This window comes from Indicator indicator, chromosome 15 (assembly GCF_027791375.1).
Source record: "Indicator indicator isolate 239-I01 chromosome 15, UM_Iind_1.1, whole genome shotgun sequence".
Classification (NCBI taxonomy): Eukaryota; Metazoa; Chordata; class Aves; order Piciformes; family Indicatoridae; genus Indicator; species Indicator indicator.
This window is the reverse complement of record NC_072024.1, coordinates 2,092,441-2,162,480: the sequence shown is the minus strand read 5'-3', so window position 1 is coordinate 2,162,480 and position 70,040 is coordinate 2,092,441. Positions and strand designations below refer to the sequence as shown.

The 70,040-nt window shown below is 48.7% G+C and overlaps 2 protein-coding genes across 3 annotated transcripts; one reads left to right on the top strand and one right to left on the bottom strand.

Annotated features, from left to right (window-relative positions):
* Window positions 1-3,957: 3,957 nt before the first annotated feature.
* Window positions 3,958-8,452, top strand: TRNT1 (tRNA nucleotidyl transferase 1). The gene is made up of 7 exons (XM_054387349.1): window positions 3,958-4,105; window positions 4,990-5,183; window positions 5,606-5,744; window positions 5,914-6,040; window positions 6,747-6,940; window positions 7,137-7,387; window positions 7,945-8,452. Exons 1-7 carry the CDS (start codon window positions 3,958-3,960, stop codon window positions 8,197-8,199), a joined length of 1,308 nt encoding a protein of 435 aa, XP_054243324.1. The 3' UTR covers window positions 8,200-8,452.
* A 4,350-nt stretch (window positions 8,453-12,802) lies between these two features.
* Window positions 12,803-35,647, bottom strand: CRBN (cereblon). Of its 2 annotated transcripts, none has more exons than XM_054387340.1 (11): window positions 35,581-35,647; window positions 32,368-32,480; window positions 31,315-31,517; window positions 30,177-30,326; window positions 27,653-27,815; window positions 24,547-24,609; window positions 23,482-23,566; window positions 22,144-22,259; window positions 18,463-18,527; window positions 15,617-15,748; window positions 12,803-13,992 (listed from the first exon to the last, which is right to left on the bottom strand). In XM_054387340.1, the coding sequence occupies exons 1-11, from the start codon at window positions 35,645-35,647 to the stop codon at window positions 13,809-13,811; spliced, it is 1,341 nt and encodes a 446-aa protein (XP_054243315.1). In that variant the 3' UTR covers window positions 12,803-13,808. The 2 variants fall into 2 exon arrangements, with proteins under 2 accessions (XP_054243315.1, XP_054243316.1); XM_054387341.1 differs by having other exon boundaries at window positions 32,368-32,477; window positions 35,581-35,608.
* Between the last annotated feature and the right edge of the window lie 34,393 nt (window positions 35,648-70,040).

The following is a 70,040-nucleotide window of genomic DNA, read 5'->3' as shown; positions in this document are numbered from 1 at the left end:
CATAATATTTTCAGATGGTAATGAGCAGAGAAAGCATCTTTAAGCCATCAGTTCTCCCTGAACCTCCAATAAATAACCCAGGGATGGGAAGCACTCCAACTGATCACAGTTGGACTACTTCTGCTGTACAGTAACTATGTTTTTGAAATGCTGGATGAGTGTTGAGTTCATTAAAATGACACCAAAATCTACAATGCAGTTGTGGTTCTGAGTGGCCAAGTCCACTCCTTTGCTGTATTCACAGTTTAGATGTACTTGTCATTCTGGTCCCCAAAATGAGTATGGGGCTAACTGAACCTCTGGAGTGTGCTCATGGATTATTCCTGGGCATGGCTGGACAGAAGGCCAGCAAGTTAAAGGACCTCTTGAGATCACCCAGTCCAACCCCACTCCTAAAGCAGGGCACCCACAGCAGCTTGCCCAGGGTCACAATGCACAGCTGGACTTGGAATCTCTCCAGACAAGGAGACTCCACAACCTCTCTGGGCAGCCTGCTCCAGGCCTCCAGCATCTTCAAAGCAAAGATGTTTTTCCTTAGATAAACCTCTTTGGGTTCCAGTTTGTGCCTGTTTCCCTTGTCCTATCCTTAGGCACCACTGACAAGAGTCTGTCCTCAGCCCTTTGCCCCCCACAGCTCCTTTAGCTCTTGCTGAGCATTGCTCAGATCCCCTCTGAGGCTGCCCTTCTCCAGGCTCAACATCCCCAAGGCTCTCAGCCTTTCCTCCTCACAGAGCTGCTCCCCAGTCCCCTCATCGTTTTTACAGCCTCTGCTGGACTCCCTCCAGTAGTTCCCTGTCTCTCACAAACTGGGGAGCCCAGAACTGGACCCAGGATTCCAGATGTGCTTTAATGTCAGTGTATCAGTTCCAATGCCTTTAGTTATTAGGTTGGACTTGATGGTCCTTGATGGACCTTTGGGGTCTTTTCCAACCTGGTTGATTCTGTGATTCTGTGACTGCTCTGACATGTAGCACAAGTAAAAAAGCTGCCTCTCTCTTGGGTTTACTTAAAGTAGATTTGGCTAGCTATAGATATTTTTTTTTAACTTTATCCTCACAAAGCAAGGTTTCTGATTCTTACTGGGCACATTCTTTCAAAAAGATCCTGAAGATCAGTGTTTCAAAAGCCCTTTTGCTGCCTAAAATCACACTGTATTAGTCACAGATCCAACATTTTCTGAGCAGCACCTTCCCGACCTGAAACTGGATAGAAAATGTTACTGTCATGCAGATTAATTTTCAACTCCCATCCTTCTTGTTCTTCTCAGTTTATCTCTTCCTGCCTTGTTTTCAAAAATGCTGCTTTTCCTTTTTCTTGCTATCAGACTAAGAACAAAAACACAGCTTTTGGAAGAGGTATTTCTCTAGCTGTGTAAGACCACAGCCTGTAAGAACACCTGGAGCTCTGTGACACCCTGCATGTTTCATGTGAGAAATCAGACAAAAGAGGCTCAAAATTAGTGTATTTAGGTAAAGATGTTAACTAGAAGTCTGCCAGATTATGCTCCTGACGAAAAAAAAAAAATGGATTTAGTAAGTTCTCAGGATGAACAAAAGCCTTGACTAGATTGTGTTTTGGTTACATATGGTAAAAATAAAATGCAAAATATATATTATAGATATGGATTACATAGATAGATATAGAGATCTATAGATAGATATAGAAAGATATAAATATAGATACATAGATACAGATATATAGCTATAGATACAGATACAGAGATACAGATATATAGATATATAGCTATAGATACAGATAGAAATAGCTACAGATACAGATATATAGATATAGATATATAGATATAGGTATATAGATATATAGCTATAGACACAGCTGGAATTGGGGAGATACAGGCTGGACGTTACAGGCTGGATGTGAGGAAGAAGTTCTTCCCCATGAGAGTGGTGAGAGCCTGGAATGGGTTGTCCAGGGAGGTGGTTGAGGTCCCATCCCTGGAGGTGTTTAAGGCCAGGCTGGATGAGGCTCTGGCCAGCCTGATCCAGTGTGAGGTGTCCCTGCTCTTGGCAGGGGGGTTGGAACTGGGTGATCCTTGTGGTCCCTTCCAACCCTGACTGATTCTATATAGAAATAGCTACAGATACAGATATAGATATATAGATATATAGCTATAGGTACAGATACAGATACATAGATACAGATATATAGACATATATATAGATACAGATATAGATATATAGCTACAGATATATAGCTATAGATATAGATGATAGAGATAGCGATACAGATATAGATATAGATTCCCTTTCTAAAGGGTATACTCCTCCTCAAAGGACAGCAGAAATCCAAACCATACCAAATAGCCTCCAAAAGGTAATGATTTTCTTACTTCTAGCCGACTTGACCCCACTACCTCACAAGGAACTGGACAGCAGCATATCCCAGATGCATTTCCTAGTGTAAGGAAAAGCAGGACCTCTTCCAAAGCAAGCAGAACAAGTCAAAACCAAACCATAACAGACATCCCAGGAGGTTACCTGCAGAGTCTCCAAAGTCGTGTGAAGAGTCTGCTGGGTTTGTCAAAGGTCCTCTGGGTCATCTCTCTGTGGGTTTCTTTTATAACTGCTGCCCTTCGAGTGCAAATGTGGTAGGTACTTCAGAAATGATGGCAGATGATAAGTTGCATAAGCATGCACTGAAAAGGGGAACTGCAGATTTAACCACAGGGTGGAAGGCTCCATACAAACATGCAGTTTAGGCCAGAAATGGTTTTATTGTACTTACTGAGGGCTAATTACATTGCATTGTCTCTTAAGAGCAACAAAGCTGGGGAAGGGTCTGGAGAACAGGGCTGGGGAGGAGCAGCTGAGGGAATTGGGGATATTCAGTCTGGAGAGAAGGAGGCTGAGAGGAGACCTCATTGCTCTCTACAGCTCCCTGAAAGGAGGTTGGAGCCAGGTGGGGGTTGGTCTCTCCTCCATCGTCTCAGTTGATAGGAGAGGAAATGGCCTGAAACTGTGCCAGGGGAGGGTTAGGTTGGAGATGAGGAAAAATGTCTTTGCTGCAAGACAGGGATTGGAAAAGGCTGTCCAGGGAGGTGGTGGAGTCACCATTCCTGGAGGTGTTCAAGAAACCTGTGGCCATGGCACTTGGGGCCATGGTTTGCTGGCCATGGTGGGGTTGGGTTGGTGGTTGGACTGGGTGACCGTAAGAGAGCTTTTCCAGCCAAAACAATTCTATGACTGAACAACACTGAGCCAGGTTTACCCAGGGAGGTCGGAGATGCCACACTGCAGGTCAGGTTGTTTGTGGCTCTGAGCAACCTGCTCTAGTTACAGATGTCCCTGCTGACTGCAGAGAGCTTGGACTGGATGACCTTCAGAGGACCCTTCCAACCCAAACCACCTTGTGAGTCCCTCTTAGACACTCCTGATGGATCGCCCAGCTCCCGCCCGGGCTCCGCGGAGACCTGAGCACGGAAGCCCGGGAGGAACCAGAGGGGCGGCCCCGGGAGGGAGGCACCAGAGTGGCAGAACAACAGAACGGAGGGGCCGGTGGGGAGGCAGTAGAGGAGCAGAGGGGAGAAGCAGAGGAACAGAGGAGCGGGCCCGGGAGGGGGCAGAGGGGAGCGACCGGGAGGGAAGGGGCAGAGGGGCGGACCCGGAGGAGGGGGCAGAGGGGAGGGCCCGGGAGGAGGGGGCAGAGGGGCGGACCGAGAGGGACGGGCAGAGGGGAGGGCCCGGGAGGGAGGTGGCAGAGGGGAGGGCCCGGGGCTAGGCCGTAGCTCCCCCGCAGGAAGGGGCGGTCCAGGCCGGGCCGCGTCGCGGTTTTGAGCTCATCGCGCTGCGCCGGGGAGAAGCCGCACGGCAGGAAGCAGCCTGTCAGGCCTGGCGCCGGCAGCCCCGCGGGTGGGTAAGTGGTGCCTGCGAGGCGCAGGGGAGTCTGTCCGTGCGGCGGGAGCCATGAGGGCTGACGCCCCGTGTCGCTGTCTCTCTTCAGATGTGGGCTGAGGTGTTGCTTCTGCACTGCAGGGCCGGGCTGCGGCCGTTCCTGCCGCTCCGCCTGCAGCACCGGGCGGCGGGCGCCATGAGGCTCCAGTCGCCCCAGTTCCAGGCGCTCTTCACGCCGGGGCTTCGCAGCGTGGCAGGTGAGTGCGGGGGGGATTTGGGCGTCCTCAGGGCCGAGCAGCGGATCCCGAAGTGTCCCAGCTTGGTGCCCCTGCCTGGAGAGGCAGCGTGGTGAATGCAGGCTCTGCATCTTGTGTGTTTGCCAGGGAAAGGGGCAGGGGCTTGTATGGGCAGGCCGTGGGTAGCTGTGGTGGTATGGGAGGTGTGTGCTGCTTTTCGGCTCTGGCTAGTGTAACTGTAGGAAGACCTTAAAAGCGATTTCCGCCCCCCCCCCCCCCCCCCCCAAATGACCAAGAATTATTCCAAAAAATGACCAGAAATGATCCGAAAAATTGATCAAAAATAACCTGACAGAGCTCAGTGTTCATCACTAGCCCTGGGATGGTGTTCCTGGTCTAATTTGGATGCCTGGTTCACTGTGTTCTGCCCTAATTAAACTAAACTGTATTGGCTACTAATTGCTGAAGGTATGACACAGCTCAGGGTCCCCCAGTGTTAATTAATCTAAATATTAACAGGTTGCTCTTGAAGAATACTTCAAAAGTGACTGGGAAAATGCGTGTGGGTGCTCAGATATTTTACCTAATACCTGTATTTTGCATGGAGCTGCATTATATATGTGCTGCTTACTGCACATTTGAGTAGTCTGTGATCTTAATTTGTACAAATATCATAGAGTGCTAGAATGGTTTTGGTTGGAAAGGGCCTTAAGGATCATCTAGTTGTAAACCTTCTGCTATGGCAGGGACACCTTCTGCTAGACCATATTGCTGAAGGCTCTATCCAACTTGGCTTTGAACATTTCCCAGCTTGGAGTGTGTGTGTCTCCCCTTCTATCTTCTCAGCTTATGTGCTGTGGTTTTTTGTTTGAGAAAGTGTTTTATGTTTTTCCTTTCCTTCCTAGAAATGTTTGAGAAGAAGAACTACGAGCTGAGAATAGCAGGAGGTGCTGTGAGGGATTTACTAAGCGGAATGACACCACAGGATATTGATTTTGCCACTACAGCTACACCAGCAGAGATGAAGGAAATGTTCACATCTGCTGGCGTTCGTCTGATCAACAACAAAGGAGAAAAACATGGAACCATAACTGCCAGGGTTGGTTTATGATTTTCCTTGGATCTTTTCTGTATCAGTAGCTGTGCAGCAGAAACAATAGAAACCTAGTAGCCTGCTCCTTCCCTGTTAAAATCTCACAGGAAGAGTTTAAATGAGATCTTTCTTTAAAGTATGAGATCACAGGATGGTAGGGGTTGGAAGGGACCTCTGAAGATCACTGAGTCCAACCCCCCTGCCAGAGCAGCATCACCTAGGGCAGATCACACAGGAACAGGTCCATGTGGGCCTTGAAAGTCTCCAGAGATGGGGACTCTACCACCTCTTTGGGCAGTCTGCTCCAGTGCTCTGCCACCCTCAAAGTTAGGAAGTTCCTTTTTGTGTTTAGATGGAACTATGTTCAAGTTTATGCTCATTTCCTCTTGCTGAGTGTGTTGGAGTAACACTGCCTGTGGGATTTTCAGCTCCACGAGCAGAACTTTGAAATCACCACCCTGAGAATCGACGTCGTCACTGACGGACGCCACGCCAAGGTGGAGTTCACCACTGACTGGCAAAAGGATGCTGAAAGGAGGGACCTGACTGTCAACTCCATGTTTTTAGGTAAACTTTTTCTGGATTTCACAGGAAGGCAGTAAATTCTCTCAGTCGGATTCTGGTTTTGTCCTGCTGTCGGCTGAAAGGTCTCTGCAGATCGGTGTGAATGTGTTTCATTGTGCCAACCACGTTTGTAAATTCCTACCCTTCTATTTTTTCTCTCCTTTTTTTCTAGGTTTGGATGGGATGCTGTATGATTTTTTTAATGGCTATGAGGACTTGAAAAACAAGAAAATCAGATTTGTGGGAAAGGCAAGTGAGAGAATACAAGAAGATTATTTACGAATCCTGAGATACTTCAGGTACTAAGTTTTGCCTTTCCTAGATCATGAAATCCTAGAATGATTCAGGTTGGAAGGGACCTTAGAGGTCATCTAGTCCAACCTCCCTGCCATGGGCAGGGATGCCTCTCAACTAGACTCAGCAGCTCAAGGCCTCATTCAACCTGGCCTTGAACATGCCCAGGGAGGAGACATCCACAGCCTCCCTGGGCAGCCTATTCCAGACGCTCAGCACCCTCATTCTCATAGAAGAGATGCTCCAACCCTTGGATCATCTTTGTGGCCTCCTCTAGACTTTCCCAAAAGCTCTGTGCACTTCTTGTGCTGGGGACACCAGAATTGGAGGCAGGAGTAGAGGTGAGGTCTCAGCAGAGCAGAGCCAAGGGGCAGAATCCCCTCTCTTGCCCTGCTGCCCACACTCCTCTGGCTGCAGCCCAGCACACAGCTGCCTGCTGGGCTGCATGAGGGCACTGCTGGCTCATGGGGAGCTGCTCAGCAATCAATGCACCCAAATCTCTTTCTTCAAAGCTACTCAACCTCCTCTCTAGATAATGGTGCAGAATAGATCAGTGATGTAAAAAAAGTTGTAATTATCACCTTGGTTTTTTCTCTAGTGTTTTCCATTCCAGTATTTAACAGCCATGACATTGACTCTCTAAACAAGTAGCTACTACCCAAGCAGCAGCAATAAATGGAATCATCTCACACAGATGTTTTGTTTGGGCAGATTTTATGGAAGAATTGCAGAAAATCCTGGTGATCATGAACCTAATACACTGCAGGCCATTAAAGAGAATGCCAAAGGTTTGGCTGGAATATCAGGAGAAAGGATTTGGGTGGAACTGAAAAAAATCCTGCTTGGAAACCATGTCAGTCATTTGGTTGGACTTATGTATGAGCTGGATATTGCCCAATACATAGGTAAGGGGAAATGAAAGCTGATTTCCTACTCCTGTTTCATGTGCAAACACAACTGCAGCATGGCAAAAAGTGAGCTAAAACTTCCTTTTATGTAGAAAGAATTTTATTTTTTCCTATTTTAGCATTCAGATTTCTTATTGATAGCCTTTTTTGCCCCCTTACTTTTTTGTGTGTGTGTGTGTGTGTGTCCCTTCAGGATTACCCCTCAATGGAAACTTAGAGGAATTTGACAGAGTCACTAAAAATACTCAAAAGCTGTCTCCTAAACCAATGACTGTTCTGACATCCCTCTTCAAGATGAAGGATGATGTCACCAACCTTGATCTGAGGCTCAAAATCTCCAAAGAAGAGAAGAACCTTGGCCTGTTCTTAGTGAAGCACCGACAAGAGTTAACCAAAGCATCTGGTCCAGAACCACTTAGACCATACCAGGACTTCATCATGGATGTGAGTAAATTTTAAATACAGCTTTACTTTGGTCTTCGTAGCAAATGTTGAGTATCCAGAGTGTCCCAACCAGGCTAGATGAGGCTTTGAGCAACCCAGTCTTGTGGGAGGTGAGGTTGGAACTGGATGATCTTTAAGGTTCCTTCTAAATCAAGTCCTTCCATGAATGGCTTAGATTGGAAAGGATCCTAGAGATCATCTACTCCAACCATCCAACCATGGACAGGGATACCTCTCAGCTAGATGTGGTTTCTTGAGACCTTATCCACCCTGGCCTTGAACACCTCCAAGGGGAGGGGGCAGTGATGTCCTGGGATGCAGTTGGACAAATGTGGCCAGCAGGTCGAGGTTCTGCTCTGCCTCGCATAGTTCCTCTGCAGTTGGAGGTTGAAGGGAATGGTTACAGCCATTACCTGGCATTCAGGATGCCTCCAAGGAGCTCCCAGGTCCTAGGTAGGACTTGAAGCAGGAAAGAGCTTCATTTCCATTAGCTTGTCTTAATGAGAATAGCACAACACGGTGGCCCATTCCATCTCTTCTGTGCTGTTTTCTTTTAGTCTAGAGAAGCCAACACAAACTCCAAGATTTATGAGCTTCTAAAATACCAAGGAGAAGAACATCTTCTGAAAGAAATGCAGCAATGGACTGTCCCTACTTTCCCTGTTAGTGGCCATGACCTCAGGAAGATGGGAGTGTCTTCTGGGAAAGACATTGGAGCTGCCTTACAGCAGTTGCGGGAGGAGTGGAAGAAGAGTGGCTACAACATGGATAAAGAGGAGCTACTGAGTTGCCTCCAGAAGTTGGAAAACTAATAATAGGGAAGGCCTTGTGTGCTACTGTATGTGTAACTGAGACTCTCAGCATTGGCAGGGGTAAGACAGCACCTGCAACATGGAACACCTTCAGAGAGCAGGGTTCTGCTGCTCTTAACTGAGCATTTCCACAAGGAGAGCTTAAATTCTCTACTACTGTAAAACTTATTCTGCCACATTTCATACCCTTTCCCTGTCTCTGCTGTATTTGGACGGAAAACGTCACTAACTTGGCTGAACTCGGGGGCAAGACTTTGTGCTATACCTATAAAAAAAAAAAAAAAAAAACAGTAAAATATTTTTATTGTTAGATTGATAAGTGTCTTGGACTGAAGAGTTTTGTCTGTTTCAGCAGTGAGAGCTCATCATGGCTTGCAATGTGACTGTGGCTGGAGCACAGGTGTGTATGAATCCCAGAAGCGTGACTGGGTGTAAGGAGGGAGGAAGGAAGGCAGGCAGGAAGGGAGGAAGGAAGGCAGGGAGGAAGGCAGGAAGGGAGGAAGGAAGGCAGGCAGGAAGGGAGGAAGGCAGGCAGGAAGGAAGGCAGGCAGGAAGGGAGGAAGGCAGGCAGGCAGGCAGGAAGGGAGGAAGGCAGGCAGGCAGGAAGGGAGGAAGGCAGGCAGGCAGGAAGGCAGGCAGGCAGGAAGGGAGGAAGGCAGGCAGGCAGGAAGGCAGGCAGGCAGGAAGGGAGGAAGGCAGGCAGGAAGGAAGGCAGGCAGGCAGGAAGGCAGGCAGGCGGAAGGAAGGCAGGCAGGCAGGAAGGCAGGCAGGCAGGAAGGAAGAAAGGAAGGCAGGCAGGAAGGAAGGAAGGTTTGTTCCAAGCATGTGGGTAATTGAGTGCAGAAGTGTGTTCCTATGTAAAAGAACAGAATCTTTTGGGTGATGAAAATATTGATGGTCAAGGAACTGCTGGAGAGTCTCCTGTGGAGGCTGGTTTGCTGCTGAAGGACTTGGATTAGCTCTGTGTGGAGGAAAAGCTGAGAGCCCTGGGGTTTATGCGCCTGGAGAAGAGCAGCCCCAGACAGGACCTGAGCAATGCTGGTCAATATGTGAAAGCTGGAGGTTAAGTGGATTGCATTGGGTTCTTTTCAGTGGTGCCCAGGAGGAGGACATGGTGCAAAAAGAACAAAATAGGAGTTTCCACGTAAACATGAAGGAAGCCTTTCCTGTGAGGATGACAGAGCACTGGACCAAGCTGCCTGTAGATCTTATGTAGTCTCCTTCACTTGGGTCTTCCAAAATCTGCCATCACTTGATCCTGTGCCACCTGATCTTGGAGAACTTGCTGTAGCAAAGGGGTTGGACTAGATGATCCTCAGAGGTCCATTCCAACCTTTATCATTCGGTGACTCTGTGAGTTCCATTGGGATGGGCAGGAGGACCCTGCTCTAGTTGAAGATGGCCTTGCTCACTGGATGACTGCTAAAGGTCCAAAGCAGTCTGGGATTATTAGAGAATGATTTTATTAGCTGTAGTTATAAGATGGACTTTTTTATTATATTATTTATTACAGAATCACAGCACCATTGTATAGTTCAGCTAGTGTTGAACTTCAGGGAATTACAGAATGGGCTGGGTTGGAATGACCTCCTAAGGTCATCCAGTCACCCCCCCCCACAGGCAGCAGGGACATCCTCCACCAGCTCACGTTGCTCTGAGCCTTGTTTTGCCTGACCTTGAATATCTCCATGGATGGAGCCTCAACTCCCTCCTTGGGGAAGGTGAAATTCTTTCAGCTCAGGCTTTAACTTCTCTCTTTCACAGACAATGTAAACCCCCAGCCTTTTCTTTCTTCCCCTCCCAACACTCAAGTTAAAAAAACACAAAAGGATCTTTGAAACCAGTAGAATTTTATTCTTTGCAATTATTTGCAAGCAAGAAGACTTCCTTCTGAAAAGTTGTCTCCAAAGGCAGAGAGAGGAAGAGCTGAAGCAGAGGACTTGTGACCTGTTCCACAGCTGGGACAGAGCCATTAAGCAAAGGTGGAAAACCCAGCAAGGGGAACCAACGCACCTGCAGCAGCTACAGAACCAGCAGTGCTAAAAAACCAAGGTTGGAGCATTTGAACAGGGCTCAGAGCTGGGGTGCAGGTGTGAGCAGCTGGTCAGCAAAACTCAGATAGGAAAACTGCAAAGTTAGAGGCTCCCATTGGGTAATGTCTTTATGCTACTGCAGCAACAGCTGAAATGGAGAAATTCTGTGTTCCCTGTGCTGCCAGCCAGCCAAGAGCTGCTGCTTAGCAGGGCAGTCCTGCTTCTGTCCCCACAAGGGGTCTGGTTTTGTCCCTCCTCCGTGAGAGCTGATATGGATGTGGCTGTGCAGCCAGCTGCACACCAACACCAACCCTCCTGGCAGAAGGATGTAGATAGTGAGGGGAGAATAGAGAGGGAAAAAGGAAAGGGAAAAAAAAAAAAAAAGAGGAAAAAAGAGGGAAAAAAAGGTAGGAAAAAAGAATGAAAGGGGAGAAAGAAAAAAGAAGAAAGCAAATTGAAAATGAGACAGAAGAGAGGGGGAGAAAAAAAAGATGGAAGGGGGGGAATGGGGAGGGAGAAGAGGGGGGAAAAGGGAAAGGGAGAAAGAAAAAGAAGGGAAAAAAAAGGAACACGGGGAGGAAAAAAAGGAGAGCAACAAGAGAGGGAAAAAAAGAAAGGTGAGGAAAGAAAAAGGAAAAGAGGAGCAATGACCTGTTGGCAGCAGGCAGTGAGTCAATCAGATTAATCAATGCATGAAACTACAGCACAACCAATGTAGCAAATACAGCTGAGTGCAAAATGGGATTCCCCTCATAGCCAGCTCTCCCAAGCACACTATGTAATCCCAATCCAGTAGTTTTCCCTCCACAAAGGAGAAAGGCGTAGAAAATATTAACTGAGGTATGGAACCATCCAGGACTGCCCCAGCTACCTACTAAGTCATGCTGGGGCCTCAACCACCTCCCTGGGCAACCTCATGGTGCAGAATTTGTTCCCAACATCCAAGCTGAATCTCATCTAATTTCAAACCATTGCTCCTCATCCTGTCACTGCAGACTTTTGCAAACAGGCCCTCTGCAGCCTTCTTGAAAGCTCCTTCCAGGTACTGGAAGGACACTATTAAGTGTACCCAGAGCCTTCTCTTCTCCAGACTATTTATTTTCAACCTGGAAAAGGGTTCCAAACACAGAAGATCAGGCAGGTGGAACAGCACCATCGCCAATCAAATCAAATCAGTACTCCGTTTACTCCTGCCTGCTCTTGATTACACGAGTTTACACAGGCCTCTATGCCTGCTTTGGATTTCAACACTGCCTCAATTTAAAGTGGCACAGTATTGGCAATCTAAAGACTTGACCAAAACCACAAAGACCTTAAGAAATTAGGAACAAGTTCTTTACCATGAGAGTTGTTGAACACTGGAAGAGGTTTCCCAGGGAGGTAGTTGAGGCCTCATCCCTGGAGATATACAAAGGTGAGGTTCAACAAGGCTCTGGGCAACCTGATCTAGTGGAAGATCTCTCTGCGGAGTGCAGAGGGCTTGGACTGGTGGGTGACTTTGAGAGGGTTCTTCCAACCCAGACCATTCTGTGATTCCCTGTGAAGTTCAGCAATAGCTGAGAAAAATGTCTTTTTGAAACCCTTCCTGTGGGACCTTCTTTTTGTGAACCTGCCTTGGCAGGGGGGTTGGACCTGATGAACTCCAAAAGTCCTTCCAACAACCACCATTCTGTGATTCTTGCCACCCACAAAGTCCTACTGAGGGTAATAGGAAAAAGAGACATGAAGGGGGAAGAAAATAAAGCAAGCCTGCAGCTGAGGGTGTTTGGGGGGGGGGGGGGGGGAGTGTGCAGGGCAGGAGAGGAACATCAGACAGGATTTCAATGGTTATCCAAGCAGAGAGGTTTCACAGTCTCACACTAGGTCCTTATCATTTCAGCCTTTTGAAAGCTCATCACAGCAACACAACCAAAATACAGGAGGTTTTTCTGAAGAAAATGAGTCTTTGTTCACCCTTGGCACAGCAGAGCACCGCACACAGATTCAAACACGGCACCGAAGGTGGCTCCGGAGCCAACAGAAGTTACCACAAGAAGCACAGAGGTAGAAGGCTTCAAAGAACTAAACCTGAGTTACACAATCATTGCTTCCTACATACCTAGCATGATGAACTGCCTGTTGGCATCCAGCATCTGTCCACATCTGGGTATTTTCTCAGCTGCACTGTGGCAGGGACCACACTGCCACTTCAATCAGCTCCTTGGGCCTTCCCCTGAAGTCATCTGTCCATGCTACATCTGCTTGGGGTAGGGACAGGATTCCACATCAGGAGTGGCTGATGTCTTAAAAATGAGAAGTAGTTTTGTGTCATGACATTTGAAACCACAAAGAAGATTTACTGTGAGGAGATAAAGAGTGCCTGACAAAGCTTGCAAAATAAAACAAGTCGTGTACAGAAACACACTGAGAAATCCTCCAGTTGCCATCACCAAAGTGCATCCTGGGGAGGGGGAGGAAACAAAAGAACCCCACAACAACTGGCTGAAGCTGCTCCATCCATTTTGGCACCTGGGTTCTGTAGCACAGACCCAAAATAAAACCCAACAACAACAACAACAAAAGCACTGCCTTTTACTTCTGCTTTATAGAGAAACTTTTGCTCTGGGGAATGGTGAGAATGGGAAATGTGACTTCATGGTATGGAAGTGCAAAAGAAAGTAACTGAAGAGATGTTATCCAAATAAATACTACTGAAAAAAAGAAAAATCACCATTTTAGGGAGTTCTTCACAGAACCCTGTTGGCAAAATGATCCTTCACAGGAGTTGTTTGGAGGAGTAAATAGAAGCACATTCAACAGGAAAGGACAGTGTAGAGTTTGTAAAGTATGGTTTGTAGAAACTATTTCAAATTTAAGACTTCTAAAGTCAGACTAAATAGAGCAGATGACTTGGAAAAACCAAATACTTCACATGGGCACCTCTCAAAGGGCATCCTGTGGGGCAAGGCTTGCAGGAGTTCCTCTTTCTATCAGTTGCAGCACTGCCACTACCAGCACAGTATCAGCCAGAAAAGACACTTCCAGCTTGGATTCTCTTCAGCCAAGCATCTGAGAAACAGGACGAGGATAAAATGTGAAGTACTCCACATATTAGAAACAGGGATTCTCAGCAAGACCACTTGGAAGTAGATTATGGAAAATAATCCCCAGCAAGGAGCTGGTGTCTACCACCCTACAGATATTGCATAAATTAGACTCTGCTTCTTGGTGATTTGAGTTTTTTCCCCCCACCTTCTTCCACTGGAAGCTGACAGCAGTCAACACTTTCTGAAAGTCACACAAGGAAGGAGAAAGTCCAGTCTGAAATCTGTCCAGATGGATCCTGGATTTCCTGGTGACTCCTGCCACCTCTGCTCCTCAGCTGGCATCCCAAAGTTCAAACCTCCAGCTCTCAGTGTCCCCAAAACAGCAGTGATGTGGATGCACACCAAATCCCAACAGTGAGCCTGCTTGCTTGCTGGGGTCTTGTGGAGGGGTTCTTGGGGTTTTCTTTTGAAGTTCAATTAAGCATCAGAAGCAGAACGGAGCAGATGCACTTCAGAGTGCTGCCTGTTCATCTGCAGAGCTGGTGCTGGCTCACAGGCAGAGCAAGGGGCTTCTGTCCTGGCCCGAGTCGTCCTCTGCTTCCGGAATGCGAGGCAGGAGAGCAGATCTTGTCAATCCCCAGAACTTCTGAGGGGACATATCCTTCTTGGTAGCTGTGAACTTCCAGCCCATGTGGTTCCCACAGATTCTGCACTGGGCTATAGTCCAGGCATACCTACCAAAAAACAGAGCAGAAGGTTGATGCTAAAGACATCTGAAAAGTGCTGGAGCACAGCTCACCCATCAGGCAATGCCAGTCTCAGAACAGCTTTTCAAAGCAGCTTTGGGAATTGGGAAGAAATTCTTGACAGTGAGGGTGGGGAGACTCTGAAACAGGTTGCCCAGGGAGGTTATGGCTGCTCCCTCCCTGAAAGGTGTTCTAGGCCAGGTTGGATCAGGTCTTGAGCAACCTGGGCTAGCAGGTGTCCCTGCCCATGGTGGGGAGGGTGGAGTAGATGATCTCTAAGGTCTCTTCCAACCTGAGCCATTCCATGATTACATGGTTTAAGGTTCCTTCCAAACCAACCCATTCTATGAGCCTATGAACCAAGGTGCCCAGCTCCCATCTGAAAAAAAAAAAAAAAAGGAACAAAACCTCTGCAGATCTTAAAAACCCAAACAAAACAAAACAAATCAACCTTCAAGCAGAGAACAGAATTAAAGCTTTTTATTAGTGCAGCATTTCAAAGGTACAGTGAAATGCTGTGTGCCTTAAAGAGAGTCAGAAAGTGGTCCTCAGAGTAAGTTACTTAGAAATAAAAGAAATAAAAGCTAAAGTGTGGAGAAACTGAAATAAAAGTGATTTTTGAACAGGGAACTGCACTTTTCAGAGCAAGAGAGCTTTCCTTTAACACTTTGAAAAGGCAGAGCATGAATATTTCAAAAGCCTCACAGAAGAAAAAAAACCTGAGAACACACAGAAGGATGAGAAAAATTAACTTCCAGGTATCATAAGCTACAAGGGTTTTTTTCTGGGAGACTTCAGGCATTCCTGTTTTGTGCCAGATATGGCACACACCCTCCCTGCAAGTCAGTACTCAGGTGGTAGGTGATAAGCCATGACCAGCCTGAGAAGGTGGAAATGTGGACATGCATCAGCCAAGAACCTTGGGCTGGCTACAGATATACCAACACAATATTTTAGACTGCTTCAGAAGAGGACATGGAAGCCAAGGGGACAGAAAAAATTATTTTTGATCTCTGGCACAGAATCACAGAATGATAGGGGTTGGAAGGGACCTCTGGAGGTCATCCAGTCCAACCCCCCACAGTTGAGGAGAAACTTCTTTACAGTGAGGGTGACAGAGCACTGGAACAGGCTCCCCAGGGAGACTTTCCAAAAATAGAGACTCCAAAACTTCTCTGGGCAGCCTGCCCCAGTGCTTAAATTAAAGAAGTTTCTCCTCACGCTTAGATGGAGCTTCTGGTGTTCCAGTTTGTGCCTGCTGCCCCTTGTCCTGTCACTAGGCACCACTGAACAAAGCCTGGTCCCATCCTGCTGACACCCACCCTTCAAGTACTGATCAGCATTGCTGAGACCCTGCTTCAGTCTGCTCTTCTCCAGACTAAAAAGCCTCAATCCTCTCAGCCTTTCCTCACAAGAGGGATGTTCCAGTCCCCTTAGCATCTTTGTAGCCCTTTTCTCTACCCTCCCTAGCAAGTCTCTGTCCCTCTTGAACTGGGGAGCCCAGTGTGCTCCCCACCCTCACTGTACAGAACCACAATCCAGCAGCACAGGGCTACATTTACAAACCAATTTCTGTCAGTTCCTAATAAAATGCCTTTGAGTTGTTACTTACCCAGGAAACCAGCTGTGCTCTGTTGATGGCCTTCCACTGAGGTTCAAGTTGCAGGCTTTGTAGACTGTAAGGGTTTCATGGATGTAGCCATGAGGATTCACATATGCTGCCATGGGGCCACACAGGGATAAACTGCAACAGGGAAGAATTTGGTCAGTGGTCAAGTAAGGAACAAAAAAACAAAAGATGTGAAATGAAAACAGAGGGGAAAAAATCCTTCCAGTAGCTGAAGGAAGCTACAAGAAAGCTGGAGAAAGACTCTTTACAAAGGCTTTCCAAAGATGAGCAAGGATTAAAATATTCCTGCATTCAGATGAACAGAAGAGTGAGGCCAGCAGGTGAAGGGAAGCTCTTCCCCTGCTCTGCTCTGACCTAGGGAGGACACATCTGGAGGACTGGGTCCAGTTCTGGGTCCCCAAGTCAAGAGAGACAGGGAACTGCTGGAGAGAGTCCAGCAGAAGCTACAAAGATGCTGAGGGCCTGGAGCAGCTCTGTGAGGAGCAAAGGCTGAGAGCCCTGGGGCTGAGAGCCTGCAGAAGAGCAGCCCCAGAGGGCAGCTGAGCAATGCTCAGCAAGAGCTAAAGGAGCTGTGGGGGGCAAGAGGCTGGGGACAGACTCTGCTCAGTGGTGCCCAGGGACAGGGCAAGGGGCACAAACTGGAAGCCAGGAGGTTGTATCTGAATAGGAGAAAGTTGTTTGTTGTGAGGGTGCTGGAGGCCTGGAGCACGCTGCCCAGAGAGGTTGTGGAGTCTCCTTGTGTGGAGAGCTTCCAACCCTCCCTGGCCACTGTGCTCCTGGGCAAGCTGCTGTGGGTGCCCTGCTGGAGCAGGGGGGTTGGAGTGGATGAGCTCCGGAGGTCCCTTCCAACCCTCACCATGCTGGGATGCTGTGCAGTTTTCCCAGCTCTTTGTTAAAGGGGACCAGTTACTTAGAGGGGAGCTGAGAGGATGCTATGGAAACCACCTCACTGAGGGCTGTTGCTAATCTTTGCCTCAAAAAAGCTACAACTCAGTCTTAAAAAGAAAATAAAAGAAGTCCCAGACAGACTCAGTTATTTCACTCACTGCTTTGGAACAGGAACTTCCAGCAAAGCCAAGTAACATTTATAGAGCTCCTTTTAAATCTAACTTTAAAATTAAGCAAAAAAAAAAAAAATCCTTCACTACATTAACTTTTCATCATTCTTCTCTTCGAATCCACACAGCAGGAATTGTGGTTTCTGAAATCCATTATTTGATGAGAAGATAAAAAATGGCTTTTAATTACACTGATAAATGAAAACTGTGGGGTGCCTTCCTTTCTTAAACCAAGACTTCTTTTAACCTTCACATTATCATAGGTGATAGACAGATATTAGCTATTCAGGATGAAAATAGGGAACAAAACTGCCAGAAGCAGCAATTATTTGGAGAATGTATGGTCTTATCATCATGAAACATGAGGGATCATAGAATCCATCTAATGGGTTGGGTTGGAAGGGACTTTTAAAGCTCATCCAGTCCAACCCCAGTGCAGTCAGCAGGGACATCTGCAGCCAGAGCAGGCTGCTCAGAGCCCTGAACAACCTGACCTGGAATGGTTCTAGGGATGAGGCATTTCCCACCTCTGGGACAGGGTTCACAACCAATATATTGAATAGGTCAAATATATAATGGGAACATACTGCCTGGTGCAGTTATTAGGATTAAATCCTGTATTTTTACAATAAAAAGGGTGTCCCAGTGCTTAATGACATAAATAAGTAACTTCCTCAAATGACAACAACCTGGGAGCCTGTTAATTGCCACCCAACTACTGCACCGGAACTTGCTGTTGAAGCTGCTTGACATACAGAAGCTGGGATGAAGTGCTGAGGAACAAAGTTTGGGATCTGTGTCCAGTTCTGGTCCTCTCAGCATAAGGACATGAAGCTACTGGAGCAGGTCCAGAAGGGGCCAGAAAGATGGAGAACCTCCCTCTGGGGACAGGCTGAGAGAGCTGGGGCTGTTTGGCCTGGAGAAGGGAAGGCTCCATGGAGACCTTAGAGCAGCCTTCCAGTACCTGAAGGAGGCTACAGGAGAGCTGGGGAGGGATTTCTTACAAGGGCTTACAGGATGAGGAGCAAAGGCTTTGAACTGGAAGAGGGGAGATTGAGACTGGAGATTAGAAAGAAATTCTTGAGAGTGAGGGTGGGGAGACACTGGAACAGGTTGCCCAGGGAGGCTGTGGATGCCTCCCCTCCTTGGAGGTGTTCAAGGTCAGGCTGGATGAGACCTGGGCTGGTGGGAGGTGTCCCTGCCCATGGCAAGGGGTTGGAACTGGATGTGAGCTTTAAGGTCCCTTCCAACCTAAACCATTCTGTGAATCTGTGAATCTCAAGAACTTTATTACGAAGTGATAGGATGTAAAATTCCATCTAACAAAATTATATTTCAGAACCAGAGCTAACTTCAGTGCACTTCAGACACTTTCAGTGGCATGGGGCTGGCCTAGGTGGCAGAAGATGACATTTCACATTCATTTCTGTTACAACAGCCATGGGGATATTCAGATTTGCTAACCTTTTATAGATTCACAGAATCACACAATGGTTTGGGTTATAGAAGGGACCTTCAAGATCATTCAGTTCCAACTCCCCCTGCCATGGGCAGGGACACCTCCCACTAAACCAGGCTGCTCATCCAACCTGGCCTTAGCTCAAGTAATCCATTTGGTTCCATAAAGGAAAGTCCTCTAAGTATTTACTCCCATTTGAATAGAGCTGTGGAAAACACAGTGGTAAGAAAACACAACCCAGCTTAACCTGCTTTGCTGGGCCAAATGTTTCTGATCAAGAGCCTCCCAAAGATAAAGAGCAATCAACTCACCTGAATATTTCATTCTTGGTTGTTATTTCTGTGTCTTGGCACTGCTTACAACAGAGGGATGTGCACTTGAAAAGAAAGAGAGAGCGGAATTTAATTCATTACCAGATGCTTGTGGCAAAGAAAAATGTCCCTCCTTTCCCCTCAGAACAGATTTTGACCCAATTCTTTTGTTTATATGAACAGCAGTCACCTTTATATTCTCTTTCTATCACAGGATAATATTTTTTCTATGTATTTTACTTAATTATCTAAAAGACCAAACAGTTTTTATAGACTTTTCCCCCATACCTCCAAGAAAAGAATTGATAAATCCACAGAGAGGAGGACCTGACCACACCAAGATAATAAATGAGCCAACCTTCTAAGGTCTCTAAAAGCTAATTTAGACCAAAAATAAAAAAAGCAAAGCCTTTGCTCTTCTAAAACCCACCCCAGGAATGGGAGCTGAGTCCAAATGCAATCATTAAGTCTCTCTAAACTTTTGAGAGTGCTGCAAATCAATAGGTTTAATTTCATCGCCCCCCTCCCCCCCAAAAAAAAAATCATATGTAAGACATATTGATCTTTCTCTTCAAGATCATAACAGAGTCATCCATCTTCTGTAACTTCTAGAAAGGAGAAAGGAACAATTCATCACCAACATCAATGCTTATTTTCTGAGCAATTATCAGCTTAGCAGAACACTCCCATTCATTTCCTACTTCTTTTTTTAAGGCTAATCACAAACTGATCTGGGTTGGAAGGGACCTCAAAGATCATCTAGCTCCCATGGGCACGGACACCTCCTACCAGACCAGGTTGCTCAAAGCCTCATCCAACCTGGCTTTGAACACTGCCAAGCTTGGAGCCTCCACAACTTCCTCTCCTGAGATACTCTGGGCTTGTTACTGCATTTCAACCTCCTCCAGCTCTTCTCTGGCAGCTGACACTGCTCCTGCCCCACACTTTCAATACAGACTACTGCTCTTGGAGACTCAGGGAGGAAAACTGCTCTGCTCTACAGATAGTAGTTATTATACACCACTTCTCTTCTTCACTTGCTCTTTTCTCTCCTACAAGGGACCTTTAGCACTGCTCACTCTTACATCACCTTTACTCACAGATGATTATCTAACACTCACACATCCTTCCTGGAATCCCGCCAGGTAAATCCATCCCTCCATTTCTAAACCTATCTCATTCCTACCATTAACACAATCAAGTGGAATTCACAGAAGTGTGAAGGATCCACACTCCTTTAAAACTAATTACAGGAAAAAAAATATCTTTAGGAACAGGAAAAGCTTTTAAAATATGGTAAAATTCACTGATATCAAAGAACCATAGAAAGGCAAAAGGGGGGAAAAAGAAAAAGGAAAAAAGAAGAAAGGGAAAGGGGAGGGGGAAAAACCAGAAGAAAGGGAAAGGGGAGGGGGAAAAACCAGAAGAAAGGGAAAGGGGAGGGGGAAAAACCAGAAGAAAGGGAAAGGGGAGGGGGAAAAACCAGAAGAAAGGGAAAGGGGAGGGGGAAAAACCAGAAGAAAGGGAAAGGGGAGGGGGAAAAACCAGAAGAAAGGGAAAGGGGAGGGGGAAAAACCAGATGAAAGGGAAAGGGGAGGGGGAAAAAACCAGAAGAAAGGGAAAGGGGAGGGGGAAAAAACCAGAAGAAAGGGAAAGGGGAGGGGGAAAAACCAGAAGAAAAGGAAAGGGGAGGGGGAAAAACCAGAAGAAAAGGAAAGGGAAAGGGGGAAAAAAAGAAGAAAGGGAAAGGGAAAAAAAAAAGAAGAAAGGGAAAGGGAAAGGGGGAAAAAAAGAAGAAAGGGAAAGGGGGAAAAAAAGAAGAAAGGGAAAGGGGGAAAAAAAGAAGAAAGGGAAAGGGGGAAAAAAAGAAGAAAGGGAAAGGGGGAAAAAAAGAAGAAAGGGAAAGGGGGAAAAAAAGAAGAAAGGGAAAGGGGGAAAAAAAAGAAGAAAGGGAAAGGGGAGGGGGAAAAAAGAAGAAAGGGAAAGGGGAGGGGGAAAAAAAGAAGAAAGGGAAAGGGGAGGGGGAAAAAAAGAAGAAAGGGAAAGGGGAGGGGGAAAAAAAAGAAGAAAGGGAAAGGGAGGGGGAAAAAAAGAAGAAAGGGAAAGGGGAGGGGGGAAAAAAGAAGAAAGGGAAAGGGGAGGAGAAAATAGAAGAAAGGGAAAGGGGAGGAGAAAAAAAGAAGAAAGGGAAAGGGGAGGAGAAAAAAAGAAGAAAGGGAAAGGGAGGAGAAAGAAAAGAAGAAAGGAAAGGGAGGAAAAAAAAGAAGAAAGGGAACGGGGAGGAGAAAATAGAAGAAAGGGAAAGGGGAGGAGAAAAAAAGAAGAAAAGGGAAGGGGAGGAGAAAAAAAGAAGAAAAGGGAAGGGGAATAAAAAAAGAAGAAAGGAAAGGGGAAATAAAAGAAAGGAAAGGGGGGGAAAGAAAAAGGGGGGGGGGAGAAAGGAAAAGGAAAAAAAGAGAGAGGAAAAGAAAAAAGGGAAAAATACAGGAAAGAGAAAAGCAAAGCAAAGGGAAGGGTCTGACCATGTGACAAAGGTACTGCCTGCTTAGCTTTACACTCCACAACTCAAGACTATAAATATTTTCCTTTAGTTACAACCCCCAGTAGTTTTGGTGTCTCACCACCACTTGAGTGCAGTGTCTGATACTGGCAGCATGGGGCTGGGATGCTCATGAGATGGTTAGGAGCAACACTGCACTTCTAGCACCATCTCTTGGCTAAAGAAGTTGCTGTGGGGTGTTGAAAGAGGATTTCTAGCAAAAGCAAATATTATTCTATTTCTTGTTTGCTACCACACACAGATCTAGTATGGAGAGAGAACAGAAATCCAGCCTGAGTGAGGAGGGGCCTGAAAGCAGTTTCAAGAAGGCCTTGGGGGTGTCAGCTGGTGACAAACTCCCCAGGAGCCAGCAATGGTCCCTGGCAGCCCAGCAGGCAGCTATGTGCTGAGCTGCATCCAGAGCAGGGAGAGCAGCAGCACAGGGAGGGGATTCTGCCCCTCTGCTCTGCTCAGACCTCACCTGAACAACTGCATCCAGTTCTGGCACCCCCAGCACAAGAAGGACATGGAGGTGTTGGAGAGGGTCCAGAGGAGGTCATGAAGATGATCAGAGGGCTGAAGAACCTCCCTATGGGGACAGGCTGAGGGAGTTGGGGCTGTTCAGTCTGGAGAAGAGAAGGTTCCACAGGGAGACCTTAGAGCAGCCTGCCAGTACCTGAAGGGGGCTCCAAGAAAGCTGGGCAGGAACTTTTGACAAGGGCTTGGAGTGCCAGGATGAGGGACAATAGACTTGAGCTGGGAGAGGGGAGGTTGAGACTGGAGATAAGGAAGAAATTGTTGAGAGTGAGGGTGGGGAGACACTGGCACAGGTTGCCCAGGGAGGCTGTGGATGCCCCCTCCCTGGAAGTGTTCAAGGTCAGGCTGGATAAGGCCTTGAGCAACCTGTGCTGGTGGGAGGTGTCCCTGCCCATGGCAGGGGGTTGGAACTGGATGAGCTTGAAGGTTCCTTCCAACCAGAACCATTCTATGAATCCATGATTCTCTTTGGAGTCATCTTTTAAAGAGGAATCAAAACACCCAAACTCACTCTCTAGAATGATTTGACAGTGTGACATATTTTGGTCTAGCCTGTGAGAGCCACTCCTGTTACCTCTGGTGCCAGGCAAAGCCAGGCCACTCACCTTGTTCATGATGTCCAGCTCGCAGCGCAGCCGCTGCACCGCGCTGCCGATCTTCAGCAGCTGGATGCGCAGGGCGTCATCGATGGGCAGGCAGGCAGCCACCCTGTAGGAGAAATCTGGAGAGAGAGAGAGAGAGGGAGAGAAAGGCCTGTTAGAAGTGCAGAGACAAATCAAACCTGCTCTTCCTACCCACTGACAGACCAACTCCTGGAACTTAGCTTTGCCATGCTTTGAGAGGTCACCTCAGGTACCTCCCGCCCTAAGGTTGTGCTGTGCACATCGAAAACCTCTTCTAAGAGATTTGTCTGATCCACACTTGGAGATCACCAGGGATGGAGCCTGAGAGCAGGGGTAAGGGTCTAAGCCTGAATCCTAAAAGCAGAGCGGCCCCCTGGAGAATGCTGGCTGATACAGGATTCCACTTCAGCAGGGAAGTCCTGAGTTTTCCAGCTCAGGAAGAAAGGAAAAGGGGAAAAGGAAAAAGGGAGCGGGGTGGGGGAGAAAGGAAAAGAAAAAAGGAAAAGGGAGGGAGGAAAAAAGGAAAAGGGGAAAAGGGAGGGGAGGAAAAAAGGAAAAGGGGAAAGAAGGGGGGGAGGAAAAAAGGAAAAGGGGAAAAGGGGGGGGGGGAACAAAAAGGAAAAGGCAATGGGAAGAAGGAGGGAGGGGAAAGGAAAGATATCAGATATTGAAAGGCACAAACAGAAGAGGCAGTGGATTTTACTATGGTCATCCTCTAATTTAGCTAACATTCCCCCTTGTCCTGTCTCCAGACACCCTCAGGAAAAGTCTCTCTGCAGCCTTCCTGCAGGATCCCTTCAGCTATTGGCAGGCAGCTCTAAGGTCCCCCTGGAGCCTTCTCCTCTCCAGGCTGAACACCCCCAGCTCCCTCAGCCTGTGCTCACAGCAGAGCTGCTCCAGCCCTTGGAGCATCTTTGCGGCCTCCTCTGGACTCTCTCCAGCAGCTCTGTGTCCTTCTGCTGGGGACACCACAACTGGAGGCAGGAGTAGAGGTGAGGTCTGAGCAGAGCAGAGCCAAGGGGCAGAATCCCCTCTCTTGCCCTGCTGCCCACACTCCTCTGGCTGCAGCCCAGCACACAGCTGCCTGCTGGGCTGCATGAAGGCACTGCTGGCTCATGGAGAGCTTCTCAGCAACCAATACCCCCAAGTCTCTTTCTTCAGAACTAGCCTCAACCCACTCTGCACCCAGCCTGGATTTGTGCCTGGGATTGGCCCAAATTGAGGAAACTGGAAGGGAGGGCTGGATTATCAGTAAAACATTTTGTTTTCTTAAGAACTTAAACACCCAACCTTGAGTTTCTAAGCTCAACACCACCATACCTATTGGGTTTGTTGGAAGAGATTCATCTTTAAGATTTTCATCCCATTCATGTAGCTGCCTCTTGACTCTTTCCATCAAGGTTTCCTTTTGTTAGAAGAAAAGCCTAGTTTAAATACACAGGTATTGCTGGGGGGGTTTAGGGGGAAAAAAAAAAAGAAACAAAAAGGAAGCAAAATGCAGAGTAAGCTCTTATCCCTAAGTGGACATTAGCTTTTTAAGACTTACAATTAATTACAGACTCATTTTGTGCTGACCTATTTGAAACTAAGAGAAAAACAGAATGGGAAAGGCACTAAAATGAACCAGTGGCCCATGGTGCTTGGAGCTATCACTTGAGGTGACAACTGGACAAATGAGATGAGGGCTGGCCTCCTCCCTACTTCTGCCTCTCCTACACCAAGTACTTACATACATAGCTACAGAAAGAAATAGGACTCTTTAGAGAGCTGGGGTTGGACCAGAGGACCTTTAAAGGTTCCTTCCATGATTCTATGATAAACCACCTCTAACAGGACAGACAGACCTAAGACTGTCCTAGACCATGGTGGTCAGGACACTCACTTGAAGCACGTGGGACAGAGGATAGAGTTTAGGCTCCAAGACAACACAGCAGGAACCCAAACCTCTGTCATCCACTCCACATTACAGAATCCATAGAATGCATCAGGTTGGAAGGGACCCTTGAAGGTCATCTTGTCCAAACTCCTAGCAGGGAGCAAAGGATATCTTCAACTAGATCTGGTTGTGCAGAGTCCCGTTAAGTTTGACCCTGAATGTCTCCAAGGGTGGGGCTTCTACCCCACCAGTGGGCAACCTGTTGCCAGTAGTGATTATACAGAGGGGGAAGTGATTATCACAGAATCAACCAGGTTGGAAAAGACCTCAGAGATGATCAAGTCCAACCTATATTACACAGAGGGGGAAGCCCCTCCCTGCTCTTCCCACACCTTTGAAATGTAACTTATGAGCCAACAAAATGAGAGCTTTTACATCATCAACTAGTTAGACATTAAAGCACACACAACTAATTGTAGATTATTTGGTAGCACACAGGGTGAACTTACAGCATCATATAAGGAGTAGAGCCAGGGAGGCCAAGAGGTCAAACTTGCACAGTGGAACTTCCTCTGAAACCAAAAGCACAAATATTTATTCTTGAACAGCAGCAGACTGCAGGGACAGCTCTTGTTCAGGCAAACAAGACACAGGAGAGACACCTGATTCTTGAAAGATACAACAAATTGTCACCAATTTGTTCAGTGGGAAGCTTGCAAAGCACTTCTCCAATGCACTGGGAGCTAAGACTTCTGTACCAGACATGGAGATCAACTCACACAACCTGGCTCAGCATTAGAACTATTTCTAATATTTAGTAATAAGAATCAAGCTTGGAAAGGGATTTCCAATCCGTTGCACTCCCCAAAGCATTGTCTCTGGGCTTGTTAACTCATCAATGAACATGTTCAAGGACTATGAGAATCAATAGCACTTTGTTATTAATGTCTGGGGCTTTGGGATGGTTGGTTGTTGGTTTTTTTTTGGTGCAGAGTTCAAAATCATTGAAGAAAGAAAGCCAAATCAAAACCTTGACTGCATCTGACAAGGAGGAGAGCTACCAGAACTCTGTATTCTTGAGGTACTTCCAGAGATCTGTGCTCAACTTAGAGCCCCTCACTGAAAGAATAATGTTGAGGTGTTAGAGTGGGTCCAGAGAAGGGCAACAAAGCCCTGGTGCAGCATCTGGAGAAGAGGTCTGGTGAGGAGCAGCTGAGGGAACTGGGGTTGTTTTGTCTGCAGAAGGGGAGGCTGAGGAAGACCTCCTGGCTCTCTACAGCCCCCTGAAAGGAGATTGAAGAGAGGTAGGGTTGGACTCTTCTCCCAGGTAACAACAGATAGGGCAAGAGGAAATGGCTTCAAGTTGCCCCAGGAGAGGCTTAGGTGGCCATTAGGGAAAATGTCTTCCCTGAAGGGTTGTCAAGCCCTGGAACAGCCTGCCCAGGGAAGCAGCTGATTCATCATTCCTGCAGGGCTTTCCAAGCCATGGGAATGTGGTGCTGAGGGACATGGTTTAGTGGTGGACTTGGCAGTGTTGGGTTAATGGCTGGGCCCAAGGATCTTTGAGGTCTTTTCCTCTGCTCCAGTTTCAAACCATTGCCCCTCATCCTACCACCACAGGCCCTTCTAAACAGCCCTTCCCCATCTCTCCTGTAGGTCCCCTTCAGATACTGAAACATAGCTCTAAGGTCTCCCCAGAGCCTTCTCTTCTCCAGGCTGAACAGTCCCAATTCCTTCAGCCTGTCTCCACAGGGGAGGTTCTGCAGCCCTCTGATCATTTTTGTGGCACTCCTCTGGACCCTCTCCAGCAGGTCCATGTCTCTCTTGTGTTGGGGGCCCCACAGCTGGACACAACCCTGCAGATGAGGTCTCCCCAGAGCAGAGGGGCAGAATCCCCTCTCTCCATCTGCTGGCCACACTTCTGCTGATGCAGCCCAAGCTGCCAATGGCTTTCTGGGCTGCAAGTGCACATTGTTCACTCATGTCCAGCTTCTCATCCACCAGAACCACCAAGTCCTTTTCTGCAGGGCTGCTCCCACTAGCCCAGCTTGCTCAAGGCCTCAACCAACCTGGCCATGAACACCTCCATGAAGGGGACATCCACAATCTCCCTGGGCAACCTCTTCCAGCATCTCACCACCCTAATGATGTGCTGCTCATTGAAAAGGCTGCCCTGCCCCTGGGAATGAGCTCAGTTCACACTTGAAAGGCTTTTGCTGGTGTAGCTATGCCAGTGTGACACACCAGCTTGGTGCTTATTATGGGACTCATAATTTATTCCAGCAAAATTATCCTTCTGACAGAACATTTTATTGCAGAGTCCTAAAGGAAAAGGCTGCACACTGCTCAAAGTGCACACTCCTTTGTACAAAGGCATCTTTTAGCACCTTTTAAACAGCACAGCTGTCTGCAGCACAAATCACACCTTATTATTCCCCTGAGCAAGGCACAAGTTTGTAGCTTAAACCTGGCATCAGCCACTGAGGAATCCTGAAAACTCTGCCAAACAATCTCCATGTGAATTCCCTCCTGATTCCAAGCACTGCCACAGCTGCAGGGATGCAAAAAGGATGCAAACAAGCAAAGAGAGGACTTGTGCAATGAAGTGAGGGCAAAATGAACCCTAGACTACATCAGGAGGAACGTGGCCAGCAGGGCAAGAGAGGGGATTCTGCTTCCTTGCTCTGCTGAGACCCCACCTCCAATCCTGCCTCCAGTTCTGGTGTCCCCAGCAGAAGGGCACACAGCTGCTGGAACGAATCCAGAGGAGGCCACAAAGATGATCCAAGGGCTGGAGCACCTCTGCCATGAGGATAGGCTGATGGAGCTGGGGGTGTTCAGCCTGGAGAAGAATAGGCTTCAGGGAAACCTTCTGGTGGCCTTTTAGTACCTCAAGGGTACAATCAGAAAGCTGGGGACAGACTTCTGAGCAGGGCCTCTTGTGACAGGACTAGGAGTGATGGATTTAAACTACAAGAGGGAGATTCTGACTAGACAGAAGGAAATTTCTTACACAAGGGGGTGGTGAGACCCTGGCTCAGGTTGCCCTGAGGGGTGGTAGATGTCCCATCCCTGGAACCATTCCAGAGCAGGATGTTTGGGGCTCTGAGCAACCTGCTCTGATTGCAAATGTTCCTGCTGACTGCAGGGGGGTTGGACTGGATGACCTTAAAAGATCCCTTCCAACCTGAAGCATTCTGTTATTCTACCATCCAATGCTTCTTTTATCTGCCTCCAAATGAAGCCCTAGAAACTTACTCTTTTTTCCACCAACACTTCATCACCTACCAGCTTTAGCAACCAGCATCTGAGTAGTTTCATCACGTAAAATAGTAATAATTGGAATATTATTTGAAATATTCTGTAATCAATACCTAATGCTACTGTAACTAAACCCAAAGGGAACTCATAACACAACACAAGTGTTTCCCCACTGCTGATGGATGATCAACAAGTCACACACACACAGGGTGACAAAAGCAAGAGGTTGGCATTTCACATCCCACAGCGCAGAAGGGGAGCGGCTGGAATGTTCTGCTGATTCTCAAAATATCATCAAAAATGAATAGAAAAGCCCCCAACAAACCACAAACCAGCACACAACTAACTCCTAACCTTTTGATATTTCTGCCACCACTGATGTATGGCTCGGTCCTGCCAGGATGTAGGTCTGGAGGAAGGGAAAAGGTGGCACCGGCTGAGGGACTGCAGCTGCACCGCTGACATGGTCGATGGCAGCACTCGCTCAGGAAGGATCTGGACTTTAGCCTGCTGGATCCTGAGGACAGGGAGAGAAGAGATGAGAGACACACAGCTACACAAAGCCTAAACAAATGGCTTTCTCTGCTTACAAAATGATAGGCTGCTGTGGGAGATGAATCACTGCACAGTAGTACAGAACTGAAGCAGCAATCCATTCCTTCAGCTCATTCAAGTTGTGCTCCTGTAACTCAAACCACCTGAGGGAACACAGCACATCTGCAGCAAAACAAAGATGTTCTGCAACAGATTTTCTCATGCCCTTGGCTACATTATTGAAGTCACTGTGCTGACTGGACTTCGGTCTGCCTGAAGTCAGAAGCAATCTCTGCTGTTCCAAAGAACCACAGAACTGCTGAGGTTGTAAGAGACCTCTCAGATGATCACCCAGAGCTTACAATTCCACCACTACTGCTAGGCTACTACTAGACCACATCCCTCAGCACTGCATCCATGCAGGTTTTAAACACCTCCAGGGATGGTGACTCCATCACCTCCCTGGGCATCCTGTTCCAGTGCCTGAGAACCCCTTCTGGGAAGAAATTTTTCCTAATATCCAACCTGAATCTCCCCTGGCCCAACTTGAGGCCATCTCCTCTTGTTCTGCATGTGAGAAGAGACCTTTTTCTTTAAAATCCATAAATAGCTTTTTTTCCAAATGTTTGTTTTTTGCACTGCCATACAGAACTCTAAAGGTCACTGCTTTAAGCTTTTCAGCAAAGTTCCCTTGCTGGATTCCCCCCACTCCCTCTTTTCCATGGGATACCACAGGCTGTATTTGTGTTTTAGAGCATGAGGTATCTGCTGGGATTGTGCTGGTCAGAATTAAAGACAGCTTGGCAGTGGCAACACAGCAGAATATTTTACCCTCTCAGCATTGTATTTTTAGCTTTTTCTCTCCTCAAATGACTTCTGGTATGAGCTAACAGCCAGCTACTACATATCAAGAAAGGCAGTGGTGCTGAAAGGCAGTTTGCTATCTTCAAACCACAAAAGCTGATGTGTTCAGAGTCCAAAATCAGCAGAAACAGGATACAGACTCTAATCAGCTTTGAATATCCTGGTGCCAACAAGGTTACCTATCCACACAGAGTTCAGCAAGGTGGCTGCTTGGGACAGCAATGTGCCCCTGTGGCCAAGAAGGCCAAGGGCATCCTGGGGTGCATCAAGAAAAGTGTCTCCAGCAGGTCTAGGGAGGTTCTCTTCCCCCTCTACTCCAAGGTCTCCCTGGGGTCTTCTCAACTCCAGAGCTAGCCATGTTGACAAAAAAAACCCACTGAGCCCATTTATTTCACAGATGTAAAAATTCACCCTCATGAATGAAGGCTGTGAACGGGCTGTGTAAAAATGATCTCTGCTAGTCAGAAGAGATAAAAATCATCTCAAAATGCTTTGACAGCACAACAAAATCACTGCACAATCTTAACTGCTTGTGGACACTGAATTCTCAGTGACAAGGCTGCTGCTATCAAGGAGTCCAGGTAGTGCCACCTTGTGTCCAAGCTGGTTTCTCTCAGTTAGAAGTCCTTAATAACCAGAGAAGCCACTGATTAAGCCAGAACAACCCTCACTACCAAGACAGACTAGGGGATGAGGTGACAGAAAGCAGCCCTGTGGAAAAGGACCTGGGGGTGCTGATGGATGAGAAGCTGGACGTGAGCAGGCAGTGTGAGCCTGCAGCACAGAAGGCCAATGACAGCCTGGGCTGCATCAAAAGCAGCATGGCCAGAGATGGAGAGAGGGAATCCTGCCCCTCTGGCTCTGCTGAGACCTCACCTGCAGGGCTGTGTCCAGCTCTGGGGCCTTCAATACAGGAAGGACATGGAATTGATGGAGCAGGTCCAGAGGAGGGCCATGAAAATGGTCAGGGGGTTGGAGCAGCTCTGCTGTGAGGACAGGCTGAGGGAGCTGGGGGTGTTCAGCATGGAGAAGAGAAGGCTCCAGGGAGGCCTAGAAGGCCCTGTACCTGAAAGGGACCTACAAGAACGCTGCAGAGGGACTGTTTGCAAAGGCCTGCAGTGACAGGACAAAGGGCAATGGCTTCAAACTAGAGCAGAGCAGATTTAGATTGGATGTTAGGAACATCCAATGTCCAGGTTAGTAGTTGAGACCTCATCCCTGGAGATGTTCAAGGTGAGGCTCAACAGGGCTCTGGGCAACCTGATTTAGTGGAGGATGTCCCTGCTGAGTGCAGAGGGGTTGGACTGGATGACCTTTGGAGGTTACTTCCAACCCAGCCCATTCTGTGAAGCATTCAATTACTACCCATAATAAACACTCAACTGTGTGGCTGAAGAGAGAGATGCACCTGCAGTAAAAGGTCCGTGTTTTGGTGAAACAAGATGTGCGGTATCTAGAATCAAACACATCATTTCCTTACCCATCTGACTGGGTTCTTATTTCCAGCACTTTGAACCTCTGTCTTCCTATTGCTTTCACTTTGACTGTTTCAATTCCATATTCCTGCTCTTCTCTGTAGGCATAGATCTCTGCTGTGGTTCCAAAATGTGCTTCCCTTTCACGTGCATTGCTAAAGGGAACAGAATTGACAAGGTTACCTCCCCTTCATCTGCTCATTCAGATCTCACCTGCTAGCCTACCCACACTGACTGGACTTGATTAGTCTGATCCAAAAATACATTTGGTAAAACACCTTCAACTAACCACAATCATTGATTTTCCATTTTAGAGGTAACTTCTAAAGCTTAAGTTTGGGTGGAAGGTTTTGCGAGTCGATTCGGTTTGATGTTAGGGTCCAGAAGTGGAATATTTGAAGGCAGGAATCACCAATTTATCTGAGTTTGAAATGGTTTAAAATAAAGAAGGTTTAGTGTTTGAGGACCTGAAAATGACGGGCTGCTTGTAGGTAGCAAAAAATCCAAGAATTTTGTGTCATATTCAAGCACTTCTCCCCAAATCTCAGTGTGCTTTTTCTGCATTTGAAAGGCAGACACTCAAAAGTACAAAAATTCTTTAGACTGACTTCATAAAAGTGACTCTTCCCACCTCCTACACGATTAAACCATAGTAAAACTGGGGGGAGGAGAGGGAGGAACACTCTCAGCTTCTTTTGGCACAAATCAGCTTTTACCTTTTCCACTTTTCTATCACCCCCTGTCTCTCAATTCTATTTGCCTGTGCTTAATTTACACACAAAACAAGCAACCACACCTTTACAACAAGACAGTTCTCAAACCCAGAATCTGCATTTTGACACTTCAGGCTTAATTCTTTCAGCAAGAAACTGAGTAGTGCATTCAAACATCTGAAACCAAGAGGTTGCTCAAAGAAAGAGAGAGCAGCTCTGACCCTCTGCATAAACACCTGATGCTATCCAAGCAGCTACCCTGCGAAACACGAAAACCTTGGCAAACATTTGTCAATTTCAAACCACAAAACTCCTCTTTTCCACCACAGAACTGATGCAACCAGCTGCTTTTGATTTAGCATCCCAAGAAACTGTGCTTAAAAAAAAGAACATGCTGCATACCACCAGCAAAGCCACTCGTGTAGTTTACCTGTATGCAAGAACAGCAAAGGTTCTGTCTTTCTGAATTAAATTCCGCACCATGCTAACCTCTTGAGGGCGAAAGAGCTGCAGAGGTAAGGTCTGGCCAGGAATCAGCATCACCATCACGTGGGGCAAGACTGGGATCACCTGGCAGCTGTCATCATCATGCACTGTTCTGCCATGAAACTCTTCCATATCAGAACCTAAATACTGAAAAGAAGGAGGACACGAAGAGGGTCTCGTGATTTCCAAGGCTAAAAGGAGAGGGCTTGGTGACTTACAAGGCCAAAACGAGGGTCTGGTGACTTACAAGGCTAAAAAAGGAGGGTCTGGTGACTTACACGGCTAAAAGAAGAGGGCTTGGTGACTTACAAGGCTAAAAGGAGAGGGCTTGGTGCTTTGTAAGGATAAAAAAGGAGGGTTAGGTGATTTACAAGGCTAAAAGGAGAGGGCTTGGTGAATTGCAAGGCTAAAAGGAGAGGGCTTGGTGAATTGCAAGGCTAAAAGGAGAGGGCTTGGTGAATTGCAAGGCTAAAAGGAGAGGGCTTGGTGAATTGCAAGGCTAAAAGGAGAGGGCTTGGTGAATTGCAAGGCTAAAAGGAGAGGGCTTGGTGAATTGCAAGGCTAAAAGGAGAGGGCTTGGTGAATTGCAAGGCTAAAAGGAGAGGGCTTGGTGAATTGCAAGGCTAAAAGGAGAGGGCTTTGTGAATTGCAAGGCTAAAAGGAGAGGGCTTTGTGAATTGCAAGGCTAAAAGGAGAGGGCTTTGTGAATTGCAAGGCTAAAAGGAGAGGGCTTTGTGAATTGCAAGGCTAAAAGGAGAGGGTTTGGTGATTTACAAGGATAAAACTTGCACTTAAGGATATTATAATAAAATTACACTAGAAGAATCAAAACCTCTTCAAGACCAAGTTGGATGGAGCCTTGAGCAACTCAGTCTAAGAGGAGCTGTCCCTGCAGGCAGGGAGGTTGGAATTAGTGGATCTTTGAGGTCCCTTGCAACCCAAACCATTCTGTGTTTCTTTGAAGATTCATTCAAAGGGGGATCTATAGGGAACATACCATATGTGATGTTGGCAAGCTGGTATCAAAGTTGATGATGTTTGGCTTTTCAACTTCTCTGCTGTCTTGATCTTCAACTTCCATTTCATTGTCATCCTCTTCCTCATTCTCTGCTACTAAGCACACACAAAACATCAATCAGCAAAGGCTGAGACAGTGAGAACAGTCAGAGAATCACAGGAGTTCACCCAGTCTTCCCAGGCTGCAGGCTTTTGGGTTGGAAACTTGAAACATAATTTTGTTGCTGATCTACCAAATCACCATTCTCTAGGAAGGGTCAAAAGCTGGCAACTTAATTTTGAAAGGCTAAAGAAATTTTTTTTTCCTCAGAAGAAAATAATAAACCAAGTCTGTCAGTTCAGATTTTCACTACAGAAGTATCTCCTTAACTCAGTTCTAAACAGCTTCTGTATGTACACCAGGGTGCCAGATAACTCAATTTCTTGTAGGCTGCTGAATCTTGGAGAAGCACAAACCTGAAGAATTTAACTGAAAACAGTTAAAAGCAATCTGAAGCTCTGCATTCATTGTTGCTAATTTAGACAATTCACTGCTGTCAGCCTCTCCTGTGTGTGTAGCAAACACACACACACAAAACCCAGCACATGCACAAATCCAGCAAAGGCAGATGCTAAGGAAGCAAATAATAACCCTCTGCAAAGGATTTCAGCTACCAAAACTAAAAGGGAATATTTATGATTGTTTTCTTCCTAATTCCCAGTACCAAGTGTTGATGCTAAAATTAATTTCAGGCAACTGGACAGTTAAATTATCTTATTTCAATTTGGAAACGTAAATGGTGAGGCCACATCTGGAGTGCTGGGTCCAGATCAGGCTACAAAGATGCTGAGGAGCCTGGAGCAGCTCTGTGAGGAACAAAGGCCAAGAGCCCTGGGGCTGAGAGCCTGCAGAAGAGCAGCCCCAGAGGGGAGCTGAGCAATGCTCAGCAAGAGCTGAAGGAGCTGTGGGGGACAAGAGGCTGGGGCCAGACTCTGCTCAGTGGTGCTCAGGGACAGGACAAAGGGCAATGGGCACAAACTGGAACACAGGAGGGTCCATCTGAACAGTAAGAGAAAGCTGTTTGTTGTGAGGGTGCTGGAGGCCTGGAGCAGGCTGCCCAGAGAGGTTGTGGAGTCTCTTTGTCTGGAAAGCTTTCAACCCCAGCTGGCCACTGTGATCCTGGACAAGCTGTGGGTGACAGAACTTAAAGCAGTGAGCCATCATCTTCTGAATTACTATCAAAGACATTCCATTCTCTTCTATTACAGTCAGTTAGGAACCCAAACCATAAATGACAGCAAAATGTTTAAGATAAAAAACTAAACTGCCAGCATTTTGCTTAACTTGATGGAGAGAAACAGAAGGAAGCTTCTACTTTTTTTCTGTGCAGGGTGTGGGAAGATGCCACCCCCAAAATTCACATTCTGCTTTGCACACCCCACTAGCAGTTCTCACAGCCTTTGAGAGAGGCTGTTCCACTGGGTTGGGGTTTTTGTTCCCCTCAGCACAAAAGTAATTACCAGCAGTTGGGTAGAAAAGAACTGTGCCCTGCAAACTTTTGCTGCTTCTTGCCAAAAATCGCACAGTAGCTGCTGTGTGGTGGCAGAGGGGAGCGATGACTCATTTCACTGCAGCAGCACCATGTGAACGGCACAGAAACAGCCTCCACCCTCCTCACTCTCCTCCTCAATCCCACCACAGCGGCAGCAGATGGAAGGCAAAAGAAAATGCACTGTCTGCACCCTTAACTATATCTATTTTCTCTTTTGTTTTTAATTTCAAGGTTAGTGAGAGCTGCAGCACGCAGAGAGAAGAGAAAGGCAAGTGCTGAAAGCACCTTGCATGACAGTGCTCTTATTTCCTTCACGGCAGGTTAGATGTTCCCAGATGTTCATGCTGGTTTACTGACACTACCAAACTTACACTCAATACCTTAGGGCAGAAAGAAGGAAATACTAAACTCATTAAACAGGAACACAGGGGGAAATATTAAGGCTACAGTTATAGGCTGAGAGGGAATGGATTTGAAGCTTGAGGAGATGAGATGTAGACTGAATATTAGGAAGAAATTCTTGACAGTGAGGGTGGAGAGACACTGGAACAGGTTGCCCAGAGAGACTGTGGATGTCCCCTCCCTGGAGGTGTTCAAGGCCAGGATGGGTGGGACCTTGAGCAGCCTGGGCTGGTGGGAGGTGTCCCTGCCCATGGCAGGGGGGTTGGAACTGGATGAGCTTTAAGGTCCCTTCCAACCCAAACCATTCTATGAATCTATGAAACTTCCTAAAACAGTCAGTGAATATTTTCATATTCTTTTAAATATACAGGCACAAAATGCTCACAGAAATTCCTGCTACAGGAAATTTAATTACTGGCAGGACTTACTGCTACGTTCCCCTCTGCGTGCTTATAGACTCATTAAGATTGGAAAAGACACAAGCAGGCTATTATGCAATAGGTATCCACACGAGGAATATCACTGGGGTTTGGGGGCAGACAAACCAGGCTGCTCCACAAGCTCCAGCAGGAATGCGGCAGGAGTCTGGGCAGCATGTGGAGACCAACACTGCCGTCAAGTCCTACGCACTGCACCTCTTGCTTCCCTGCTCCTTAGGGAGCACTGAAATGGGGACTTTTAAAACCAACAAATGCTTTCCTTAGACTATTTGCTTTTCCAGAGGCCCAGATTTACAGGGAGGAGCGTCTGGGTTTGTCCCCTCTTGGTGGAAGCTTCACAGCACGTTTCGGCCAGTGCCTGAACGCCCTCTGAGTATCTCTTCTTCCACCGCTAAATTACGGACTCGGTCAGTCAGGGCTGTAAGCAACCAACTTGCCAACATCGTGGGAAGGCTGCAGCTCAGGAGCCAGCGCTCGCTCCGCACCGCTTCCCACCCACCCACCGCCCGGGCTCCCCGCACCCTCCTCCTCGGCCCCACTCCGCCTTCCCTCACGCTGTCCCCAGCCCCGCGGCAGGGAGTCCCCGCTCCCCATACCGCCTCCTGCACCATACCCCGGCCCAAGCAACCCCCAGGCAGCCCCGCAACCCCCGCCACCCCTTGCCCCGATCCCGCCCACACACGCCGGGGTCCGGCCTCCTCCCCGCCCGCCGAGCCCCGGCCCGGTGTCTGACGCCCAGTGCGCTGCCTCCTGCCCGGTTCAGCTCGGCCCGGAGCCCCGCCGGCTCCCCCCGCGCCCTCAGCCGGCCGCGGCCATTACCGGGCACCAGCTGGAGGTGGTTCCCCATGTTGTTATGGGGCTCGCCGCCTCCTTCCTCGGCGGCCATCGCTGTTTACCCGGAGAGGAGCCTGGGAAGCCGCCGGGGCGGAGGGAGGAGGAGGAGCCGGAGCGAGGCCAGGAGCCGCGGCCCGGCGGCCTCTAGCGGCACCAGCCGGGCAGCCTGAAAGCTGCTGGCGGGTCAGGAGCCGTCCGCCGCCCCCAAGGACTCAGTGCCATGAGCCCCGGGTTCCTTTTATACCCAGGGTCATGGAAAAGGCTTCGCGGAGCGCCGGCAGGAGGGAGGGATGGGCCCTGCGGACGCCGGCAGCGTGGCCCCAGGGAGGGACGGAGAGGTCCCCGGGGTTGGTGGAGGAGGTAGCAGGGGACAGCAGTGACAAGGTCATGCGTGTCCCTCGCATCCTCGGACTGCCGTCTCTCCTGGGAGGACCAGGCCATGCCTGCGCTCGCCAGAGACCCCCAGAGTGGCTCTAAAGCCCGTGGTGCCTGAACCCTGTCTTTGAGTTCTGGGAGAGGAGCCGGATGTGAATAAAATCCATGGCGGATCACTGTGGCTAAAACAGCTTGAAGCAGCTAGTGTAAATACAACCTTTAAAGGTCTCTTCCAAGCCAGAACAGTCTCTGATCCTATGAATGACCTCTGTTAGTAGTGGAATAAACCTCAGGGAGGATGAAATGACCTTCATTATTGCTGGGACAGACCTTGGAACCTGTGCACAGTGACACTGCTGGACCTCCCTCATCAGCTTCCTGCATCTGAAAACCCAACCTATCCCACCCAGCTCCCTCACCAGAGCTCCACTCCTCTGGCATGACACGGTGTGAACATAGCACAAGCTTTAAACAAAACCTGCCCAAAAGCACAGAATCAGTAAGCTTGGAAAGACCTCAAGGATTATCAAAGTCCAACCTGTCACCCAAGACCTCTTCTGGGCCCCTCAGTTTAAGAAGGGCATTGAGATACTTGAATGTGTCCAGAGAAGGGCAACGAGGCTGGGGAGAGGCCTCGAACACAAACCCTGTGAGGAGAGGCTGAGGGAGCTGGGGGTATTCAGCCTGGAGAAGAGGAGGCTCAGGGCAGACCTCATTGCTGTCTACAACTACCTGAAGGGAGGTTGTAGCCAGGAGGGGGTTGGTCTCTTCTCCCAGGCAACCAGCAGCAGAACAAGAGGACACAGTCTCAAGCTGTGCCAGGGGAAGTTTAAGCTCAAGGTGAGGAGAAGGTTCTTCAGCACTACTGCCAGAGAAAATAACCACATCTGGGTGGCTGGCAGAGTACTTGAGAGGCCACCACGGCTCTATGTAGTGCCAAACCTCAGGTGTGCCATGCATGATACTTGCTGTGCCTTGCTGTTGCACAAATAATGGTTTCCTCTCTTTGAGGACTGAGGGTTTGGTAATTATTTTTTTTTTAACACTAAAATAATAAATTAAGACTGTGTTTTGTAGTGTTGCTAGGAAGAAAATGGTTGAGATTTGTCAGCTAAAATGGCGAAGTGTGGACCTGGACACTTCCAAAGTAAGGCTGGTGTGACAGCCAGAAAGGGTTCAGGGGATGTTCTGCTTTCTGGTGGGGTAGAAACCCAGCTAATACACCCCAAAAATGGTCAGTTTGGTGGGGTTGCCTCTGCCCTGCCCAACTCTTACACCAATGCTCTATCTCACCATTTATTATCATTACTTTCCCCTTTAAAAATAAAAACAACCAAATGAACAAAACTGCCAGATCATGGCTCTGGGATTTCACCCTTTCCAGCAAAATGCTTACTTTTTACTGCTGCTGGCATTCTTTGCAGACTGTTACAAATCACTAAATCCCATATGGTGCTCCAAGCATTTCATGGTTCATCAGTGTCTCAGCCCTGGTTTGTGTTCTCTCAAATAAGGCCTTTTAACCTCTCTGCTGGTCTTTTTTGTTATGTCCAATTTCACAGATTCACAGAGTGCCAGCATGGTGAGGGGTGGAAGGGACCTCTGCAGATCCTCCAGTCCAACCCCCCTGCTCCAGCAGGGCACCCACAGCAGCTTGCCCAGGATCACAATGCCCACCTGGGCTTGGAAGCTCTCCACACAAGGACACTCCACAACCTCTCTGGGCAGCCTGCTCCAGCCCTCCAGCACCCTCACAACAAACAACTTTCTCCTCCTCTCCAGCTGGACCCTCCTGGGTTCCAGTTTGTGCCCCTTGTCCCTTGTGCTGTCCCTGGGCACCACTGAGCAGAGTCTGGCCCCAGCCTCTTGCCCCCCACAGCTCCTTTAGCTCTTGCTGAGCATTGCTCAGATGCTCCCTGGGGCTGCTCTTCTGCAGGCTCTCAGCCCCAGGGCTCTAAGCCTTTGTTCCTCACAGAGCTGCTCAAGGCCCTCAGCATCTTTGTAGCTCCTGCTGGACTCTCTCCAGCAGTTCCCTGTTTATTCTGCATTTCTGTTCAGCAATAATATTCTCCCTGGACCAGTGACAGAGTAAACCAATGATTAGCCAGCAAGCAAAATACTAATTCTCTTCTGGTTTGTTTTGTTTTCAGAATTAAATGGTTTAGAGAAAGCCATTTCAAAGATAAATAGCAGTCTGATTTCCTTACCATCATAGGAGAGAAATTTCACAGCAGAATTGATATTGAACTGAATGTGTCACAGAATGATGGAATGGCTTAGGTTGGAAGGGACCTCGGAGGTCACCTACTCTAACCTCCCTGCCATGGGAAGGGACACCTCTCAACTGGACTCAGTTGCTCAAAGTCTGTATGAGCCACGTCTTCTCTCAACCCTGGGGTTCCATTGTGTCCAGTTTGGAGCCCCTCAGTTCAAGAAGGACCTCAGGGAACTGCTTGGAAGAGTCCAGCACAGAGCCACAGAGCTGCTGAAGGCAGTGGAACACCTTCCTGTGAGAACATGCTGAGGGAGCAGGGGCTTGGAGCAGAGGAGCCTGAGGGGTGACCTCATTCCTGTTGATAAAGATGTGCAGGGCAGTGTTGGGAGGACAGAGCCAGGCTCTGCTCAGGGATGTCCAAGGACAGGACAAGGGGCACTGGGGGCAAGCTGGAGCAGAGGAGGTGCCACAGGAACAGAAGGGAAAAATTTTTCACTGTGAGGGTGCCCACAGAGGTTGTGGAGCCTCCTTATCTGGAGAGATTCCAAACCCACCTGGATGCCCTGCTCTGGCAGGGGACTTGTACTGGATGATCTTTTTCAAGGTGCCTTCCAACCCCTGACATTCTATGATTCTGTGACATCTTCAACTAGATCAGGTTGCTCAGGGTCCCATGCCACCCTGCCTTTATAATTATCTCAGATATTTCTATTTATTATCACAGAAGGCAGCCTTTAGCTTGAAGAGTGTGAGAGCCATTAATCTCACACTGCAATCCATCCCTGCACGTGGCCTGTTCCCAAGCTCAGACTGGAATGGCTGGAAAAGCCTTTGCTATTTTTCCAGCAGCATTAACCCTGGGTCAGGTTAACAACAGAAAGCAGCAGATTGGAGACTGAAGAGCCACTGGGTGAGGGCAAGTGTATGTACCATCCCCTAGTACATCACTTAATCTGGTCAGGGCCGATTTGTCTGCGAGTGGCCCAAATTACTGTAATTTAGATGAAGTTGGAGCACTTCAGCAGCATGAAGGACTTCATTCTTTTCAACAGCTGTTTATCAGAGATCCCCACAGCCAGCTGTGATGCATTTCCATTTTATTTTAGAAAGAAATGTTTGTAAGAACGTTGGTTTAGAAACAAAATCTAAATACCAGGCCACCAGACCTTGGGGTGGTGGCGGGGGGGAGGTTTAATACCCAAATTCATATTGTCTCATTTGTCTTGCAATTGCTGCTGGGGAATAGTGGCTAATTGCAAAGGTGCTCTTAGTAGTTAGGAGTCAGAGGATGTTACCTTTCCAGAAGAAAGAAAAACCCAAAACACAGAAAAGAACAGCAATGGAAAGGATATGAAGGGTGGTGAAACACTAAAACAGGTTGCCCAGAGAGGTGGAAGATGCCCCATCCTTGGAGATATTTGAGGTAAAGTTGGACAGGACTCTGAGCAACCTGCCCTCTGTGGGGGGATTGGACTAGATGAGCTTTAAAAGTCCTTTCCAACCCAAACCTGTGATTAAAACACAGCAATAGTTAGAATGTCACTTAGTGCTGCTGAGGGTCAGCCTCAGAGGGCAGATTTAGGTTAGAGCAGGGTAGATTAAGGTTAGACATAAGGAGGAAGTTCTTCACAATGAGTGCTGAAAAACTGGAACAGGTTACCCAGGGATGTGGTTGAGGCCCCATCCCTGCAGATATTCAAGGTCAAACTCGATGTGGTCCTCAAATTTTTTACACTGATGGTGATGAGACCCTGGCCCAGGCTGCTCAGATAGATGTCCCATCCCTGGAACCATTGCAGCTCAGGTTGTTTGGGGCTCTGAGCAACCTGCTCTAGTTGCTGACTGCAGGGAGGTTGGACAAGATGACCTTCAAAGGTCCCTCCCAACCCAAACTAGTCTGTGATTCTCTGATTAAAACACAGCAATAGTTAGAATGCCATTTAGTGTCACTGAGGACTATGCTCAGGATGAAGAAAGCAAAGGCTTGGGTGCTGCTTACCTGAGACAAGTATAGAATCAAAGGGTTGGAAGAGACCTCCGGAGATCATCCAGTCCAACCTCCCTGCCAGAGCAGGATCACCTAGGGCAGGCCACACAGGAAACATTCAGGCAGGTTTTGAAAGTCTCTAGAGAGGGAGAACCTCTCTGGGCGGTCCCTTCATTGTGGGTGCAGTTCCCAGCAAAAGATGTTTGCAAACGAACACCAAACTCCCTGTTTACCAAAAACACCTCTGCCTCCCCAAAATACCCCACTGGGTCAGTTTGCTCTTTCATCACAGTACTTTTCCTCCCATTTTCCCTGCATCCCTACTATCCTCAGGAGGAAAAAAAAAAAAAAAAAGAGAAGTGACTGGTAAGAGGATAAAAGCAGAGGAATTACCAGCAGCTCTACTGACATCATCTTCACCGTGTAAAACGCCAAAGCTCATTTACATCCCTCAGCTCCCTTCTGTCCCAGGCACCAGCTGAGAGAAAAGAAGTTGTTAGAATGCATAAGCAGGCAGTGCACTCCCTCTTCTCCACCTACATCTCTGAATTGAGTGGAAGATGAAATGAATTTCCTGCATTTCTGGGACAGGAGGCACTAGATGGTGCTGCGAGCTGTGCTTGTGCAGGGTTGGGGCTCTCTGCCAGCCTGAACCCAGCAGCTGTGCTGCACTTCTGGCTTGGGGATTTCTATTTGTAGGGGATTCACAGCAAACAATGGCAAAGTTTGCTCTCTGACCTTAATCCCTTTAAATTAGGCTTTTGTGTGCTTCTGCAACATGCTGTTTTGACTACTTCTGTTTCTCAAGTGGTCTGTATAGTCTAATTAAACTAGGGGGGAAAAATTATCCTGTGTATGCCATTGATTTCTGCTCTGCCAATAAATTGCCTTGTTGTACACCCACAGCCACTAATTTGAGGCAGAGCAAAGCAATATGTCTAAGTATTTCCAAACAAACAGTGGCTCTCAACCTTTAGCCAGTTTATTAAATTCTGACAGGATGTAGGATTCACAACACTAAAAGAAAATCTATACTTCAGGAGATGAAAAAAAAAGAAAGAAAAAAGGCAAACAACCGGTTACAACACATAGATGAAGCTATTTTCATACCAGCAAGCAGGTAGTCCAACCACTGAGCACTCCATGTGCCCAAGGAAATGGGCATTTGAAGGTACCACTTGATCCTTCTACTCTCTTTGTCACAACTTCATTGCACAAAATAGGAAGGCATGCCAGGTCAGGCAGGTATGACCTACCTGCTGATGGCATGCAGGATTTCCAGTCCAAGGCCCTGGTACAAACACCCAGCAAATAAGGAAAAAAAAAATCCTTCTTTTAATTGTAAAAAAAAGAGCAGATCCTACACTGTCAGCTTTTTGTCTCCCAGGTTATCAAATTTGTCATTATTATAGAGAATCTTAGAATCACCATGGTTGGAAAATACCTCCTAAGATCATCCAGTCCAGCTGTCAACCCAGCACCATCATGCCCTAAAGTGAGAATCATCAGAGTTGTCCATTTCAGTACTAAATGCACTCTAAGAGAACACCAACAGAGCATAGGCTCACAGAACTGATTTGGCTGGAAAAGACCTCTAAGGTCATCCAGTCTAATGTTCAACCCAACCCCACCATGGCCCCAAGTGCCATGGCCACACATTGCTTGAACACCTCCAGGGATGGGGACTCCACCACCTCCCTGGGCAGCCTGTGCCAATCCCTGACCACTCAGGCAGCAAAGAAATTTTTCCTCGTCTCCAACCTAAATTTTCCACAATTTCAGGCCACCTGGTATTAGGGAGAAGGGCCCAACCCCCACCTCACTCCAACCTCCTCTCAGGGAGCTGTAGAGAGCAATGAGGTCTCCCCTCAGCCTCTTCTTCTCCACACCAAACACCTCCAGCTCCCTCAGCTGCTCCTCTCCAGCCCTGTTCTCCAGACCCTTCACCACCTTTTTTACCCTTCTCTGGACACACTCCTGGCACAGCAATCCCAAAAGCAAACAAAAAAAATCAGTGATGGGCAGAAGTGGTATTCCAGAAGGAAGTGTGGTGAGACAATGCTTGTGAATCAAAGAGCAGCAGAGATCTGGTTCATCACCAAAAGGCTAAGGCTGGCCTCAGGTGGCATTCTGGTAAGAACAGGGCATATTTACCACTTGTTTTGAATCTTTGCTGCCCAGCTCAGGCTGGCGTGACAAATGAGCAGCTCTGAACACAACAGAGGCTTTCAGACAAAGAGCCCAGCAGCCAAACATGCCTATTACTATGCTGGGAAGCAAATTCTCTTGCCAGTGAACTCTCAGCCAAGTGACAAACTGTTTGGCATGCCTGCAAAAGCCATATCCCACACGAGTGACAGGCAGCATGGGACAGGAAGCAAATGTGACTAGAAGCAGGAGTTTGGTTCAATAAGGAGAACAGAAAGTGAGGGGCAAAGGGGACACAAACCAAAGAGACCCCAGGCCCTTTAGGTAGCCTTTAGGAAGATCCCCTCTATGTAAATCCAGAGCTTCCAGAGAGCTTAGAGAGGACTACTTGTGAGGAAAGGGACCAAGATATGTCCCTCTATGACTGCTCCTCTTACACATGCAGCTGTCAGTCAGTGTGGTCAATGGACAGACTTTTGAGCAGGGCTTGCTGTGACAGGACAAAGGGTGAGGAAAGAGAGAGAAGGAAGAAATTTTTTATGCTGAAGGTGGTGAGACCCTGGCCCAGGTTGTCCAGAGAGGATGGGAGCTGCCCCATCCCTGGAATCATTGCAGGTCAGGTTGGTTGTGGCTCAGAGTAACCTGCTCTAGTTGCAGATGTCCCTGCTCAGTGTGTAGGGGTTAGAGTAGATGACCTTTCAAGGTCCTTTCCAACCCAAATGATTCCATATCCTATGATTCTATGAACCTGTGGCTATGTCCTCCTGGTACAACTGAGTCCCTTCAGGAGGGTAGTGCCAGCCTCAGAGAGATGTTTAGATTCCTCAGCTGCCTGTTTTGGCTCTGTTGGGAGAGAAAAAAGGATCCTGCTGCCAACTGTATTGATAAGGAAAGCTCTGCCAGATAACCTCTCTCCTGTCCAAAACTCCTTCCAAAGCAGCATTCTCTCTTTACCAGCGTAACTGTCACATTAAGAGGATTCCTCCACCTGAGAGCATCTCCTAGAGAAATCCTGAACTAGCAGCTTGAAAAGACTTCAGAGAACATGATGGTGAAAACCTCCCCTGGGACTGGGAGTGAAACAGATCTTGTGAACCAAGGAAATCCTCACCCTGCACAAGCTGTTCCAGCTACTTCATCACCAGAAAGCTTCAGAGTTAGGAGCTGAAGGTTCAGCTGGCATCACATTGGCTCCCAATGAGGAGCTTTAGCCTGTTGGTGCATTCACAGTGCAGGCTGGGGGAGTGTTAATGAACGTTCAAGAGGTCTGGATGAATGTGTGTGTGGAGTCATAGAACGGTTTGGCTTGGAAGGGACCTTGAAGATCATCCAGTGCCAACCCCCTGCCATGGGCAGGGACACTTCCCACCAGCCCAGGTTGCTCAAGGTCTCATCCAGCCTCCCTGGGCAACCTGTTCCAGTGTCTCCCCACCCTCACTGAATACAGAATTTCTTCTTCATCTCTAGTCTCAATCTCCCCTCCTCAAGCTTCAATCCATTCCCTCTTTGTCACTAAAAACTCTTCTAAAAAGTCCCTCCCCAGCTTTCTTGTAAGCCCATTTCAGGCATTGGAAGGCTGCTGTAAGGTCTCCCCAGAGCCTACAAACAAGAGGAGCTCTAAGAGGAGGAAGTAGTTATGGCAAAGCTCCTTAAAAGGATGTCTCCATCCAAGGACTTCATACACAAAAGAATAAAACAATTCTCTTAGAAAATCTTATACTTATCAACCCTTTGATTTCTTTAATGCTTAAAATATCAGCAAGAGAGGAGAGATTAAGGAAACACATTCTAATAATATACCCAGGGAGACATGAAAAATGCAGCAATCTTATTTTAAGGTGTTGTCTAATTGCAGAGAACAGAGCACTGCAGAAGAAAAGCCCCAGCAATTCAGTCCTCAGAGATACCACACCACATTTTCACCTTCAGGGCAGATGTAGGCTGACTCCAAAAGGAAACAGATTTTTACAAACCATCACAGCTCATTTCTAGGGATAATTCATAGATTTACAGAATGGTTTAGGTGGGAAGGGTCCTTAAAGCTCATCCAGTTCCAACCCCCTGCCATGGGCAGGGACACCTCCCACCAGCACAGGTTGCTCAAGGCCTTATCCAGCCTGACCTTGAACACTTCCAGGGAGGGGGCATCCACAGCCTCCCTGGGCAACCTGTGCCAGTGTCTCCCCACCCTCACTCTCAACAATTTCTTCCTTATCTCCAGTCTCAATCTCCCCTCTCCCAGCTCAAGTCTATTGTCCCTCATCCTGGCACTCCAAGCCCTTGTCAAAAGTTCCTGCCCAGCTCTCTTGGAGCCCCCTTCAGGTACTGGCAGGCTGCTCTAAGGTCTCCCTGTGGAACCTTCTCTTCTCCAGACTGAACAGCCCCAACTCCCTCAGCCTGTCCCCATAGGGAGGTTCTTCAGCCCTCTGATCACCTTCATGCCCTCCTCTGAACTTGCTCCAGCAGCTCCATGTCCCTCTTATTCTGGGGGCACCACAGCTGGATGCAGTGCTCCAGGTGGGGTCTCACCAGAGCAGAGTCGAGTCCTGCTGCAAACAGTTAAGATTATTTATATTATTAGTTGTCTATCACCAGCAGGCACGAAAAATCCACCAAAATACAGGTTCTACCCATGAGGTCCCACTTAGCATTAATTTCCTTCAATGCCTTGAGCATTTCAGGAGCTACTCAGCAATCTGTCACCTTTTGTTGGCCACTCACAACCCAGCTGATTTTTTACAATGCTCCCAATCACTGTGAGCTCTAAATCTTCAACATTTGTCATTGATTTCACACTTCACAAGTTTTAAGAGCCTGAAGAAGCCAACAAGCTCTTCCACATGGAACTAGCTTTCATTTTATGTCCTATTATTGCTAACAGCAAATAAGAATAGCAACAGTCAATACTGGGAATACAGATTAATGGACTCCAGTCCAAGTTTCCAGTTTAATGCTCATTATTTTCTTCTTTTTCCTTAATTCTGTTTCATCTAAATTAAATATAACAGGTTCTTAAAGGCTTTAGTAGATATTGTCTAAATAAGTATCAGACACCTAAGCATCTTTTCTTCAGAGTGTTTGTCCTGGTCTGAGCCAGAGCAGAGTTGGTTCTGCTCAGGGCTGGCACTGCCCAGCTCAGGCTCTGCTCAGGGAGGTCCTTGCTGAAGCTCAGGGCAGCTTGGCACAGCCAGAGGCTGCTCCTAGCAGGGAGAAGATGATGGCAGAGTTCCTGCCAAGGGCTGGGATGCACAAAGCCTCTGCCTGAAACTTGCTGCTGGCCACACCAAGGGCACTGCCACAGCTTGTGCCACACCTTGGGGGGCAGGAAGGCAGAGGTGGCAGCTGTGGGGAGGAACAGCCAGGGCAGGGGAGCCTCAACTGCCCCCCCAGGGACTGTAGCCTATGGAGGGCATCTTCAGGATCCAGATGAGGGATCCCCAGGGCCAAGCCTCCTCTTCCCTGCCTGCTGTCCCAGCAGGACTCTGTCCCTTCTGCCTTCCATCCCCATTCCTGTGCTACTCAATCCAGTTCCAGCTGCTGAGTCTGGTTCCCATCTGCTGCTGAGTCCAGACTGGGTCTTGCCCAGTGCCTGTCCCCAGCATCAGTGGTGCCAATGGTGCCCTCCTTGCCCTCAGGGCTTGGGTTGGCTCTTGGTTTGTGTCTCTGTGTCTCTATCCCATGGCATTGTTCTTCTTCCCATCCCAGCTGGTTGAGTTTCTTTCCCACCCTCTCAGTCTCTCTCCCTTATTCCCTTTCTCTTCCCTATGGGAAGGCAGAGGGGTTCACAGAGAGCCTCTGGCATTTTTGGCTGGTGGCCATCTCAGCTCTTATTTTTCTGACAGTGTTTTTTAAAGAAGGTATCCTGTACACTTTCTTCTCTCTTTTTTTGGCATTCAGTTAAACCAACTGGAATGGAAGCCAAATTAATTTTGTCTTTGCCTAAATTCCTGAGCATTCAATTAGTCAATTCATCTTTTATTAAAATATGGACAAATAAACAATTTACTAAAGGCTTTAGCAAAATCACAGACAGAAAATTGGATGTGTTCTCTCATTTAAAATGTTCTGTTGTTCTGGTTAAAATTTCTTACCACCCTTGCCCTGCTATGGAAGGCAAACTGAAGGAACACAAAGGCGTGAGGCTGCTGGGAATTCATTTCCAGAGTCAGATAAAAATGTCATTCCTTTATTCTTCTGAAAATCATCCCCCTCCAGCACCTGTAACATAAGGAAATGAAAAATGGGAGAGACTATTAAGCTAAATGGCTTTTTGGAGAGCTGGAGCAAAAGCTTTACAAATGATGTATTGTGGGAGGGCAGCTCGACGCTGTGTTTTCTGTGCCTGCTTTCTGTTTGGTCCTTCCCCCCAACCAGATTAGTTTGGATGGAAATAAAAAGAGGCCTGATTAGAAATGCTTTCGCTGATCAAGTGATCATTAGGGTCTGACACTCAAATGGAAGAAGACCAGCCCTTTTCTGAAATGCAAAAGGGACTAATTCCGCCTTAATGCCTGATTTATTAGGAGTTGAAGAAGGCTGAGCTAGAGAAAAGCAGCCCTGTTTCCCCTGAGCCCCCGGATCGCATCGAATTGTATTCAGCCCAGAGCAACCACGACAGCCAGAGGAGGGAGAATCAATACTGCAATGGAGACACCCTCCTCATTACACTGCAGAATGCTTTACTCTCCAGAACACCAAGATACTTCTACATAACAGGGCACAAAAGAATTGCAGCGCTGCAGGTTTAGAAAGCTGAGGGTAATTCGTAGGTTTCCGTGTCGGAAGCACTCCGACTGCCCTGCACTTGATTTATTTCAGAGAACCACACAACTCTTTGGGTTGGCAAAGACTTTTGAAGCTCATCAAGTCCAGCTGTGACCTGCTGGAATAACTGGTTTTAGTATCAATGCTTCACAGGTTTCATAGGGCAGCTGCTCTCTTGCTCCTTCCAACCATTTTATTTTAGTCATTTATGGAATCGTAAAATCATGGAATTGGATAGGCTGGAAATGGCCTTTATGACCATGGAGTCCAACCATTAACCCTGCACTGCCAAGTCCACCACTAAACCCTCAGCACCACATCTCTATGGCTTTGAAACCCCTCCAGGTTTGGGGCCTCCACCACTGCCCTGGGCAGCCTGTGCCAGGGCTTGACAACCTTTTTGGGGAAGGAATAAAAGGGATTACAGTCTCACAGTATATCAGAGGTTGGAAGGGACCTCAAGAGATCATCAAGTCCAACTCCCCTGCCAGAGCAGGATCACTTAGTGTAGTCTGCACAGGAATGCATCCAGGTGGGGTTGGAAAGTCTCCAGAGAAGGAGACTCCACAACCCCCCTGGGCAACCTGTTCAAGGGCTCTGTCAGCCTCACTGTAAAGAAGTTTCTCCTCATGTTGAGCTGAAATCTTCTATGTTCAAGTCTGAACCCATCGTTCCTTGGCTTATCATTGTGAACCACCAAAAAGAGCCTGGCCCCCTCCCCTTGACACCCACCCCTCAGCTATTGATAGACATTGATCAGATCCCCTCCCAGTCTTCTCTTCTCCAGACTAAACAGCCCCAGGGCTCTCAGTCTCTCTTCACAGGGGAGATGCTCAAGTCCCCTAAGCATCCCCCTGGCTCTCTGTTGGATTCTCTCCAGCAGGTCTCTCTCTCTCTTGATCTGGGGAGCCCAGAACTGGATTGAGCCTAGAGCCTGGACAGAGGATGACTGGTTCCAACACAATCAAAGGCAAAGAACAAATGGGGTTCAAAAAACATACAGACATGGCACTTGGCGACATGGTTTAATAGCCATAGTGGTCTTAGGTTGGGTTGGATGAGCTTAGAGGTCTTTTCCAGCCTAACTGACTTGATGATTCTATGGTTCCACCATTCTATTCCATTGACAAAAAGAATTAAATCATTACTAACTGCATGCATAGAGAGTCAGGACTGAATGAGATCAATTCAATTTAATTAACATCTGTGCAGTGCTGTGAGGGCACAAGACATTGTGTAACTCCAAAGGCTCCTCAGAATTAATCCTATTAATCCTATTTTTAGGATTTATTCCTTCTGAAGCAGGGGTTTGTTGTGGGTTGTGGGTTTGTTTTTTGTTTTTTTTTTTTTTTCCTGCATTAGCACTGCTAAATGTGAAAATCACTGTATGCATAGAATCAAAAATTGGTTTGGGTTGGAAGGGACCTCAGAGATCATCCCAGCCCTGGGCAGGGACACCTCCCACCAGCCCAGGTTGCTCAAGGCCTCTTCCAACCTGCCCTTGAGCACCTCCAGGGAGGAGGCATCTACAGCCTCCCTGGGCAACCTGTTGCAGAGTCTCACCACCCTAATATTGAAGAACTTCTTCCTCACCTCCACTCTAACCCTGCCCTGCCTCAGCTTCAAACCATTCCCCCTTGGCCTGTCTCTAGACATCCTCATGGAAAGTCCCTTCACAGCCTTCTCAGAGGATCCCTTCAGCTATTGGAAGGCAGCTCTAAGGTCCCCCTGGAGTCTTCTCTTCTCCAGGCTGCACAATCCCAGCTCCCTCAGCCTGTCCTCACAGCAGAGGTGCTCCAAAGTTTGAGGGCATGAAAAAATTCCTTTTTTTTTCCCCCCTGCAATCAAGTTCCACTTGAACCTGGCAGGAATAAGCAAATCAATATTGATGACATCTCCAAATTAACCATACTCTTTGCCTCCCTATTGATTCTGGCAGGACTGGTTAAAGAAAGGATATAGATACAGATAGAAGGATATAGATAAAAGATAGAATATACCAAGGGGAAAAAAAAGAAGCAGAAGAGTTGGATATTAATGCCATCCTCCATCATCACAGGCACTAATATGGCTGTAAAGTATTGATTGCCTTAAAAGCCCCTAATAACTAAAGAACTATTGACTTAATATTTTCTCTAATCTGCCATGAAATTTTACAGTAAGTCCTGATGTATTTTCTGTTAAGGGTTTGAGGGCTGAACTATATCAATGCTCTTATCTGAAGTGTCAGCTCCAAGGCTTCCTACAGCACTTGATGAGAACTATGGGAAAGGTGAGCAGTAACTCCAGAGACCTGAGGATGGTTTCAGGGACTCTGGAATCACAGACACCTTCCACTCCACATTACTCTACAGCTTTTTGCCTTCTCCATAATTTGATAATTAGGAAATAATTCAATACAAATTTATTCAGTGGAAACATTGCTCCTGCTCATAATCACTCAGCTGGAAATTCCCTTTTTTTTGTACCAGTATCTCAGAGGTCATTTTTTATGGCTTCTGGTTTTTCCTGTCACTAGCACACTCACAATCCAGTTTCTGAGCCCCAGTGACTGACACTGATCAAAGTTAGATAAGGGAATTTGTGAATGCCAAAGATCAGCCAAAGGAGTGCCAGACGCTTCCCACCGAGGAGTGCCAGACGCTTCCCACCGAGGAGTGCCAGACGCTTCCCACCAAAGGAGTGCCAGACGCTTCCCACCGAGGAGTGCCAGACGCTTCCCACCAAAGGAGTGCCAGACGCTTCCCACCAAAGAGTGCCAGACGCTTCCCACCAAAGGAGTGCCAGACGCTTCCCACCAAAGGAGTGCCAGACGCTTCCCACCGAGGAGTGCCAGACGCTTCCCACCAAAGGAGTGCCAGACGCTTCCCACCGAGCAGTGCCAGACGCTTCCCACCAAAGGAGTGCCAGACGCTTCCCACCAAAGGAGTGCCAGACGCTTCCCACCAAAGGAGTGCCAGACGCTTCCCACCGAGCAGTGCCAGACGCTTCCCACCGAGCAGTGCCAGACGCTTCCCACCAAAGGAGTGCCAGACGCTTCCCACCAAAGGAGTGCCAGACGCTTCCCACCAAAGGAGTGCCAGACGCTTCCCACCAAAGGAGTGCCAGACGCTTCCCACCAAAGGAGTGCCAGACGCTTCCCACCAAAGGAGTGCCAGACGCTTCCCACCGAGGAGTGCCAGACGCTTCCCACCAAAGGAGTGCCAGACGCTTCCCACCGAGGAGTGCCAGACGCTTCCCACCAAAGGAGTGCCAGACGCTTCCCACCAAAGGAGTGCCAGACGCTTCCCACCAAAGGAGTGCCAGACGCTTCCCACCAAAGGAGTGCCAGACGCTTCCCACCGAGGAGTGGCAGACGCTTCCCACCGAGGAGTGCCAGACGCTTCCCACCAAAGGAGTGCCAGATGCTTCCCACCGAGGAGTGCCAGACGCTTCCCACCAAAGGAGTGCCAGATGCTTCCCACCGAGGAGTGCCAGATGCTTCCCACCAAAGGAGTGCCAGACGCTTCCCACTGAGGAGTGCCAGACGCTTCCCACCAAAGGAGTGCCAGACGCTTCCCACCAAAGGAGTGCCAGACGCTTCCCACCAAAGGAGTGCCAGACGCTTCCCACCAAAGGAGTGCCAGACGCTTCCCACCAAGCTAAGGGAAGAAGGGAGTGAGACTGATGGGGTGGGAAAGAAACTCAACCATCTGGGATGGAAAGAAGAACAATGCCATGGAATAGAGAGACAGAGACACAAACCCAACTCCTGATGGCACCACTGGTGATGTGGGCAGGCACCGGCCAAGCCCCAGATGGAGAGCCTCAATTTTTGGTGGTCCTTCTAGCAGCAGATCCTGCTGCAAGCTGAGCTGCTGTGCCTGGTTCAGCAAAGCAGTGACTGCCTGAAGCACTGTGGGCTCCTCTCACAGCAGTGGGCTGCCAGTCCCCTCACGGCACTGCAGTAGGTGTGCCTGAGGGCCCCTCAGGCTGTGGCTGTGCTGACCTGACTCAGGCCTCACCTGGGTCCAAGCTGCTGATGCAGAGCATAGCTTTGCACACCTTCAGCAGCTCCTCTGAGCCAACTTCTAACCACTCCAAGGGAATTTACAGAAATACCTTCAAGCTATTGCTCCCTAACAACAGAACTGTGAGAACATCTCTGCCTTTTCAAGAGATAAAAGACATTCAGATTAAGCACTAGCTGCAAAAGCAGCACGGAGAGAGAAGTGCAGTGACAAAGCTCCTTCTGCCTCACATCCTTCCACCACTTGAACACCACCATGGGGCCTCCCTGGGTGAACTCACATTTCTCCAGACCTCTTTCTATATAGTGAAGGTGATGCATAATGGGAGCCAGCAAGGAAGAACAGACTTTTGTTTTTTTACTCTCTGTCCCTTGCCTCCAATAAAACTAAGAACTTTGATCCTATGTGTTCCATCTAATCCTTTGTGATTGGCTTTGGCTCAATCCTAGCATCACTTATTTATGGGACAATCTTTATTACAGGAGTCCTCTTGTTAAAACAAATGGACCAGCACGAGGGGGTTATGCAAACCAGGCAGGTCCCAGCTCTTCAAAGCCATTTTAGTGTGGCCAGCAAGAGTAGAGAAATGATTGTCCACCTGTCCTGGGCACTGGTGAGGCCTCAGGATGAGTGCTGGGTTCAGTTTGGGGCTCCTCACTCCAAGAAGGACATTGAGAGGCTGGAGCAAGTCCAGAGAAGGGCAACAAAGCTGGGGAAGGGTCTGGAGAACAGGGCTGGGGAGGAGCAGCTGAGGGAGCTGGGGGTGTTCAGCCTGGAGAAGAGGAGGCTGAGGGAGACCTCATTGCTCTCCACAGCTCCCTTGAAGGAGGTTGGAGTGAGGTGGGGGGTGGTCTCTTCTCCCTAGTATCAGGTGATAGAAGGAGAGGAAATGGCCTGGAATTGTGCCAGGGGATGGTGAGGTTGGAGATTAGGAAAAAATTCTTTGCTGAAAGGGTTGTCAAAGCCTGGCACAGGCTGCCCAGGGAGGTGGTGGAGTCCCCATCCCTGGAGGTGTTCAAGAAATGTGTGGCCATGGCACATAGGGCCATGGTTTGGTGGCCATGGTGGGGTTGGGTTGAAGGTTGGACTCAATGACTTCAGAGAGCTTTTGCAGCTGAAACAATTCTATGATTCTGAATACCTAAGCTTTGCTTCCTCTGGGTTTTATCGGCCCCTGAGTGGGGTTGGGCCTCAGTGGGGCATACCTGGGTCACAAGTGCAGTGGCATCCCCTCCATCACAGGGCAGGGGCACACACAGACACTGTTCAAGTGAGGAGGGACCACACTGAGGTCACCTGGCCCTAGAGCTGTGCCATTAGTGGAGTAATCAGAGCATGGCACCTAATTATTTTAATGACCCGAATTGAAGTCTGAAGTTCTTAAGAGCCCCTGAAGCAAACCCTTCTCAGTCAGTCTCCCCACATCAAGAACAGACCCTCAGAGGCTGCTTCTGTCTTGAATCAGATGCAGTGCAGCTGCTCCATTTCCCTAGTTGGTATTAGGCCAAGTGCTAAAATATCAAACCTTAGCTTACATCCTTCTGAGGACATAAATGAAAAGGACAAAAAAGCTCCCCCAAAGCACCTTGCACCTGAGCCATGCTGAGTTGGACTGCTTGCTCCCTGTCACTGCATCCTCAGGAGGGACCTGATGGGGACCAGCAGGAGCTCCTCTGCTCCTGCATCAGCTCCTGAGTGGCATCAGAATGCCCAGGAGCTCTGGGATGCTCTGCTGCAAAGGGTCTGGCCATGAGTCTCTGGTGCAGTGTGGGACCTCCAGACCCACACTTTTTTCATAGAATCACAGAACAGTTTGGATGGGGAGGGACACCTGAAGGTCATCTAGTCCCAACCTCCCTGCAGTCAGGAGGGACATCTGCAGCTGGAGCAGGTTGCTCAGACTACCTGAGCTGGAATGGTTCCAGGCATGGGGCATGTCCCACCAATCTGGGCAACCTGGGACAGGCTCTCACCACCCTCTCCAGTCTGAGTCTCCCTCTTTAAGCTCAAATCCTCAGCCCTTGTCCTATTACAACAGACCCTGCTCAAAAGTCTGTCCCCAGCTTTCTTTTTTGCCCCATTAAGTACTGAGAGGCCACCAGAAGACCTCCCTGGAGGCTCCTCTCTGTTTGGTTATTGCTGCTCTAACTGTGCTGTTCGTCACTGATTTGCTTTTCCCTTACATATTCCAACATGGAATATAGTCATAAGGATGAGCCACTACAGGCAGTGTTTGCCAAACAGGTTAGGAGTGTGAGCACCTGCATTAGAGCAGACTTGCAGCAGCTTTTGCAGACAATTTTAAGGCTGTTCTGAGCACCCAGGCAGAAAGAAATCACCAAAAAAAAAAAAAAAAAAGTCATGATTAATTTTGTTCCAAATGCTGCCTGAGCTCGAGTACCTCAAAAATAAAAATGTTGTTACTGACTGGAAAAGAGAACGCTCCAGAGAGACCTCAGAGCAGCCTTCCAGTACCTGAAGGGGGCTGCAAAAAAACTGGGGAGGGACTTTTGACAAGGGCTGGGAGTGACAGGACAAGAGGTGATGGCTTTGAGCTGGGAGAAGGGAAATTGAGACTGGAGATGAGGAAGAAATTCTTGAGAGTGAGGGTGGGGAGACACTGGAACAGGCTGCCCAGGGAGGCTGTGGATGTCTCCTCCCTGGTGGTGTCCAAGTCTCCCTGACCACAGCAGGGGGGTTGGAACTGGATGAGCTTTAAGATCCCTTCCAACCCAGCCCATTCTGTGTTTCAGGGCAGTGTTCATTCAGTCACAAATGCTGGCACCCAAGTTTGGCACGCACAGACATGTAACAGCTCTTAACCCTGTGCTGAGCTTCCAGAGGTGTGTCCAAGGAGACCCTGTGCAGCCTCCCTGAGGGCAGGGGCAGAGCCATCCTGTGGCATTCCCAGCACTTGCTCCATGCAGCAGCAGCACAATACACATCAGATTGCAGATGGAGCAGAGATCAAACACAGCTCTGACTGGCTGTGCACACGCTGACATCTCAGGACAGCATCAGCACATTTCCCACTGCACAAACTCCTTTCTTCCAGTGTGGCCTCTTGACTTTCTGCTACAGCAGATGGCCTCCTGCAGCTCAGGCACTGTTGCAGTGCTTGACTTCATGGGCCTGGTGCTTAAGAACGTGCTTTAGTGGTAACCTTGAAGTGCTGGCCAAAGGTTGGGCTACATGACCTTGAAGGTCTCTTCCAACCAGAGCTATTCTGTGATTCAGGACTGCACACACACAGTTTTGCTGCTAGGCATGACGTGGACCAGGAGGTCCATTTGTCACAGTGTGTCCAGACTGATGGTCCTGACCAGGGGTGATGCAAACCACAGAAACCATAGAATCACAGATTGGTTTGGGTTGGAAGGGACATTTCAAGGCTGTCTAGTCCAGCCCCACTGCAGTCAGCAGGGACACCCCCAGCTAGAGCAGGCTGCTCACAGCCCCAAACAACCTGACCTGGAGTGGTTCCAGGGATGGGGCATCTACCATCTCTCTGGGCAACCTGGGACAGGCTCTCCCCACCCTCACTATACAAAATTTGTTCCTTCTCTCCAGTCTGAATCTCCCTCTTTCAGTTCAAACCATCTCCCCCTGTCCTGTCACAACAGATCCAGCTCAAAAGTCTGTCTCCAGCTTTCTGATCATCCCCTTGAAGCACTGCAAGGCCACCAGAAGGTCTCCCTGCAGCCTTCTCTTCTCCAGGCTGAACAACCCCAACTCTCCCAGCCTGGCCTCACAGCAGAGGGCTTCCAGCCTGCCAGCATTGCTGTGGCCTCCTCTGGCTCTGCTCCATCAAGTCCCTGTCTGTGCTGAGGATTCCAGAGCTGGACTCTCCATCTCAAAGATCAAGGTCCATGGACCACTGCCTGGCTTTGGGTCAGTAATGAGCCAAATGTTGCAGGGATGAAGCCTTTTCTCCTCCCTGCTCCAGGAACCCTTTGAGGAGATCATGCTCCTCAAGGACACGTTACTGGAATGGATTTAACATTTCATCTCAGAGGCTCTGCTCGCTCTGAATGCCTCAGATGCTGAAGTTTCAGGCTGGAGTGTGATCAGTTGGTCATGGCCCACAGCAGCCTTGCTCCTCCCTCAGCAGATGTCTGCTCGAACTCTCCTGGAGAGAATATCCACAATGAAAAACGAGGTAGAATGACAGCCCTTCAACGCCAAGAATTATTTACAAGTCATCTCCCAGCTCTCAGCTCTGTCCCACAGAGGCCATGCAGGACCACATCCCCCCCCGAGCTCTCTGCAAGGGCACCGGCAGAAAAACTCACATGTTCTGAGCACCTTGTAAAAACTGCAAGCTTTAAAACCTGCCTTGTTTTTAACCTGAAAGCACCAGTGAGAAAAACCTCTGCTCTGACAACGCTGCCCTTCTGCTTGCCTGCCTAGGGCTGTGCTGCAGCAGCATCTGCCAGGACCCTGGGATCAGAACCATGCCCTCCAGCCATGTTCTCTCAATTTTCAAACATTGAATAATTTACCCTCACACTTCTGTCATTGCAACAGTATTGGTTAGCTCACATCACCTCAGCAGCTCTTGGTGCTTGCATTCAGCTTGCTGCACTCTGCCTGCACACAGCTGATCCCAGAAGAGTTGGAGCCCACCAGCCTGTCTCCAACCCTCCAATCCCAGCTCCTCCAACTCATCTTTTTGATGGAAATAATCACAGCTTATGGTCACTGCTACATCCACTGAACCTTCCAGGCTGCTGAGCATCCAACTGACCCCTGCAGTGCCTTTGCTAAGGCAGCCAAAAATCCCAGGGCTTGGTAGGAGAGCTCAAACCTTTCTCCTTGCCAAGAATTCCATGTGTGTGCTAGAGAGGAGCAGCTAATTCCCTGCCTGGGCTCATCACTCACCCAGCATCACTCCTCCAAAGCTGATAAAGCCAGAGAACCAAGATGAATTTCTCTTCAGTCATTTTCCCTTTGCCCATTACTGCCTGCACAATACAATAAAAACTGCAGAGCTCTTTGTCACTCAGGACCCAAGAACTGTTCAGCTGTTTATGAAACAAGGGCAGGGGGAAGGTGGGGTTGAATGAAATTAGTCACATTCTGTTGTCTGCAGCCTGAAAGTTAATTGGGAGCTACAAATGATTTACTAAAGTATGAAATACCAAATGGGGTTTTGACTAAGCTAATGGCAACGAGAATCAGAATGGGAGCATGGAAAATGGGGATTTTATTTTAATTCCTGCTGAAGTGCTTTTGTAAATGAGCCTGCTCTTGCTCTCAGCTCATTGTGAGAGGTTTATCACAGCTTGGCTTTGCTGCTCCAAACACAAATGTTATCTGAGGGGACGTTAAATCCACTGACCGGGTCGCATTCATCACAGCAGTCTGCCACTGCTACTCCATTCCTCCAAAGCAAAACACAAGAGGGGAGGGGAAGAGAAGCAGCTGGGAGGAATTTCCTAGAGAAAGAAGGTCAAGAGGTGGAGGTCAGTCTGATCTCCCAAGGAACAAGCAATGGGACAAGAGGAAATGGCCTTAAGTTGTGCCAGGGGAGGATTAGGTTGGACATAGAGAAAAATTTCTTCACAGATTCATGGAATGGTTTGGGTTGGAAGGGATCTTAAGCTCATCCAGTTCCAACCCCCTGCCATGGGCAGGGACACCTCCCACCAGCCCAGGTTGCTCAGGGCCTCATCCAACCTGGTCTTGAACATCTCCAGGGAGGGGGCAGCCACAATCTCCCTGGGCAGCCTGTTCCGGCATCTCCCTACCCTCACTGAAAAGAATTTCCTCCTCATTCAAAAGTCCCTCCTCAGCTTTCTTGTAGCCCCTTCAAGTACTGGAAGGCTGCTCTAAGGTCTCCCTGGAGCCTTCTCTTCTGGAGCTCTTCCAGCTCAAAGCCATTGTTCCTCATCCTGTCACTCCCAGCCCTTGTCAAAAGTCCCTCCCCAGCTTTCTTCTAGGTCCCCTGCAGGTTCTGGAAAAGGTTTCTTCTCCAAAAGGGTTGTCAAGCTCTGACCCAGCCTGCCCAGGGCAGTGGTAGAGTCCCCATCCCTGAAGGGATTTCAGAGCTGTGTAGATGTGGTGCTGAGGGCCATGGTTTGGTGGTGACCTGGCAGTGCTGGGCTGACAATTGGACTTAATGACCTTAAAGGCCTCCTCCAACCAAAATGATTCTGTGATTCTAAGAACAACAACTGCTGGGTAGCTGAGGAGCAGGGGCAACTGAAGTGTGCCCTGGCAAACTCCCTCTATCCCTCAGCTCTGCTCCTTGCAGCACACACACAGTGGTTTTGACAACCTAAATGCAAAATGTTCATCAGCCTCACCTCAGAGCAGCCAGCCTGGCATTTGCAGACCACGTTTCCACCTCCATCCTCTGTGCCAGCACCCATTTCTGGTGCTGGGGGCATGATTTTTCAGCAGAGGAGGCACATCTGCAGAAAACTGTCATGCTTATTCACCAAAATCAAGGCAAATCACAGGAAAGGACCCAAATTCTCTCAGCACCAGTGGAGTAACTCCACAAGAGCCCACAGAGCCCAGTGAGCATCAGGCAAAGCCGGAGCTGGATTTCTGTGGCATGCAGTGGGTAGGAAAAGCCAGGCCATCACCAGGGAAGCTTCACTCAGTGGTAAGAGGTGGAAATGTTGCTGAAATGCTTTTAAACCACCGATTGCAAAGAGCCCAAAGCACAACAGGCAGGCAGCCAGCAGATGGTGCAGGTGGCATCTCAGGGTCTCCTGGCTCCGGAGGTGGGCAGAGCCACCCCGAAAAGGAGTGAAGAGTAGAGGAAAGAGGAGATGTTTATTTTCAGGGTCCTAGGAGTATTGCCAGCAGTGGAGTGTAATGAAAGATTAAAAAAATAAATGAATAAAAGATAAAAAGAAGGAAAGAAAATAATGGAGCAGTGGCCCTGTACAATCAGTGCCTCATCACCACGTGTGCTGCATCCCAGCGTGCTGGGTGCCCAGAGGAGATGGTCCCCTGGAGCTGCTTTGCCTCCAAGCACCTTCAGAGCCCATGCTTGGTTTAGGAGGCCACAGAACTCAACTCTCCTGACTGTGTTTTGCTTTGTGTTTGGGCTCTGTTTTTTTTTTAAGCAGGATAGCTCAGAATGTTTGCAAAGGCATTTTTGTTGTTATCAAGAGATGATCAAATCCTCCCATCACATCATGCCAGGAAACAGAAGTTTCCTCAGCACCTCTCCAGCCTCCTTGCCTCACATGGTAAAGACAACCTCCTTCCTCTCTCCTACCTCCTCCTCATTTTCCACCTTTTTCCTTCCTCTTCTACCTCCTCCTCTTCCATTTCCTCTCTTCTTCCGCCTCCCCCTCCTCCTCTCCCGCCTCCCCCTCCTCCTCTTCCACTTCCACCCTCTCCTCTTCCACCTCCCCCTCCCCCTCTTCCACCTCCCCCTCCCCCTCTTCCACCTCCCCCTCCCCCTCTTCCACCTCCCCCTCCCCCTCTTCCACCTCCCCCTCCCCCTCTTCCACCTCCCCCTCCCCCTCTTCCACCTCCCCCTCCCCCTCTTCCACCTCCCCCTCCCCCTCTTCCACCTCCCCCTCCCCCTCTTCCACCTCCCCCTCCCCCTCTTCCACCTCCCCCTCCCCCTCTTCCACCTCCCCCTCCCCCTCTTCCACCTCCCCCTCCCCCTCTTCCACCTCCCCCTCCTCCTCTTCCACCTCCCCCTCCTCCTCTTCCACCTCCCCCTCCTCCTCTTCCACCTCCCCCTCCTCCTCTTCCACCTCCCCCTCCTCCCTCCTCCACCTCCCCCTCCTCCTCTTCCACCTCCCCCTCCTCCTCTTCCACCTCCCCCTCCTCCTCTTCCACCTCCCCCTCCTCTTCTTCCACCTCCCCTCCCTCCTCTTCCCCCTCCTGCTTGTACTCTTCCACCTCTTCCCCCTCCACATTTTTATTACCACCAGTTTGGGGAAGCTCCTTGCTGGGCCATGAGGACAGTCCCAGGAGCTGGTGATCCCTGACTGCAAGGAACTTAAATCCAGTTTGGCACCAGTTGAGGCCCACATCGTCTCAGCATTTTCCTCCAATTTTTCTTTTCCCCTTCATTTCTTTCTCCATCTCTCTCCCACTGATCTCTTAATCCTTACACTCAGCAGGTTGTTTATTGTTTATCTAAACATCTCCCACTGTTGTCTAATATCCCGTACCAGCCCTCCTCAACCATTTAGCTTCTCATACTCTTTTTTTGTTTTTTAGCATAAACCAGCCCAGGATTGAATTGCATCTCAGCCCTTGGAGTCCAAAACCTGCTTATTTTCCTCCAGTTGCTCTTCTGCAGAATCCTGGGTTTCAAACCAATCCTGCAGCTCCAATATTTTGCTCCTCTAACAAAGGTGCAGCTCCCACAGAGCTCTGCTGAGAGGCACTGGAGTTTACTCCAGGTATAAAGATCACACCTTTCCAGAGGCATCACCACTAACACAACTGGAAATTAAAACTATTACCGTATTTAGGATTATTTTGTCTTCAACCAGAACTAGGCTGCTGCTGCTGCAAAGGAATTATTCCTCAAACATTGATATCTGCTCATTCCTCTGTGAGGACAGAGGGGGAAAAAAAAAACACCATTATGCAATGCTGTAAGCTTAAAATGTGTGGAAAAGGGAAAAAACAGCAAATCTGAACCATTTGCAAGTAAAAATGTATCATGCAATTCAAATCCCTCTGGAATTTACAAACCAGCAGAGTTCTCAAGTGTCAGCCCAAAGTGCTCCTCACATTTGGTGGTTTTCACCCCCACCTCCAAACCTCACCCAAATTCTGGGGGAGGTTCTGGGCTCCCCAGTTCAATACAGACAAGGAACTACTGTAGAGAGTCCAGGGGAGGCTAAAAAGATGCTGAGGGGCCTGGAGCAGCTCTGTGAGAAGCAAAGGCTGAGAGCCCTGGGGCTGAGAGCCTGCAGAAGAGCAGCCCCAGAGGGCAGCTGAGCAATGCTCAGCAAGAGCTAAAGGAGCTGTGGGGAGCAAGAGGCTGGGGCCAGACTCTGCTCAGTGGTGCCCAGGGACAAGACAAGGGCCAATGGGCACAGACTGGAACCCAGGAGGTTCCATCTGAACAGGAGGAGGAGAAAGTTGTTTGTTGTGAGGGTGCTGGAGGTCTGGAGCAGGCTGCCCAGAGAGGTTGTGGAGTCTCCTTGTGTGGAGAGCTTCCAACCCCCCCTGGCCACTGTGCTCCTGGGGCAAGCTGCTGTGGGTGCCCTGCTTTAGGAGTGGGTTTGGATTGGATGATCTCCAGAGGTCCCTTCCAACCCTCACCATGCTGGGATCATATTTTGCTTAAGCACAAATGAGCAGGTCATGGTTGGAAGCTGAGTTGAGCAAGAACCGCAGAGACCTTTGCAGCGTTGGAAGGGACACTGATCCATCCTGAGACACCTGGAAGCTCTGTAAGGCTTTCAGGGAGAGTTTGGTGGTGGGCACTGAAGTGCAGGAAGACACATGGAGCTCCTGAAAAACCACATGAGCTTGTGGCAGGGTGGAGATGGTGCTCAGTGACTGACTGTGGCATGAGGTTTGTGCCCAGCACCATGAGGTGGACTCACTGGTGGCAGGTTTAATAGTTTCCTGCATGAACACATTGACCTAGCTTTTCTGGCCATTCCTGGATTTATACTCAGGGAAAAATATCCTACTGGCTTTTCAGATCACATCCTGGAGAAGGGAAGTGGTGTCATCCATACCAAGTAGGTCCTTTGCCAGTTGCAGCCACTTTCATGTGGTTTAGCAGTATCTGTATGAATTAAATTAATAAGCTCAACAAGGCTCTGAGCAACTTGATCTAGTGCAGGATGTCCTTGCTGACTGCAAAGGGGTTGGACTGGATGACCTTTGGAGGTCCCTTCCAACCCAAACCATTCCATGATTCTATAATAAAAGAGAATTGGGACTTTTTAGTCTGAAGAAGAACAGCCTGAGGGGGAAACTCATCAATGTGGATCAATACAGCAGGAGGCTGGGACCAGGCTTTGTTCAGTGGTGCCCAGGGACAGGACAAAGGGCAACAGGCACAAACTGGAACATCAGAAGTTCCATCTAAACATGAGGAGGAACTTCTTTAATTTAAGGGTGGTGGAGCCTTGCAGCAGCCTGCCCAGATTGGAGGTGGAATCTCCATCTCTGGACACATTCCAAACCCACCTGAAAGTTGTCCCTGTGTCACCTTCTCTTGGCGAGCCTGCCTTGGACTCCATCTCCAGAGCTCCCTTTTAAACCCTACCACTCTGTGATTCTGTGAGAGGCAGCCAGGCTGCTACAAAGCTCATCCCCAGACCCCTAACTAATTCCACAGTACCTGCCATCCCTGCCTCACCTTCCCAAGCCTCCCAGGCCTTGTGTACTTTCAGCAGCGCTGAGCGAGGCAGCAGCAGGGTGCAGCAGGCTGCTTTGTCAAGCATCGATTGGGATCTGCAGGGCAGGGCACTTGGTGCACAGTGCTGCTCCTCCCAGAGCTAACCACCAAGCCATTCCCTTGCAATTGAGAGCCTTCTTCTCCTCCCTTTGCTCCCCTGAGGCGTTTGGCTCCCGCAGGTCTCAGGTGCAGGCGTGGATCGTTCAAGCACAACGCAGAGGGACGTGGATGCCTCCATCGATACCTGCTGCTGCCCAGCTGCACGGGCAGGGCTGGCTCCTGGCACGCCTGCCACAGGGGGAGATTTCTCCTTGGGATTTCCTCTGCCATGGCAGCTGAGAATCACACAATTCCAGCAGGGTGGGGGTTGGAAGGGACCTCTGGAGATGGTGAAGCAGGGCACCCACAGCAGCTTGCTCAGCATCACAATGCTCAGCTGGGCTTGGAAGCTCTCCACACAAGGAGACTCCACAACCTCTCTGGGTAGCCTGCTCCAGGCCTCCAGCACCCTCACAACAAAGAAGCTTCTTTCTAAAGTTCAAGTGGAACTGAGGTGGTTCCAGGGTGCAGAAGGTGGGAGCAGAGTAGGGTTGAAACCAATCAGATTTCCACCAGAATTCAAATGTCAACATCTATTACATCAGCTGGAGATAAACCCATGACAAACCTCCACCAGAGCTACCCTAAAGAGCAATGAGCATGCAAATCCCTTTTCTCTTCTTCATGTGCTACATTTTACTTCTCCCCCCTAATTTTTTCCTTTGTATTTTCTGTTTGTCTTTTCCTTCCAGCTTTCCTGCTCTCCCTGTGCCTCCTCCCTCACCAGCCTATCATCCTCAGGCTCTCACTGCCTTCCCATGTCCCAACTCCCTCCTCTACCATCCCCCAAGCCTGAGGGTTGCAGAAGACAGCCAAGAAGGACCAAATCCAGCCCTTGTCACAAAGCCCATGTCCTTGCAGGCCTAAGCCAAGCCCAGGGTTTTGCTTTCCCAATCCTGAGTGAGACTGAGGCTCCCAAGAGCTGCTCCAAGCACAGTGACTGCCAAGAGCCCCATCACCAGCTCCCATGGTAGCTGCTCAACCATCTGCATACCCATGAAAGCAGAGCTTGTCTTTTCAGTGTGGGCAGCCTGGAGGCTATGACTGCTCCAAAAAGCTCCACTGGGACTGTTGCAAGCAGCACTTCCAGCCTCAGAACCATCCACCATGGTGCCCAGCCACCATGGGAGAAGGAGCAGAGGGCCACTGGAAGAAGCAGGTCTGAAAATCCAACCTGTAAATGCAACAGTGCAAGACATTGCAGCAGCATGTAATGAACAGCAGGCACCATTAGGAATCACAGTGGGAAAAGACCTTTGAGAGCATGGAGGCCAATCATTATCTGACTCTTCTGAACCACCACTAAGCCACCCTCAACACCACATCTCTGTGGCTTTTAAACACCTCCAGAGATGAGGATTCCACCACCTCCCTGGGCAGCCTGTTGCAGCCTTGGGAAGCTGTGGTGGGTTGAAAATTCCCCCCAAAATTAAATGGGATTGTTAAGAGCTATCATTATTTTCCTTTTTACACCCAATGGTGATTTATTTACATTCTACCACTTTCTGTTCAGGATCTGTGGAAAATTGTAAAGGCATAGCCTAAAACTACCGCAGAAGCCTTTCAATGCGACGGTTTCTTCTAGTGTCCAACTTACTTCCCCTGGTGCCATTTGCTCTTCTTCTCTCATTTCACAGAATCAATAAGGTTGGAAAAGACCTCAAGGATCACCAAAGTCCAACCTGTCACCCAAGACCTCATGACTGCTAAACTATGGCACCAAGTGCCACATCCAATCCCCTCTTGAACACCTCCAGGGATGGTGACTCCACCACCTCCTGGGCAGCACATTCCAGAGTCTAACAACTCTCTCTGTGAAGAACTTTCTCCTCACCTCCAGCCTAAACTTCCCCTGGCACAGCTTGAGACTGTGTCCTCTTGTTCTGGTGATGGTTGCCTGGGAGAAGAGACCAAACCCCTCCTGGCTACAGCCTCCCTTCAGGTAGTTGTAGACAGCAATGAGGTCACCCCTGAGCCTCCTCTTCTCCAGGCTGAACACCCCCAGCTTTGATAGAAGAGACCAGCCCCTACCTGGCTCCAACCTCCTCTCAGGTAGGGAGCCAAAGGTCTCCCCTCAGCCTCCTCTTCTCCTGACTAAAGACCCCCAGTTGCCTCAGCTGCTTCTCCCCAGCCCTCCAAACTCTTCCCCATCTTTGTTGCCCTTCTCTGGACCTGCTCCAGCCCCTCAATGTCCTTCTTGGACTGAGGAGCCCAAAACCGAACCCAGTACTCGAGATGCAGCCTCACCAGTGCTGAATACAGGAGGATGATCCTGCTGGCCACACCATTGCTGATCCAAACCAGGATGCTGTTGGCCTTCTTGGCCACCTGGGCACACTGCTGGCTCATGTTCAGCTGGCTGAAGATCAACAACTCAGCATTCAAAGGAGACCTGGAAGCACCCACTTGCCAATGGACCTCGGAGGCCATGTGTTTGCTGCTGGCTTTGTGTGAATCCTCATCTGTGGTGGCACCAAAAAGCAGAAGTGCTTTGTACAAACACAGCCAGTGGGTGATCTACTGAAGATTAACTAAAAACCATCTAAAAGAACAGATGGAGCAGGGCATCCAGGAGCCCAAAATAGACATTCCTTTAAAAATAGATGAAAGCAACATTTAATTTAGTCGAGGTAGAAATGAACCATTAACAAACCCAGGCTCATCTAAACACCTCCTTTTCATCTATATTTCATTGTTTCCATTGCCACTTCTCTTTGGATTCTGCTCTGCACTTTCACAATGACCACAGCTTGTCCTCAAGTGTCTGATCACAGAGAAGGAGTGGACGGAGTTCCCAAATGGAAAAGAGGATGAGATTGCTGGGCAGAAAGAGATGCCATACCTCCCTTCCCCCCCCCCCCCCCAAAAAAAAAGGCTGTGGTGAAGAATTATCAGGCAGTCCCTGAGTGGGAACCAGCATGGCACAAAGAGAATGTAAAAGCAGGGGTATGGAGCAGGGCAGCACACTACAAAAACAGGAGTCTTAAAAAAGCTCTGCTGCTCCAAGATAGTTTGGTAGAACTCATGAGAAATCATCAGCTTCCTTCTTCAAAGCAGGACAAAGCATCACTCATGGGAGAGCAGCATCCCTCCGGCTCTGTGCCATCAGGCTCACCCACAGCCATCATTGCTCCCCCCTGCATGGCCTAGCAGAATGTCCAGGGCTGGGAGACACAAACCACTTCAGAAAGCCAACTGTGCCCTGGGCTGCAGCAAAAGTGTGACCAGTAGGACAAGGGAGGTGATTCTGACCCTCTTCTCTGCCCTCATGAGGTCCCACATGGAGTATTGTGTCCAGTTCTGGTACCCCCAACACAAGAAGGACATGGAACTGTTGGAGAGGGTCCAGAGGAGACCATAAAGATGATCAGAGGGCTGGAGAACCTCCCGTGTGGGGACAGGCTGAGAGAGTTGGGGCTGTTCAGCCTGGAGAAGAGAAGGCTGTAGGGAGACCTCAGAGAAGTACCCGAAGGGGGCAACCCGCTGCAGTGTTCCAGCACCACCCTCATGGTGCAGAACTTGTTCTTAACATCCAATCTAAATCTCCTCTCCTCTCATTTCAAAGCACTGCCCCTCATCCTATCACTGCTGGCCTTTGGAAACACTTCCAGGCCTGGAGCTTCCACAGCTCCTCTGGGCAACCTCTTCCAGTGCCTCACCACCCTCACAGGGATGAATTCCTTCCTACTGCCTCATCTCAATCAAGCTTCTTCCAGTAGCTTCCCTACACAGAATTCAGACATAAAAATAAAGGAAGCATACATCTCTGTTTTAATTGGCATCAGGAAAATTGGTATTCCAGAAAATACCACAACTGGGGGCCTGATTCTCCCCCCATTTTACATCATCTCACAAGCAACCAAAACTGAATCAAAGCTGCTCAGGAATCTCTTTTCTTAGGAGATGAACCACAGCCATGCAAAGCATGAAGTGACAATTCCTGCATGCTTCTGAGTTACAGATTAGCCAAAAAAAATAGTCCTCAGTGAGGACTTCAAAGAGAAAATGTGGCCCATCTATTACATTTCCTCCCAATTACCAACCTTCTGCTCTGAATTGTATTTTATTTGCCTCCTAGGCTTCAAAAAGACAAAAAAAAAGGGGGAAAAAAAAGAGTAGGAATACAAAAAAAAACCACAAAAAAAACTCCTAAGAGAGTTTTACCTTCCAGCTACTTAAACTGGTAGTAAACTCTGAACTGCTGGCACAGGTGGGACCAGTTTGATTGCTTCTACAAAATGCTGAGAATGGATTTTTATTTATTATTTTTTCCCCACCACTTTGTAGCCAAAGCAAGTAAAGGAGAAAAAAAAAAAAAAGAAAAAAGCATTCAAATATATTTTGAGATTGATCCACCTCCTCACAAAAAAAAAAAAAAAAAGGTTTCATTGTTTCATTGACTAAACATTGGGAAAACTTACTTCAAGGTGACTTAGGAGGTTTTTGTTCAGCCCAGTCTGCTTTTATAGCTCTTTGAAGCCTCCAAGATAGCATTTTTCTTAGGTAATAACAAAATGAAAGCAGCATTTTGAAAGCAAAATTTAGAAACACCTCTAAGCTTTGGGGTTTTTGTTCTGACCGTTTCCTTTCTTCACAAAAACTCCACCTAAATCCATTAAGCATTCCCAGTAAGGTGAAAATAATTTACCTTATTTTCTGAAGGAAAGTTCAGCTCTCCAGCACATGAAGACCTGGTTTTGGAGAAAAGAGAAGAACTTATTTCTCCCTTCTTCCCTTCTACTAGAAACCAAAGATAAGTGAGATGTGGGAGTCTTGGTGCAGAACTCAACCATGAGTCAACAATGTGCTCTTCATTAACAAGAGTGAGACCAAGAGGTAGAGAGAGGTTCTCCTCCCCCTCTGCTCTCCCCTACTCACACCACAGCTGGAGGGCTGGGGCCAGTTCTGGGCTCCCCAGCTCAAGAGAGACAGGGAACTGATGGAGACAGTCCAGTGAAGGCTACAGAGATGCTGAGGGGCCTGGAGCAGCTCTGTGAGGAGCAAAGGCTGAGAGCCCTGGGGCTGAGAGCCTGCAGAAGAGCAGCCCCAGAGGGGAGCTGATCAGTGCTGAGCAGTATCTAAAAGGTGAAGGGCAAGAGGCTGGGGCCAAACTCTGCTCAGTGGTGCCCAGGGACACGACAAGGAGCAATGAGCACAAACTGGAACCTAGGAGGTTCCATCTGAGCAGGAGAAAGTTGTGTGCTGGAGCCTGGAGCAGGCTGCCCAGAGAGGTTGTGGAGTCTCCTTGTGTGGAGAGCTTCCAACCTCCCCTGGGCATTGTGCTCATGGGCAAGCTGCTGTGGGTGCCCTGCTTTAGGAGTGGGGTTGGACTGGATGGTGTCCAGAGGTGTTTTCTAACTCCCCCCATGCTGGGATGCTGTGAAAACACTGGAAAACTGCCAAGCCAGCAGCATCACCTCCCAAACTGTTGGTACTTTTCCATGGTGGTTTTTTCACCTCCAGCCCAGCAGCTCCCACTGGTCCTTAGTGCCCTGCTGGAGTGTGAGCATTTTCCAGTTGGCAATTCCTGTCTGCTTCAGAGCATGCAGACTTTGGCTGTCTGGGGAGACAGAGGCTCTTAGCACTTCAGAAACACTCTCAGCAGCAGCAGGACCTGCCCTTTGCTCCAGGTTGAGGAGTAGTTATGTAAGGGAAACAGCAAATTAGCTTTGTCTCCAAGGCTTGGCTGACACTGTCACACCAAGCTGAGAGGTGTGACCAGGAGCATCCTCCTTGCTCCTTGCCACCAGACTCACCAGGGGCTGCTTCCACTACCCCTCTGTGGCTAGCTTGGTTTAACTACACCAACAGGGTGGAATGAAATGATGTGATCTTCAAAAAGCATTAACCAGCTCTTATTTCATTCCAACCCTCAGCCTCACCCCCCTGCTTATCCAGAACTGGCCCCAGCTTCACTTTGCAGGGTACAGATAACAAGAGATTATATTCAGGAAATCATGTAACAATTATCTCTAAAATGAGTCTGCACACAGGGGATTGGGGAGTTGGAGGGAAGAAATGGAGGTTTTTTTCCCCCCTTCCTCCAAATCTTGCTTCCTTAACCCACACCACCTTGATCTGTCTCAGGACACAAGGGAAAACTATTTCCCTGTGAGGATGTTGGAGCCCTGGAGTAGGCTGCCCAGAGAGGTTGTGGAGTCTCCTTGTCTGGAGAGATTCCAAACCCACCCAGATATGCTCCTGGGAACCTGCTGTGGGTGAACCTGCACAGGAGTTCTCCAGCAGAGAGTTGGGTCAGGCAGACCCAACTGCAAGGTCTACACCAGCCTGAAGGATTCAACAAGGTTGAAGATCACAGGGACTTGGTTTCTCCTGTGCCCCTAAACTGGGTGTCCTACACTTCATGCCCTATTTCTCAGCATTTCTCAGCCTCTCCTATACTGCTAAGCACAAAACTTGAAGCCAAACTGGATGTTCAGTGAATGCTCTGATCTTCAGAGAGGTAAAAAAAGAAAAAGGCAGATTCCTTCTGGCACCCACAGAAAGAACAGACAAATGACAGCAGCTGATCGATGCTTTTGGATCAAAAAAAAAAAAATCATTTAACTTAAAGGAACAAAGCTGCTTTTGGAGCTCCTGCAAAGCAACTGTTCTGCTCACATGGAAAGCATCAGCAGTGGCTGGGCTTGGCTTGGTCTGTGGTCATTACTGAAGCAAGAGCCTTCTCTTTTAGAGGGCAGGGAAAAAGTCAAAGCAATGTGTGAGCACTTCAGGTAATTCATGGGTTTAATCAATGAGTTTTTTACTTATTCTAAGTTAGGTGCCAAAAATATAACTGCTTCATTAACCTCCATCAGCAAGGTCCTGAACTTCCATGGACCTGTTGGAGCAGGGCCAGAGGAGGCCACAGCAATGCTGGCTGGCTGGAAGCCCTCTGCTGTGAGGACAGGCTGAGAGAGTTGGGGGTGTTCAGCCTGGAGAAGAGAAAGCTCCAGGGAGACCTTCTGGTGGCCTTTCAGGGCTTAAAGGGGATGATCAGAAAGCTGGGAACACAGTTTTAAGCAGGCTCTGTGGTGACAGGACAGAGGGGGATGGTTTAAACTAAAAGAGGGAGATTCAGACTAGAAAGAAGGAAGAAACTTTGTACAGTGAGGGTGGTGAGAGCCTGTCCCAGGCTTCCCAGAGAGGAGAGAGCAGCCTCATCCCTGGAACCACTCCAGGTTAGGTTGTTTGGGGCCCTGAGCAACCTGCTCTGGCTGGGGATGTCCCTGCTGCAGTCAGGATGCCCATGGGAAGCCCCTTCCCACCCAAACCAGTCTGTGAGTCTCCTCTGGACCACAGATACCCAGAACACAGATGAATACTGTGGGGCCACCTAGGTGGGAGCAGTCCTGTGAACCCCAGCTGCACACAGCTGCCACTCACAGGCTCTGCCACCTCAGTGGCAATGCCAGTGGAAAGCTGCATCTGGGTTGGGCAGCTGCCAACATGGGAAGCAGCTCTGCATCCAGAGGTTACTGGGTTGGTGTGTGGGAATGGGGAAAAGCAGCTGTTCATATTTCATCCTGCAGCAAGGGAGGTCACTATAAGGCTTCTGATGGGAAAGCCTAGAGCCAGAAATCTCCCCAGCAGGGTTCGCAGCAGCAGCATCTCTAAGAGCCTGAGCTGGAGGAGGTCCTGACTGGTACTTAAGACAGAACCCTCCTAGGAAAACTTCCCAGAGCTGCTTTTACTGATTCAGCCACTTCTCAAGCTTGAGTAAAGAGGCATTACTCTTCAAAAGAGCAGTATTTGGACAAGGGCAGCCCAAAGTGCCAGGGCAGAGCAGGAGGTGCAGGCAGCTGAGCAAGGAAGAAGACAGAGCCATTCAGAAGACAATCTACCCAAGAGGATCTGCATTAGGGAGCTCTTCCAAGAAGAAAAAGCTGGTCTGGTCCTTTAGTTATTTACATTCTACCAGCCCAGGTCCTTGTGGATGTTTTGAATTGCACAAAACATTTTTCTGCTCCTTCCAAAATACTCTTTACATGGAAACCACTGATGAAGCACCAGGGAGGTCATGGTGCTCCAGCAGGTCTGGGGCAGCCCTCACACCCAGGCAGTCAATGTCATCTTCTCCTGAGCCACTGCCAGCAAGCAAGCAAGAGGCAAGAGCCTGCTGGATCCCTCACAGAGGCCTCTGAGGATGTTTGTGAGCTCCAACCTGCCTCTGCTATCACAGTGCTTGAAGCTCCAGCTGCAGGCTGGGGCTTGTGGGGAGTTTCTTTGCTTCTGTGGGAGCCAGCTGGAGACCACAGACCCTCAACACCCAAAGCTCAGCCCTCAAACCAGAAACCTGAAGCCCCCATGATGGTCAGGAGGCCAGCAGATATCCTTGCTAAGCCTGCACCAAGGCTCTGTGCTGCTGGTGGGTTACCTGCTTAACCTCCAAACCCATCTCTAAACTAAAGATGTTCTTTTGTCATTCCCAGCTGGGAAAATCCTCTCCTGCAGGGCTCCTGGCTGCTTTGACATCAAATAAGCCTGATGCAAACA

Coding starts and splice junctions, on each gene's coding strand:
- TRNT1 (XM_054387349.1), top strand. CDS start 3,958: ATGTGGGCTGAGGTGTTGCTTCTGCACTGCAGGGCCGGGCTGCGGCCG. Junction 4,106..4,989: donor GGGGCTTCGCAGCGTGGCAG/GTGAGTGCGGGG, acceptor TTTCCTTCCTAG/AAATGTTTGAGAAGAAGAAC. Junction 5,184..5,605: donor ATGGAACCATAACTGCCAGG/GTTGGTTTATGA, acceptor TGGGATTTTCAG/CTCCACGAGCAGAACTTTGA.
- CRBN (XM_054387340.1), bottom strand. CDS start 35,647: ATGGCCGCCGAGGAAGGAGGCGGCGAGCCCCATAACAACATGGGGAAC. Junction 31,518..32,367: donor GCTTGCCAACATCACATATG/GTATGTTCCCTA, acceptor CCTTCTTTTCAG/TATTTAGGTTCTGATATGGA. Junction 15,749..18,462: donor ACCAAGAATGAAATATTCAG/GTGAGTTGATTG, acceptor TCCCTGTTGCAG/TTTATCCCTGTGTGGCCCCA.